The 72089-nt window shown below is 38.4% G+C and overlaps 1 long non-coding RNA gene across 1 annotated transcript; it reads left to right on the top strand.

The window, feature by feature from the left end:
* Window positions 1-27603: 27603 nt before the first annotated feature.
* LOC306802655 lies at window positions 27604-42713 on the top strand. Its single transcript, XR_013774424.1, has 3 exons — window positions 27604-27815; window positions 32235-32313; window positions 42511-42713. It is a non-coding gene; the product is annotated as an uncharacterized lncRNA (long non-coding RNA).
* Window positions 42714-72089: the final 29376 nt, after the last annotated feature.

Here is a 72089-nt window from a genome sequence, read left to right as displayed (position 1 = left end):
TGACATAACTGGATGGCAGCTATGGAGCTGATTCTTTAAGTTCCTCTGCATATGCACACATGGGATTCCTGTGTCTTTTTTTAGCTGAACACTACTTGCATTAAGAGACTTATGAAATCATGTGAATTCCAAAGTACTGCAGTTAATAGGATTAATAAAGACTGCCACGAAATTGACATTTTTTACAGACTCAAAACCAGTTTTATAGATTTCCACTTTATTTTTATGTCTGACACTTTCCACAGCATGATGGATAATGTTACAGTGACAGTAAATAGAGTTGACAGTAGAAAGACTCCTCATGGAAGGCAACATTTTTTTTTAATGGCTCATCTGTTGGATATGTCTGCAGAACTGAGTCCAGGTTGTAACCAAATTCTAACATATAACCAGAGGGTCATGTGGACTGTGATTTTACCTTGCAGGTTTAAGTAACACAAGGCTTGTGCAAAAGTGATTTTTATTGCAGTCCTCTGAAGAATTTTCACTACATTCTGGTCTTGTGAGGCTTTTGACTTCAAATTTGCTTTCAAATAGTTATCCATAATGGTTGCAGGTGTTTCATTTGAGTCAACTGCAAACCGGAGAAAGAAGTCAGTTGCAGAGAATAGAGAGATTCTAATATTGAGCCATAAAAAATAATTTAAAAAACCCAAATCATATGGCAGAGGCTGCCCAACTTAACTGATTTTACAGAAAGACTTTGCAATAACTAGCCACATTATAATGTATTGTCTGTATCCAGGTGTTTGGGCATCAAAGTAATGAGTTCTAGGGAAATACAGACAATTCACATTAATTAGCAGTTCAAATAGATGATTGGAAAAAACTCTCAAGAGCATCTTTTCACTAATCTCATTCCTTATGAGTTGCAGTGGACCAGTGCCTGGACCAGTCTACCTGGGAGATTGTAACTGCCATCACCAGGGACAACTAAAGCTTAAGATTTGCAGAAAGATAAAATAGAATAAATATTAATAGATTAAAATTTGCAGAATGATAGATTGCAGATAAACTTGAAAAAGAGCTAATTTGTTCCTTATAGAATGATGGCTTAGCCAGAAGGTCCTGGGAATAAATGTCTATTGCCTTCTCTTTTTTTACAGCTGATTTTGTCTCAGCAGAAGGTGCCACCTGATGCTATCCCAAGGCTTGTATTAAAACACAGTTGAGGGAAGCTGAGTGTATTCACAAGTAAAAATGATTAGCCAACAGTATGATGAGTCACTGCACTGGATCTGCTGTGTTTTACAAAGTTCAGCTTGTGACCTTTTCAGTGTAAATGTGATGTGATGTAAATGTGCAAGACATCTACATTAAACCTTGCATTCAGTCATTTTACCTTCAGCTGGAGGTTTGATGAATTTTATGAAAATTGCAGTGCTTGAGGAATATGCACATGGATTGCCAGTGCTGCTCTTCATGAATGTAAAGATTGCCAAAGTGTTCCCTTTCCTAAGCTCTGACCACAGCTACTAGGACCTACATCTTGGTTTAAATCCCAAAATTAGCTTGAAATACCACAAAGTGGATTTTCAGAGGTATTTTTTTTGCTTAAATTTATATTTTTCTTTGCCTGGCTACAAAGCACCACATTTAATAGAGTTTATGAAAAACAAGGACCAAAGAGGTATGAACGTAGAAATGCAGGCAGGTAATGAGGTGAATATATGTCTTTTCTCAGGGGGAATTTCTTTGTGTTTTTCTCTAACCTGCAAACCTGCTTAAACAATTAATCTTAAAAGTTTTTCTGGGTTTATTTGTTCTTTTCATTGGAACTTCTCTTTATTGCCAAATAATATTTGGCATTTGAGAAGGATTTCAATTTAATGAAAATTTCTGGGCAAAATTCTAAACTTAAACACACTGCTGCACAGCTGAATTATCTCAATTTATGCTTTGCATATCCTCATATTACATCGATCAAAATGTCATTTATTCTTACTCAACTATGATCTTGACTATTTCATCTGTGTAGATTAATGAAAGTTTTTCCAAAGAGTTCAGGGAGATTTTTTAAGCCCATACAGATATGCATGTATTTAAAAAAACCCAAAAAGCATTTAAAAAGACCTTTTAAGCAGCATTATTCTGATAGTAAAGGTGTTCTTTTCCACAAATCATCACAATTCTTTGCAGTTCCAGCCACAGAAGGTTCAGTATTTGTTATATAACCCCAGCAGATATTTATAACTTGATCCCAACTATGAAGTCATTTTGCATCATTTTCCCCTTGATATTAGTTCTGGTACAGTGTCATTTTCACTGAGACCTCAGGAAGTGCCAGCATATACACACACTCATGAATTTAAGCTGTCCCCACATATTAATTAATTAATTATTAAAATTGTATTTTGTTTTTGTTCCTCTTTATCACTATGTCATTTTTAAAGAAGCAAAACAATGAAATACAAATAGCAGAAGTTCACAGGTCATTGACTCTTGTTAGACTAGCAAAAGTTTTATCTAAATAAAAGGAAGAGGCAATTACTTAATTGTATTTAGAATCAGTGGGACTGAAAGGGAAAGTGATCAAAATTCAATCTAGTGATCAAAAATCACTTGTATCACTATTCATGACAACTCTCCTTACATATTTTTCTGCTGCTAAATCTGTTTTGAAACATGTGAGTTTTCCTTTCCTGCAGCTGATAAATGTATTAGATAAACACTTGTTTTTGGAAATTGCAAGAATGACACAGGAAGCAGAGGCACTCCAAGAGCTGAGAGGAGTTCCCAGCAGCACCATAGCTGGTGGGAGTTTATCTCAGGTGAAATTGCTTATGCAGTGACACTGTAGACTAAAGGTTTTTCATCTGTGAGTGGGACTTACAAGAGTTGGGAAGAGGGTGAGGGGATTTCTTTGGCATGGTGCTTGTCAGCCCTTGGTTGGCCACAGCACATAGCTGCAGCCTATTGAAGTGAGAGTGAAGGCACACTGGGGACTCATTCAGTGCTGGGACTTGCTGAGCAGCATCAAATGAAGAGCTGCGCTGTCATACTGGGAGCAAATAGTCCTGTATCTGAAGGGAAGTTTGCCTGGTTTTTAGGAATGCTTTGTGGTCTCTTGGGGGCTGAAAAGTCAAAATGCTCAGTGTTTGGGGTTTTTCCTAATTTGCACACATTCATTTCTCTTGTGGATAGCATGGAAATCTTTTATTTGTCTGATGAAAATGCTGAGTCTATAAACTTTCACTTGCCTAACTTCTTGTGTCTGCACTTGAGACAAATGGATGACCTAGAGAACAGCAAATAGATCTCCGTGGTCCTGCCCTGCCCATCCACAGTTTCCAGGAGTTATTTCCTTGGAGGCTTTCTGAAGCAGATATGGCTTCTCTGAGGAGAACTTGGCAATTCAGCACCCAGTGAATGAAGATCTACCTCCTTTGTATCAAGTTCAGCTTCTCTTTGCTCCTGAACATTTACATTGGAATAAACAGCCACTTATGACTGCACCCTTTTTTTTTGTTCTACAGGCCAAAGACCCTTAGTCTATTTAAATATTCCTTATACAGAAGTGGTTTTCCATTCCATTCTTCTTGGAATGTTTATTGGGTTGGTTGTTTTTTTTTTCTATTTTTAAGAACTAGGAGCAAGCTTAAAGCATAATACCTGAGATGTGGGTAAACCATGGATTTATTCAGCAATATTGTGTATATACTCTCCTTGTTCTGTACTCCTCTCTTAATGAGTCTGACTATTCAGATGACTTGCTTGATTGTTCTTAATCAGTGAGGTGATAGAGCCATGAAATCACCTATTAAAACCCCATGATCCTATCACTAATTAGAACCAGCCAGAGAGGTGGTGTTTGATGAGATTTCATGTGTTTGGTCAGGATTTTCTCCATGTGCATTAACTTACTTTTTTTTTTTTTTTCACACTGATCTATAAAATGATGAAAGTCAGTCCCATAAAGGAATACAACTCTTCAGAGGTGGGCCTCAGCTCTGTTTTGTGTGAATATTTTAGAAAACTTCTAATCTTTTCAGGTCCCTCCAATATATTTTGTGACCTATGTGAGTAGACAGACAAGCACAGTATAACTGCACTAGTGGCCATCAGAAATAAGAAATCTAATTAAGTCTGTCTTCTAGGTGTGTATTCTGTCTTGGGGAGGTAGATGCCAAGATAAAGAACAGTTAAAGTGAAAGTAACAGTGGCTTTGTCTGGTCCAGCAGCATTCCTGAAACAAACAAAACCCTTTTGTCCTTGTGGCTGCAGATAGCATCTCCAGAAGCTGCTGTGCAGTGCCAGCCTGGCAGCAGGATGGGTCTGGGGTCAGCAGGGAGGGATGCCAGGGGACAGGCTGTGGCAGCCCACCAGCCACAGGAGGGGCAAGCTCTGAACACCCACCACAGCTGTAGGGTTTTTCCAAGAACTGCAGTTCATCTCTGCACTTTGGGGTAAGCTTTTGCCACATTTCTCTAAAGTGTGGGGCCTGGAAAGCTACTGTGCTATTAGTTTCTTCTCTCTTTAGTTGTTTTTTTACACTAAGCATGAGCAAGGACTGGGTATAGGGTGTGACTTCTTGCTGTTCAGTCAGATTCAGAATTGTGGTTATAGGCAGCTCAAATATCAATTTCTTGCACATCATCTCTGGCCAAATAAAAGAGCTATTCAAGAAACTTCTGTTAAAAGATCCTCTGAAATTCTCTTCCACTACTTCAAATGAAATATGATCTATTAAGACTTTTTAAATCAGACTCTATGAAACATAACTTGAAAACATGATAAATGAAATAATTTTCTTCATTTAAAACATTTAAGATAAAATTAAAGTCTTTCACCAAATTTGGAACAATGTTTTGATTTGTTTTTTGTTTTATCTAAAGGGGTCATTTCTGATCAAATTTAATTTGTCTATATATTGAAGATGTTCAGAAACTTGAAAACTAGGATACAGTGTTTGTATTTTGGAAACAAAATACCCTAATCAGACTATCATAATTTTCTGATATATGTATAGTTTTTTAATCAGGAAACGTTGAAATGCTTGTTTCTATTCCAAAGATGGGAAGAAAGAAAATCAAAATGGCAATTGTCTTTGTCTTATGTCATTTCTATATGTGGAAGTTCCTGGCATAGTCCCTTAGCTCCTGCTGAGGCTTTAGTCAGCAACTTGATGTTTACACAGTACAAAAATACTGTCAAGGTTTTAAGGACATTAAATAAAGGAGTTCATCAAATTCCTTTTCCTTACAAATGATTCAGATATTAGACAGTAAAATGCCAGTGTGTTTAAAAAATAATAAAAAAGGCATCATGTAATCTTAATATCATCAAGGGGAAAAAAATCAGTTCTGGAAGACCTCAGTCACCAAAGAGATATCTGATTTAAACTCTGAGATTAGCAGCTGTAGCTGCTCTTTGGCATCTTGTTCTTCCAACTGCTGTGACTGAACTATTCCAAACAATGAAACTGTATCTTTCTGTGGACCTCAATTTAAGAACAACCTTTCTGGACTCAGGAGGCTTGAAACAACTTCAAAATGAAGCTAACAGTGCAACAGCAAAGCTCTGAGCTTTGGGACTGATGAGAAGCATCCAGCAGGCAGAGATGTGTGAGTGGGTGCCAGGTGGATTCAGTAACCTTGGGCTGGATCACTGCTCTTAAGAGCTTTGTGCCTTCACCACTCTCCTGCTGTCATCCCTCTAGTCCAGCATTGCTGGTGATGCTAGACAGACAACTTTTGGTGTGCTCTGCCAATTTCTTGTAATTAAAACCCCCAAAACTTCCACAGAAAGGTGTTTCAGGATGTTGTAATTAATCAGGAAAACTATTTCTGAAGGCTGAAGTGCTGATACACACACAGGAGACAGTACGGACATGGCACAAGAAGGGTTCTTCCATTCTCTGCTGGTGCTAAAAATAAAAAGGAAATTACTACAAAATGGTTCATCCCCAGCAATGTCAGTTAATATGAAAAAAAATTCACTGCTGTGGTTTTTCCCCTTCTGTTAGGATAGTATAATGGTATTGAAACTATATTGGAAGTGCTTCATGAAGAGGCAGGTGAAGAGTCATCAGTTTTAATTTTTGTGAGTCATTCTGTTTAGCTGTAACCTCTATCATACACTCAAGATTTGAAATAATTCAAACTTTGGTCTGAGAGGACTGTTTATCAAAAAAATGTGAATGAAAATTCTGATTAGAAAAAAATTCTGGAACTTGTTAAACCTTTAATGGAGAGTTATATGGTGTAATTGCCTGTAATAGTAAATGGTAGAACCTGATGCCTCAGGCAATTTCTTTAAATGTAGTCAGGTGTCCCATGTCCCTAAATTTATCCTGTACTTGACATTGAATTTGTTTTTTAAGTGATACCTTATGATTTATTTTAAAGGCCTTCTTAAGTCTGTCAAGCACTTTCTTTGTCTGGACATCTGGACAAAGAGTTGTCACCTGCAAATACTGATATGCCTGTTTAGCTTTTTCCAAAACAGGCTTATTAACTGCAGTTTCCAAAACAGCTCAGCATTTTTCACTCTAAGTTTCTAATTTGGGAGTAAGTTACATACTTCTGTCTGCTGCAGTTTTGTCAATCACTTTCTGAACTTACAGCAGAATATTCAGTTTTCTTTCATGACTACTTTGTTTTCCTAATTGGTTCCTGGGGAAATACTTTTCCAATTAAATACATTGTCTTTCAAGTTAACTTATTTATGAAATAGCCATCATCATCCATTGTTTAACACTCTTGATGCATTACAATAGACTAGAGAAGTACAACTCTCCTTAGTCAGCTTGGCCTCATAGCATTCTTATTTTGGTGATTTTCTACTTTTGTCTTAATTTTTGTTCCAAAAACTTTTCTGAGGATTCATAGCCTGTAACTCTGAGAATTCCCTGGTTTCCCTTTCTGGAAGGAAAGAGTAATGTTTGCTACCCTGCCATTCTGTGTTTTTTAATGAGCTATTCTGTATTCTTTGTTAGAAACAGCAGCTATGCTTCTAAGAGATCTCCTGGAGGGTTGCCATCAGTCAGGTGACATGCTGCTCTTTAATTTATCAGTTTAATTTTCCTACTCTTCTTATTTTGACAGATCAGCCTGACATAGTGTGCTCTTTATTTCCTGATAAGCATAGAGCTTGAATAGGTATCTTGGCTGTATTTGCTATGGTGAAGACTGATACTGAATTTTTGGTGAATGCTGTTCCTAGTATCTAAATGCAATTTCTTTCAGCCTGTCTTTCTCTATGTTTTGCAGTCAGGTTCTGTGTTATAATGAAAAATTCTAATTTGGCCATAGGTTTCTGAAAAATCTATTACATCATGACCTTATTACAACATCAGGCAATGCAGTTAAGCAGCTTCTGTTTAAAGCTGTTGTCCTCAGTTTATGGACACGTAAGGGCTTCTTTCCCAATACAGGCTACTGTGCCTGCTCCTATCTAATTCCCTTCCTACACAGTGGCTATAACCTGTCCCTTTCCATTTCACCCCAGCTGCCCTTGCAATTCTGACCTCCCTTGCAGATATTTGCCTGACCAAAGCTCTCCCTGGCTCTTGTCAATGCTTCTTTTGTTCCATATCAAAGTCTGAGAACTTGGAGAGACTGTGCCAGCAATCTGCTTGCACTTTGGTTTAAGGTGGAGACTATTGCTATGCTGAGGTTTTTCTTGTGCACCTTCCCCATGTCACACAGGCTTAAACCCTCCCTGTACACCAGCTGTCCAGATGTTCCCTGATTCCATATAGGATACCTGGTGCAACTTGTCTGTTCCTGCCGTGGGCACATTGGGTCAAAGCATTTTCCCCTGTAGCCTGAATCTAATTTACAAGACCAAATCTCACTTTTCCTGATATATTACATTAATATGATGTAACATATCTGAAACATTTTTTTTAAATGCTTGCTGCCTCTGTTTGAAATATGGTCATATTATTTTAAATAAAACTTTTTAATGAAGAATATGTTAATAAAGAGTGACCTTTCCATTTCCAAAAGTCTAAGTAGAAAACAATTGTACAAAGAACAGCTTTTAACGGGAAGGCCAGTTTTATGCCGATAGCCTATGTGAAAAGATGGCACCATTTCCTGCAAAACCTATTACTGTATAGGGAGATTGTCACTTATCCCAACACAGACTGTGCAAAGATCAATGTTTACCCTTCTCTGAATCACATATAAAACAAATGATGTGAAGAGAAGATTCACCATCTATTTAAAAACACTGGTTTCTATTTTGGACATAACATGTAAAATTTCTGTTTAGCAATTTCAGTTAATTGTTAGATTAACATTTTTGGGAACAGATTGCAAACTTCAAAATGGAAAAGATCATTTTAGGGAGGGAACCAAGGCAGCTGTCAGTGAGTGAGAATTAACATAAATTTGCATAACAGATGTACAGTAAGGTGTCTATGACAGACAATCGCTGAATATTAATGATACAGACCACGACATCATTTGCGTAAATGCTGTCTGCTGGGTATTGAAGCTGCTGCGCTATTTGCAGAAGACAAAGGAGAGCAGAGCTGAACAGATGCACCAAATACATCGATGCATCTTAATTTATGACATCCTCATGAAAGACCTTGTGGTGCGATTTCAGGTTTTATTACAAATAATTCGGAGATAAAGGAACTAAGTAATTATCTTTTCCACTACAGTCAGTTCTTTCAAAGGGGAGGGAAGCTTACTTGTGACAACCATTGTGATGATTTTTTTTTTTTTGTGTGGAAAGCCTCTTTAAAAAAATACCCCCATTACAAAGAGTCAAATATTCATCATCATTAAAAGATTAGTGCATATTAGCATGCTTCATGGGACTTGCCACCTAACGTACCGTCACCACCACAACTGGAGTCCTCCAACAGACAATGCATTTCAGCAAATCTGCAAGGAGAAAGACTGGAGAGAAAGACAGAGATTATGTAGGCTAAAAAAAAAACCAAAAAAAAAAAAAACCAAAAACCCAATGTAATGATGTTTTAGATGACTGTTAAGTAGATTTCACCCTCAATCTCTCCTGCCCTTAGTCCCTGTTAGTAGCTGCAGGTACAACTGGAACCACCCAAGGATTTAGAGGTATCTATAGATACACAGAATATTCTTACTACGTTATTCCTGCAGCTGGAGAAACTAATGGAAATTATTTGCTGATAACAGAAAAAAAATTATTTGGATCTCTGACTGTACAATGCAGTAAAGTTAACGAATGAGGAAAGGATAAATATAAAAAAAAATAACAACACCAAACTAGACTTGTAAGCCATATGTATAGAAAAACAGGCAAAGCACAGGATACTTCTCTTCTGTGCTACTAATTTATTTGGGCCTTAATGGATTTCTCTCCAAGCCCATGTTACCATAAGAAAATGAATTGCTGACATGATGGATCTGTTGGTTGCACATATAGAGTTTTATGTGCATAGTGTTCAATTTCATTCTTGTCAGCTAATCAGCAGCAGCCAGACTTTTTATTTCAAGGGATTTCCTTTTCCCATTTGAACAGAGAATATAGCCCAGTAATCACTTTGCAGAGCCACTCTGTGAGCTGTTATTTCCACCTGCTTTTTTCTCAGAATCTCTATCAAAGCCCTAATCCAGTAACCTGATAAAATCCTTTTTAAGGTCCTGTAGGGTCCATTGTGGAACTGTTCATCTGAAAGGACTGTGAAATAACAGGAAAGTTACCATGTCCCCAAAAGAGCCATATGGTAATTATTTTAATGGAAGCTTACTGTATGGCCAGAAGGCAGTTAACATGCTATTTCACATTTTGTGTGAAAGAATGGAAAAACTGCAGTCTGACACTCTTCTGTCCAATTTTGCTCCCAATGTCTTTTAAAGAAATGCAGCTTTATTCTGTGTCTCAGTACACTAACAGCAGGTGATAGGCTGAAGCCCAGATATGCTAACAAGAGTTAATGGCAAAAATCTCCTTCCTTTTAGACTTTGTCTGCATTCACATTCTAACTCCACTGGGGAAAGAGATGGTGTGTTAACTCGGGAAGGAGCATGCCCAAGGTGTACAAAACAGGGATGAACAATGGAACTGGAAACTTTCTTTGATGTGCTTTATTGTCTCAATAACAGAAAAAATTCTTGCTGACTATGAGTGGCTTAGCATTTAGGTGGTCTGAGGTTTTATACAGCTGTAGGTAAGTAAATTGCTGATATTCCCTTCAGTAACTTCTGAGACTTGTTGACCAACTTCAGTCAAAACTGGCAGAGGAGATGAGCCTTAAAGACACTGAGACTGCACTGAAGAACTCTTTTTCCCTGCTATGAGAACTCTTTGGGACTTTTCCTCCTAGTCTGCCTTGCTGAACCACAATTTTCTCTTGGACAGCAGCAATGGGAGAAGCCTCTGGCAAGTTCTCACAGAAGTCACTCCTGTAGGCTCACCCAGCTACCAAAACCTTTCAGCACAGCTACTGCTCTTTCAGGGAAGCCTCCAGGCAGCTCTGCCAATGTGCTGGCTTCCCACAGTGCCTGGAGGGGCAGCCTGGGCTTTTTGACCCCCAGAGGGAGGTGGTTCTGTAGTGGCAGCTCCCTCATGTGGGGTGGCAACTTGGAGGGAGCTTTCAATATTAAAAGCTGAGATTTTGGAGCCCAGCATTTCAAGTTGCATTTAGAGAACTCAAGGTCATTTTTTGATCGCCCTCTTGATTTGTTAAGAATAAATGAAATTAATTATGATAAATGACTCCATATTCTTTCAGCAAACATAGGTTGTTAATAAATAATGTAAGTAATTTAATGCAAGGTTGAAAGACTGTCACCAAAAGGGGACTATTTGTTCTGCCTGAATAAAGGAACCATGATCCTGAGTACTCTAAAAGTGTGCAAAGTTTGAGCCCAACTTTGAAGGAAGGAGGAAGAGTAGGTGACAGTTGTTTGTAGTATCTGTCTAATGTTCTTCCTTCATATTTGAGTTTTACTGAAAATAAAAAAGAATCCTAACTACCACCTCAAGGAACCATTCAGCATGCACTTTTCCTTACAATTTAGCAAGTATGCATGTGAGGACAACAAATCACTGAGGGGAACTGCTATGCTTCTGGCTAGGAAGTACAGTTCTGGTAGCACTTGCAAATGGCTGCATTGTCGTGGGGTATAATAGGGCTTCTTTGGTGCCTGCCAGAAGGCTCATGAAACCTGTACATCCTGTCACTGTCCAGTTGCCAGCATAACATGAAAACACTTGGCAAATAAAACGTGAAAAGCTTCAGAGCTCGATTTGTTCGCTTTTACGCTATTATAAAACCATTGATTTCATTGGATTTACTCTGAATTTATGCTGATATAACTGAGAGGAAAAAAATGGTTCTGTAGAGGTAATATATATATTATTTTATTTATTCAATTTTTCTCTAAAATAATTTAAAAGCCTTGGCAAAAGAAGCCCTAGGTTGATGCATAATATACCAAACTGAGCAGTAACTAAAATAGATCTTCTTTCCACCGCTGTAATTCTCCCTAGGTCACTTTCTGAAAATTGCTACAACATATTTTAATAAACAAATACTTTTTGTATTCATTTGGATTCAGATTTCACAGTGAGGTCACCTTTGCAGTGGTATCCTGCAGCTCAGGCAGTCTCAGCAAGATACGCCTGAGGAATGGGCTGCAGAATTCCATCGCCTATTTTGGACAAACAAATATCATATTTGTTCTAAATGTCATTTTAAGATCTCCTTCTATGTCTGAACAGATAGAAGATATAGGGTGGTGACATCTTTTCCTTTCTGCTTTTTTAGATGACACAGAAAGTTCCTCTGCTTTCAGGTTACCTTGTAAACAAAAATTTATTGTTAACAATGAATAAGTTATAATTAAGCTACTTTATTACTTTACTACTTTTGTTGTGAGCTCTCAGACTGCTCATTGGCCCGTGTTCCACCCAGGCTGCAAAAATCCTCTGGTCAGAAACTCAGGGATCAGCCTGGCTAAGCATGGGGAGTGTGTACTCTGATTGGGAGCAGTGATCCATTTGTTAGCACGGTCCCCTAGAGGAAGCAAAAGAGAGCAAGATTTTTCATGAGACACAGGAAGGATGCCTTAAAGCTGAGCTGTAGATATTATCAAAAATGCCTTTTCAGTACTTTGGAGCCTATGTCCTGATCATATCTACAAACTCAATAAAACAGTTTTGGGAAAGAAAAGACCAAGATGACGAGTATCGCACTGGAGAGAACAAAGGCAGGCAAGGATCTCGTTGCTGTGGTTACTCAAATTGGTTATGCAAAGGGTAGTTCTGGGCTTTGGAGGAAGTGAGGATGATGTTAGTAGATATCCATCTGGAGGTATTAAGAGGGGAGCATTCTATACAACTTCTACATAAAGGATTTGGAGGGAAAAAAATAAGAAGAAAATATATTGAACAGTACATCAGCATGAGGATGAGCAGAAATGTAGGAAAAATAGAGCCAAGAAAACTCCACAGAGGATCCAGAGATGGTGAGGGATGGGGAATTCATCAGAAACTAGTACAGAGTTCAAACTAGGAAAAGCATTCAGTGAAACAGGAAAGGAAAATGGTGTCAGAGAATTATGTCTGGTGGATGAGTAAAAAGAAAATGGTGAAATAAAGTGAGAGAAGGTGAGTGAAAGGTGAAAATGACTGGAGTATAAGCTCAGAGATCAGAGAACTTAAAATGGGAAGGTGCAAAAGAGAAAAAGCAATGAATTTTAGATAAGCTGTGAAAGGGTAAAGAGGAAGAACTTTTTGGTGTGAAATTGATTAAATACTAAAGGAGATGTTTGGTGTCTCTTTTTCCTTTAAGATTAAACCCTAGAAACATGATAACTTCACAGCCTCAGCAGAAAAAAATTTCAAAACTGGGAAAACTAATTTGAAGTATTGTACCCCAGAGCATAGTAGCCATAGCTTATGGGCAAAGTTTAGAGCAACCCAAAATCTTGATGCATGTAGTGGATAACCAAAAATAAGAATGTGAAATGTCAGTAAAATAGACTAGGCTGCAAAAAAAAGACTTCTGTGAGAATTTTCCTTTAAAAAATAAAATATAATGAGAATAATAAGGAAGTGAAAAAAAAATTCTAAAGGAGAAAGCTTGTATTAGTATATGCATTAGTACGTTTATTAGAATCTTGAACCTTCCATCCAAATCAAAGAACTGATTGTGGCATAGAAGGTTATCCCAGTTCTGAGAAAGTGATAAAATAATAAAATGGAATCTATTCAGTCAGAATAACAGTGGGCAAAAATGCACTAAACACCACCTACCTACCTCAAGCCTGAATTGACCCATGTTACTGCTATTAACTAGTGGAATATTCTTGGGAAGCCCAGCCAGGAATAAGAAATGTAGCCCTGAGACTGGGGCATATGTGTCAGGAAAACAGCTGTGTAAATAGTGAATCTTTTGTTTTGCTGGTATTTCTGAAAGTAAAGAAGAAATAATTTTTAGTTTAGTGTGCAAAGGAAACATTTTTAAGGCAAATTAAATTTCTTTGGCCAGATTGCAAAATGCATTGCTTAAATGTTTGGGTTATTTTTAGTTCAAAAAAAAAAAAAAAGATTTTTTTTTCAAAATTTTCAGAATTATTTTGAAAAAAAAAAGTATAAACACACAATTTTCTTTAAATATCAAACTTATTTTGAAGAGAGGAATAAAGGAGGGCTACTTTAAGCCTCTTTAGGCTCTAACTATTCCATAAATTCAGTGTGACTATTTGTTTTATTTTGCTGTTCATTGAATAATTTCTTCCAGAGATACTTTTGCCAAAAACTTAAAATTTAGTTTAAATTAATCCATAAATCTGTTTTTCACAATAGCAGAAGACATAAATAGATGCAGATAGTGAAACTAAAAAAAAAACAAGAAAAAAACAAGAAAACAAAACAAAACCAGACAAAACAAACAAACAAAAATAGACAAAACAAACAAACAGAAACTCCCAAAAGGTCATTTACAAGTATCCAACAAAAGAAAATTACTGGATGTAGAAAACTGCTGGTGTTTCTTCACTGCCTGGCTTTCAGGGCACATTGATGGTGGTTTTTAGCCCCATTTGAAAGGGGCCAAAATATCAGCTGGGAGCCTTGCCATGAGAGTCTGGAGGGTGGCTGGGTGGGTTCCCCAGGTTCCCCCCAGGAAGGGTGAGAAAGGTCTGTGAATGGGGACACAGACAAGATATTGTCAATTCTGGGATCTTGTGGTGGCAAGGAGAGAAGGAATAGGCTATGGAAGGAAGAATAGGCTATAAAAAGTAAAGTTCATAGCATTTGCCACGGTCAGAAATTTAGAAAAAAGCTCAATGCCTGAAAGCATGAAGATTCAAACAACCCAGTGTAGTTTTCCAGCTAAAAGCAGTAAATCTCTCTCAAATAGCACCTTCTCAATTTCCTTCTCAAAACCTTTTCCCAGAAGAACTGTAGGATGCCCTTTTAAGATAAATAAGGTTTTCTTACCTGACAACTTTCATGTTTTCTCATCCCCTTTCTGAAAAAAATAAAATCCCCTCAGGCCAGATCTTTTTGCCCAAAGCACCCAAACTCCTCAGCTCTGGTGGGAGCCAGTGTGAATACACACAGGTGCTGGAGTGCAGAAAATGTTTGGAAGACCTGGAATCAGCAGTGTCATGGTAGTTTCCATCCTGTGGTGCCACTGCCTTCTCCCTCTGCTGTGGCTGGATGGAGTTTGCACTTCTGATCCAGTGAGTGAACTCCAGGCAAACCACAGCTCTGTGAGTTTAGAAACCAAAGGAAAGAGTTGATAAATGATAAAATGTTCAAAACAATGAAAGTGTTAAACAGAGTTTGAGAATATTTAAACTGTGGTCTTTATTTCTACCAATAAGGAATTTAAGAAATTTGTGAAATCCAGATTTCCAACCAGATTTCAGTCATGCCAGGAATTAAATTGTGCTTCTAACTGAGAGTTTGGTTGTGTTATCTTAATGAGAAATTAAAGACTGTTTTCAGTTTTTGTTTCACAAATGTTTTTCTTGACTGCTTCTACTTTTTTTTTTTTTTTTTTTTTTTTTTTCACAGCTTATTCTGTTAATATTTCAGCGTTTAACCTTGGTTTTTGTTTTCACTCCACAATGCTAGAAGATCTCAAGGTAACAATAATCCTTGAGCTATTCTCTGATATGCAGGTGGTTCATGTTCAAGGTCATGGTCCTTGTTGAAAGGGAGAAGAAAGGTGAAACACAAAAAATTAGCTGAGTAATTTTCTGCTTCTTTTTATTTTATTGAAACTGAAGCGTATATTGAATAAAGACCTTCTGCTTCTTTTCATTGTAATATGAACACAGAGTATTTGTTCTGGTATTACCAGGACTAATTTTCAGTTTTCAAAGTACAGCAAAGAGAAATATGGATGTTGTGAATTACAAAGAAGGTAGTACATGGCTAGTTGATGTCCTCATTGAAATATATGTATGGCAATTTACTGTCTTAATGTGTTTGCAGAACTGAAAATGGGGGGAGGAGGGGCACAGGAGTGAATTAATGAATTAATGAATTAATTAATTAATATTTATACATGTGATGGTTTGGGCTGGGATAGGTTGGATTTTCTTTACTGTATTGGGAATATGTTTTGGAATTGCACAGCAAACAGGGCTGGTAGCTCAGGGATGTTTTAGCTATTGCTGAGCAGCACCTCCACAGAGCCAAGGCTTTTTCTGTCCATCACCCCAGCAGTGAAGATCCTAGGGGTGCACAAGGAGCTGGGAGGGGACACAGCCAGGACAGCTGACCCCAGCTGACCCAGGGATGTTCACGTGGCTTTGCACTGAGCATATAAAGCTGGGGAAGAAGAAAGAAGTGAGACATGTTTGGAGTGATGGTGCTTTTTGTATGTGATGGAGCCCATCCTTCCTGAGAATAGCTGAACACATACCTGCCACTGGCATGAGGTGAATGAGCTCCTCACTTTGTTTTGCATGTGTGTGTGGCTTTTGCTTTACCTGTTAAACTGCCTTTATCTCAAGCCAAGAGTTTTCTCCTTTTCACTTTTGACTCCCTCACCCTAAGTGAGCGGCTGTGTGGGGCTGAGTAGTCAGCTGGAGTTAAACCACAGACATTTCTAAGAAAAAATCATATCTAAATTAGAAAGCAACATATTTGTGTGTGTGTGTGTGTGTGTGTGTGTGTGTGTGTGTTTTAATATAAATATTAAAATTATACTGTGGAAATAAAAAAAAGCAAAATTCCAGAAAAGTAATCTGTTTGTAATATCTGTTAACATTACATTTAGCAATACTTCTTTCATTCTGAGACAGCAATTTTTCGCCAACAAGCAAATTTTGTTGGGAAAAATACATATGCTCAAGCCCAGGTATTTCATTAGTTAAAAATCTGACTGCTGAGTTACTGAATCTGGAACTTCACAAGGAACAACTATAAGAGGATATAAAATATCCAGGACATTCGTGCCATAAATGTGTAAACTACAGAGATGTGTAGAGATTAGACTTCTGTTTGTGTACATTTGTACAGACAAGTATTTTATGTAGCTTTTCCAAGACCAGATTAATCTTGATATCCAAACCCACGAGCTACTCCCTTGTCATGCTTGCAGCACATGTGATGGAGTTTAAGCATAGCCAACAACCACTCCCAGCTCAGGTCTGATCTACTCCTTTGTGTTTCACAGCCCAGTAAAGATGAGCAAGTTTAAACACCTATTTCTTTCTCAGAAATGAGCCTCTGGTTCCAGACAGGTCTTTTGGAAGACCTGTACTTTCAAGGAGCTTAGTGCTGTTCATCAGTAATGCAGTGTCATGTAGATGACCTGAGTCTCAACACTGGAGGTGCACTATTTAATTTTTAATCAGAGTTTTTTTTCTCTGTTTATTTCTTTGTCATCAGAGGAAAGTTTCTTTTGCATTTATATGTTGAAGATCTTGTATTCTAACCTATCTGTTCTCAGGAGATGGTTGGTGCCTTTTTTTTCAGTCACAATGTAAAATTATTTCCTTCAGAACAATTGCCCTGTCAGCATTGTAGTCAGCAATATTACACATACATTTTGTTTTTCCTTCACTCCCAATTTTATACTGCAGTACATTTTTGGAGCAATCTCCTCTATAAATCTGCTCTCTTCAGTTCTAGAAAAGCAATTTGCAATGTTGTGCTTTCTTCCCAAACTTCACCAGGTACTGTTGCTTTCTTGGTGCAAAATAAATAACGGTGTAATAAAGACATCCATTTTGACAGTACTGATTAACCAGCACAGCCATGTCCCTTCCAAAAAGCAGCTCCTTTTGAGTGAGCAATCCATTTCAAATGGTCTTTGGTCTTGTTGCTCTGCTGTGTAATCCGTTTTTTGTCTGTGTGTGCGTGTATGGGCTCTTGAACCATAGCCAGCTCCATTGGTTCCAAGTGATCCTTGGAAGTGTGCCAGTGTAGAAGTAGAGAGAGGACAGGAAAATTAGACATTCTTCTCTGTATTTCCCCAAGAATTTTTTGTAAAAATTAGGACCCTTCTTGGATAGTGCAGGTCCATCACCACAGCCATTAGGTGTTGATTCAAAAGATCCAAAAGCCTGCAACCAGATCCATTCTATGTACATATATTATGTACAAGGACAAGGATTAGTAGTTATCTGTCATTTTAAGGAAAGCCCAATGAAACAATTGTTTCTATCTATGCCAACCTTTTGAGTTCTGTTATCCCATTCCCAGTAACTACCTGAGCTACCTTCTGCCACCATTCTCCTTTGTACTTTGTTGAAAATAGGGCCAAAATTGGTTTACAAATTTCCATCCTATAAAACCAGTAGTGAAGCATTTTCTTCTACAAAGAAGATCTTAGAGTTGTTTAAGTACCTGCAGAAGGATCTACTTGGCCATTGCATGATTTCTGCTGTCTTTTGACCATGAGTACTCCAAGATGTTCAGAGTTGATACCACCACAGCTATTCCAGGCTTCAAATGTGTTTATGAGAGTGTGAGGGGGGCTGATAGCAGGTGTCTGGGCAGAACCAAAATCTCCTGTGTAGAGGACTTGTGATAAAATCAAGGCAGAGTATGTTAGTGTCAAACAGTGGATGAGTTATTCTGGAAGAGAGAGAAATATTTCTTTCACAGGATTTAGGCAGGTAGATTTGCCCTGGCATAAAGCACATCAGGGCACTCAATGTTCTAAACAATGGTAGGACTGTGTGCACTCTGGCATTTACTGCAGGAACAGTCACTTCTTTACTGAGAAGTTTCTCTCTCTCTCCTTTGGGGAATTTTTTCTAATTATTTGCATAAAAGTTCTGGGGAAGCTCCAATGTTCAGGCATGTGACCTCCTGTCATGGATTTACTTGTCATTTTTTCCCTTAGTGTCTGATAATTTTATTCTTTTTCTCTTTCACATCCCAATGTAGCCTATTCTCACTGTCATCTCATTCTGGAGCACATTCTTAATTTATTTTCTATTCTGCAATTGATGTGCTGCATATAAAAATAGTGCTACAAAAGTTCTAATGGGCAAATTCTGCCTCAGCTACTAGTTTTTCTAGGGCTACCTTTATCATAGATTCTTTCAAAATCAGGAGTAGACATGAGAATGAAGATACATGACTGAAGTGATGCTGAAGTCAAATGTTACATTCTTTTCACAGGTGCAGCAACTACTGCTTCCTTGTCCAGATATGGGAACAGCACAACTCCATCATCACTCTTGCAGCCTTGGAAATGGGAGGCTTATGAAACTGGAAGATGCCATGTAGGAACAGGAAAGTCTTCATGACCCATGTAGAATAACCATTTCCCACCCCAGAGTGATTTTTAACAGTCTTGTTACACACTATTTGAATTGATTACTGTGGTCTTGTGTGTCTGTCAGTAGTCTTGAAACCAGCTTTCTGTGAGCACTGTTTCCAGCTGCAGTTCTCTCAAACTGACTTCCAAGTTCACAGCTAGCTATGCTGAGGATGTGCTCAGAAGAGAGCTCTGGTTAGACTTAACTAAGCTCCCTTAACAACCACAAATAATTCCCCCACTGGTTCTCTGTGTTAAAGAAGTAAACTTGGTTTGAAGATTAATTTCAGCTTCTCCTTTTCCCAGGGTGTTAAAGGTCAGTCCCCTGCTGACTCTGATTTGACTGAGCCTTCAGGTCATTCCTGAATAGTCTTAGAACTACAAAGCATAGTTTGAGTCCTTGGGAGCGAAGAAAAGTGCTGCAATGCAGATCAGCAACATAAGAATATCAAGATGAAAAATGACAGCCCCTGAGTAATTTCATTAGTGTTGTTAATACTTGAGAGGGCTGAGGGCAGAATTTGTACCAACCTCATGGATCAGAGTAAGATTAAAACTGAATATCTCAAGCCACATCCTGTGGTGATAGAGAGGAAGGAGCAGTTCTCCATTATATGTGTACTTGGTAGGGAAGCCAAAAGGGTTGTTGCCTCTTGTTAATTCCAATGGGTAATTCTAGCCCCATAGTGGGACAATTATTTCCTCTGACTGAGGAAAATATCCAGCCTGGATCCAGTTATTTTACTGTATTTTCCTGGATCCCAAGAAAGCATTTAGTTTCTGTGACTGTAACCCCTGGTCCTCACATCTGCAAAGAGTTGAGAGAATAACTTTGGATGTACGTTCAATGACTCTGAACTTTTAGCTTAGTTCTTGCCTGTTACCCCTGTGTGCAAAGCAAAGGAGATGAAGGGAGAAAGGAAGCTTAAGAGAGTGAAGGAAAGGTCAGCATAAATGAAAAGTAGTGTAGGACTGCGGGTGGGGCAGCAGATGGAAATGAGTCATTTTGTTTCTCTCAGAGGCTATCCCAGCCCAGCTAGATGACAGCAAGCTGATTGCCTCACCTTTACACTTTACATCTGTTCAGGCTTGGAGTTTCTTGGTCCAGATCTTGGGACAATGAGTTTCCTTCTGCAGGTTCCCACTCTTAGCTGGAATACCTAGATGTCACTGTACTATTAATTAATTAATTAATTAATAATACCAGGACCAACCTAGATGTGTGTGGCCTCTATTCTGAGAAGATGATTTTGCCTATGATGATCCTTTAAACAATACAAATATCCCTTCTCTTTGTTTATTCCAAATTGCTTCCATGAAGTGCAGGCACTTAAACTACCCATGAAGGGCCTAACTGTTTATCATGTAGGTTGTGCCATGGGGAATAAAATTCCTGCATTAGAATACAATGGGGTTAAGCAAAGGAGTCTGCAAAATATAGCAACTACTCTTGGGCTGGAGCTTTTCCAAGCCTCTCAGTTTTCAGAAGCAAATTAAGTTCTCCACTGGGAGCAGGCAGAAAAGCAAGTGTGTCACTGCATCAAGCATGAGCTTCTAAAGAATCTAATAAATTCTAAAATCTAAAAGAATCTGAAATCTAGAATCTAAAAGATTCTAATAGAAGCATTTATGTTGGAAAGGACCTTTACGATTGGGAAATCCAGCTGTCAACCCACCACTTCTATGTCCACCTCTAAACCTTGTCCCTGTGTGCCACATTCTGCATCATTTAAATACCTCCAGCAGTGGTGAATCCACCACTTGCCTGGGCAGCATATTCCAGTGCTTGACCACCCTTTCCATGAAGACATTTTTCCTAACATCCAATTTCTCTGGCACAACCTGAATCCCTTTCCTCTTGTCCTGTATTTCGTTCCTTGAGAGAAGAGACTAACACACCCACCTTCCTACAACCTTCCAGGGATTTGTAGAGTGCATAAAGGTCCCCATGAGTCTCCTTTTATGCAGACTAAACACCCCCAGCTCCCTCAGCTGCTGCTCATAGACCTGTGCTTCAGACCCTTCCCCAGCTCTGTTCCCTTCTCTGGACATGCTCCAGCTCCTCAATGTCTTTCTTACAGTGAGTGGCCCAGAGCTGGACACAGGTGTGGCCTCACCAATGCTGAGCACAGGGTGACAATCATTGCCCTGGTCCTGCTGGCCACACTGCTGCTGACACAGGCCAGGTGCCCTTTGCCTTCTTGGCCACCTGGGCTGGCTCATGTTCAGTCACTGTCACCAGCACCCCCAGATCCTTTTCCACTGGGCAGATTTCCAGCCCCTCTGCCCCCAGGCTGTAGCACTGCTCTGTAGAACCTTCCCACCTTCAGTAGATCAACGCTCCCACCCTACTTGGTGTTATCTGAAAACTTGCTGGGGGTGCAATCCAACCCTTCCTCTGGATATATTCCTTCTTATACCTCACTTCCTTACTAAGCTTCACACACAGAAAGAAAGGCAAAAACTAACAGCACTGCACTTCGGAAGCTTCCTTAGCTTTCCTGAAATTGAAGCAGAGAGGTTCCTATAAAACCCTTTCCCTAAATTCCCAGCTTAACTTGAGTAAATTTAAAGGTTGATCCAAAGTGCAAGGAAGTCAGTGGAAAACTGTCCATTGGCTTAAAAGGGCATTGAATTAGGTGCAGGATGATTAAAGGGCTTTCTACATTGGCTGACACTTTAAGATTAATTCATGAGAGCAAAGTTCAGTCAAAGTTAATGGGTTTTGAAACACTCCCCCCAAAGTTTTCTATTTCAATAAAGCAATAAAATGGTCTCCCCCTACTTCAGAACAGTTGCTCTCTAAAACAAGGCCAAGGCATGTCATTAACTTCGTATCATCATGTTAAAAACTTGTGTGTGAGAGTACATATGCAGTGAGCCTTGTGAAAAAAATTTGTCTCTTTTTTGGGGGGGCAACTTCTGACAATTAGGAAACAATTAGATGTCAAGCTAATTAAAGCAGCTTAGATAGATTGATAGATAGATAGATAGATAGATAGATAGATAGATAGATAGATAGATAGATAGATAGATATAGATTATATAGATACAGATTATATAGATATACATGATATAGATTGATATAGATAAAGATAAAGATATAGATATAGATATAGATATAGATATATAGATATAGAAAAAATCTTAAGTCCTGAAGTGGTTCCAATGTATTCAAAGCACTGAAATTGGGTCTGAGAGAAAGGATTCATATCTGCCTCTCAAGGTCTACTCTCCCTAGAAACTCATAATGAATAACTCAACTGAATAATCATTGTGACCAGCTTATCACTGTCAGATTAGGGGCCCAGTATTACATTTTATTTAAACCTGATCCAGATGGCAGCCCAGAGTTTTTCAGGCCAATGAGCTGTGAGGCAGTCTATCGTCAAGGAACATTTTACTCTTCATGCATGCAAGAGTGTTCTAGGTCTCCAAAGTAACTTACAAAGCTGACAAACTACTTTTTATTTTAGTTTTTTTGCTTTGGCACCTGTGAACTTAACCTTCATCTGCAGTTCATCAATATCATTTATCTGGCACAGGCATATAGTCGATGATCCATCCTTCATCACATATTTAATTTACTTGAATTTTAAAATACTACCAAGTCATACAGTTAACAAGCTAAAGAATAGAAGCAGAAGCCATAAAGTTATGTGTGGCTTTCTAGACATGCAGTGACTTTGCAAAAATTGACATTAAAAATACTTCCTCAGCACACCTGGAAAACCCATCTGTTTTTTTTCTTGTAGTTTTGTTGCTTCCCACTACTCATCTATAATATGTCTGCAGTAAAAGAATTTCCCATCATAAGAATATGGAGAGATTTCCTTGGTAGAGGCTGACACAAAAGTGCATCTCTATTTGCAAGTCTTTGATAATGGACAGAGCTGAATACACAGCAGCCATTCCAACAGAATATCACTATATCCAAATCAGGTCCCCCTTGATTTCTGAATGATAGATTGCATTTAACTTCTTTTTAAATAATGTGTGTGTGAATATATATGATATGTAAATGTGTAAAATAATTTAATGGTTCACTTTCATTTATGCACTATTTTAATTTTAAGTCGTATTTTAATATATATTTATGCCATGTTTTATTATTTCAATTTTAATTCATATCCTCAGTTCCAAGTCTGTCTCAGGAAATGTTTTGGCTGCAAAGAAATATTTGTTCCAGGCTTCTTTTTTTAAACTAAATAATTTCATTTTGGGAAAAAAATCCCTTGAGGAAAAAAAAGAAAAATTTGTTCCCTTATTTTTTTTAAAGTTACATTTATTCATTTTTGTTGCATGTTTAGATTAATTTTTATTTTATTATTTAATATTATTTATTATTTAACATTATTTATTATATTATTTAATTTCACTAGAAGTAGGCGAAAATTTAACAAAGACTTTTCTATCAGTTAGCTAATTAATGCATAAATTTTCCAGAAGAAAACATTTCAGCTCTTACATCTTCTTATCTCGCATCAATAATAGTACTATTTCATTCTGAGATTGCTATACTAAGAAATAATGTCAAAAGAGGCTTCTCTGTTAAAAAAAAAAAAAAACAAAAAAACTACAATGAAACTGTTAATAAGTTATTTTTTTTCCCACAGTTCCTAACATAAGGAATTTTGAAGATACTGATTTAATTTTTCATTTGAGGTAGAATAAGTTTTCCATGAAAGCTTTTGTGCTTGATATTTTACTGTGGTAAAGGCCACCACGAATCCCTTGTGATTTCTGTGACCTTCAGATTTGAAATTATCTTGTACTTAGCGTATTATTTTCTCTCCAAAAATAGGTTGAAATTTTTTAAACTATGAAGGGGACATAGACACATTAACTATAATGGTGACTATGTGTCTCAGTCCCCCAGACAGTTTTGAAAATCTCAGCTGCAGATGTCAGATTTGTTATTTTATGATGAACTGCTATAGCAGCATTGCATTTGTACATATAATGGAGTCATTATCTAATCATCATCGTTCCATGTTTCACACTCTGCTTGAACTCATGTATTAATGATTTTCTGCACTATAAGTGCATTTTTTAGATGTATTTGAGATAGCATGTAAGGTCTGTGGCTCATTCTAATGGCTACAGAAATCCCAGGACAGTGTGATCATAAAATCCTTGGTGGTATCCAGCCTCAAATAATAATTTCAGCTCACGATATCAAAGTATGAGGGACAGTCTGTGGGAGTGGAAGATGGCACTTCCTAGAGTATGAAAAAAAAAAAAGGAAAACAAAATGTAAAGACCTGGAAGAGCAGCACAGCAAATGCTCTGACGCAACAGTCCTACTGCAGTGTTAGGCAATGCTCTGTACCCCTGTTGATTAACTCAGGAAGATCTGAGGGTGATGGAGGGACTACAGAGTTACTACTCTGACCAAACTGTGACGCTTGGCTCATTGTACGGAATCAAAAGCTGACAGGACTGCAATGAGTGTAAGTAGTGGTGTTAGCACGGCTTTAGTTGGCCAAGAGGAGAATGTCAGGAGACTCTGACTTCAAGGAGACATGCCCAGCAACTTCTACAAGTCAAATACTATTTCCAGCCCTTGAAGTGACTCACCTTCCCATGAGAGGTGGCAGACCTTATCCAATTTTCTTACTGTGGTGTAAACTGGACAGCAACTCGCGTTTGTGCCATGTTCAAGCACCAATAAAAGGGGAACCATAGAATTGTCTTTGCAGCCCTGGTCTCATCTCAAACCCAAGATTAAGAGTCACAGTACTGCCTCTAGAATGGAGACTATGCTGCTTTCAAAACCTTACTTACAGTGTGGACTTCTCATTTCTTTGTCACATGCTATGTTATGTTGGGTTTTTTTTTTTTTCCTATTATCAATAAAAGGACAGAATAGATAAGTTACCAAAGAGTATAACATAAATTAAACTAGATTTTCACTTGTATGTGGCTTTCTAAGGATGGTTTCGGCTTGTGTAGCATTGTCCATTATTGATCATTGTCACTTAATATTGTCACTTAGTATTGTCTATTATTGATCTCACTGTGAAATAAATGTCATTCATGGTGTTATTACAAAAAAGTACAGAGTTAAATTGAAGTGAAAGGAAAGCATGGCAATTCTAGAAACATCAATAAAAAAACTCTGCCATGAGTAAATTTAGCCACTCCCCTCCATTCAAACTGCAAATAGTAAAATGATATCTCTTCCTCATCAATTAAATCATAAAATTTCTCTACTGTCACTGCCTTTCATCTAGTTTGGTATTTCTGTCTCTGTATTTGAGATCTGGAATGACTCTGTTCTTGTCTACATTTCCAGCCTGATCTCAGATCATGTGCCCCTCGTGGTCATGTTGTTCCAATAAGAACATCCTAAATGTCTCCTTCTCATCCTTCTGCCTTCTTTTTGATCTGTAAAGAATAATTTTCATTTCTGCTCTTCTGGTTTCAAGTCTTGTCAAACAAGATTTTTTTTTTTTTTTCTGCCAGAATTTGAGTTTAATAAATTAAAAATCATATTTTGCCATCTCAGTGAGTCTAATTGTACCCATATGAGCCCATAGTCTCACTGGGGTAGGTTTCATGGGAGACAAATTTGAGTGCAAACATTTGAGTGTGGGTGCTTGGCAGGCAATTATAAACTATGGTGTTAAATCCATTGTCAGATCGGGTTCTTGATTTCCAAAAGTGGTGAAATACTTGAAAAGTAGGATGTAGCTTCTGACAGCATTGCTCATTTCTTTATATAAGAGATTTAAATGACAATTTCTGCTGGGCTGCACAAGCTTGACATTTCCCTTCATTTGATACAAGGTAGGATGCTCAGTCATTCATTACTGGGGTTATCTATGAAACTTGTTTCTTCTACAAGTCTCTCTGGATATACACTGTGTTAGGAGGGGCACATTTTCTTTGTGCTCTGGGTTGCAAAGAGAGAGCATCAACAATTTCAGAGCTCTGAAGTACTCTTCAGTCAGAAGTATCTGCAACTTTCATGCTTAGCACCTCTCAGGATTTTAAACGTGCTCCTTGAATGTCAGGGAGAAATGCTGTGCTAGCAACACATGCCCCAGCATCAGTATTTGAAGGTGATATTTTTCTTTTCATCACCTCAGCTTTTCATGCCTCTGTTCATAGTCTCATTTATGCAATAGGGAATCCCTGCTAAGCACACTTAGTGAAATCCCAAGCCCTATGTTTTTCCTTGTGATTAGTTTGAATATCTAACAGCTGTCTCAATGACATGTTGATGTTAGCAATATCTGACATTTACACAGCAACCTGCAACCTTAAATATTTTCTTAGAGTTATATAACAGGGAGGAACAGGCTTCTTATGAGCTTAGACAATGAAACAAAACCCTGCTAAACACTAAAACAGACACCCAGCAGAGTGGCACTCACTTTGGCTCCACCCTTTAGTTTGGTACAATTCCTGGTAGTTCATCACCTTTTCTATCAGAAATTTCTATCAGAATCCGTGGCCACTGGTTCTCTCATTCCTCTGCTTAGTGTTCAAAATGGGGAAATCTGAAATGGCTTTTTTGGCAAAATCTACTTTGTTTTCTTATGAATAAAATTTGCTCTGGAAGAAAATGCCCTATGGGATTCCTAAGCATGAACATATTGATACAGCCTCTGACCAAACAAGCCTTTGAATTTCTGGCTGCCAAGTATAAAAACTGTATCCTACTGCTGCATCTTCTTCCTGGGCATCAACTTTTGGCCCCAGCTGAAGGGGAAAACAGGAATAAATATTTTATTTGATGCAGTAGAACAATTCTTTTCTGGAGTTAGCATTGATCCATTTTACCCCATTTAGATGCATCCCCCCCCCCAAAAAAAAATTGCAGATGTCTGTTTATAGTGGAGTTATAAAATCAGAAACAGGCAACAGATTGCTCATCTGACTGTGTGAAAGCTGTTACATCTATCTAACTAGTCTTTTTCTCCTCTGAATTTTCTCAGAAATGTTTGCTTGGCCCAGCCAAAGAGTGGTATGTTATCTATAGAAATTTGAGTGGAATTCAGCTCAACTATCATTAATTATTTAAGGTTAGGCATCAAGTTCTCATTTAGACCCTGTTTGTGGTCAGGAAGGATAGACACTCTCCTCCTCTCTAAGGGACACCATCCATCTTCTCCAATGACTCATTAAGGAATCCAGGTAACTCAGGCTAGGTGACTTATTTCTGATGAGCTAATAATAGGTTACATTAATTTCCTCCACTCTCTTCTGCCTACAGAAACACACTGTTTTCCATGAGAAAGGAGGAAGAGAGGTTATGCTAGCCTGCACCCTCATTTTGCTCATTAGATAGATATCTATCTAATGATATCTATCTATCTATTAGATATCTGTCAAACCTCAGCATTTCACCTTTTCCACCAGTATCATCATCCCAGTCAGGAAATGAGACGGTCACCTGTGGTCTCACCCAGTTCAGTTTGTGCTGCTTCTCAGTGTCCAGCCAGTGATGGCTGTAGTTTCCATCCTGCAGGACAGCCAGGTGTGCAGGTGCTGATTGCCAGACACTGCATTGTTTGGTATGCTGATGCACAGAGAGAAACAGCAGTTCCTCAGGTGCTCAGTCTCTCTCTTTATTTCCAAACATGAGGCAGCCAACAAGGGGTAAAGGACCTGTCAGCTGAAACAGACGAATTAAATTTGTAACAGAAGAATGTCTTCAGGCAGTTGTTTAGACATATCACTGAGAATCCACAGATTCACTTTACCCTCTGCTGCAAACAGCAGAGGAAATTAGGCAGCTGTGTCCTCATTGGTGAGTTTATTACCTAACGCCTGGAAAGTGAATATCAAAGATTCTGGTGTTGCCAAGCAACTGCCTGAGGATGACAGCAGTCAGAGCACACACAAGGACTCTGTTAGGGAGCAAGGTCGCTCCATTCACCATTGTGTGCCACAGAGTGTGATTAACAGGGTGGCTGGTCCTGTCCTGGGATGCACATAGCTCCTTCCTGGTCATGATGTCTCTGACAGCCAGTGAAGGTAAACTGGAGAGAAATGGAATAGCAATCCTCTGACCAGCACAATGAATATAAAAAGGAAATCTTCTTGCAGTCAGACATGATCTGACCTTCAAAATGTCCTAAATGCAGGACTGAGCTCAGAGGTTCTGCAAGTGCTAGTGGAGGTATGAGATTTAGCATGCCTAGGGCAAATTGCTGCCTCTGAACATGGCTGGCAGGAGATGCCATATGTCTGTATCTGTACCTCCCTTTTCCTCTAGAACTGGGTGTCCAGAAGGCAAATGGTTAGCTGGGAATGGCTTCTGGTCTAATGAACCATGGCTGGCCCTGGACACAGCCAGGGCTGTTCAGTTGGTGCACGTGGCTGCTCTCCAGTGCCCAGAAATGCTGCCTGAGACTAATTTTTTAACACAGGAGCAGCCCATGATAATGCTCCCTCTGTATTTCTCATCCAGTTTTTCATCTGAAGAGTGGTGGAGCCCCCAGTCCTCTTGTCTCCTTCTCAGATATTGTTAGCTCCTGTGTTTCCCCTTGGCTGAGCAGTGCCATGATATTTGGGGCCACTTTGCTCAATACCTGTGACACACAGCAAGTGTCCCACCCCAGCAGGGACCCTGCAAGAGTCCTCATGCACCCCTTTGCTAGACACCTCACCAGGCTTTCTGTAGCAATAATTAATCACATGACCTGGGGAAAGTTATTTAATATCCCATCCCAAATGCTTGTCATCAGCATGCATGCAGTATTCATTATTTAACAGATAGTGCTGCTATTTAATCTTTGTATTATAGTAGCATCTGGAGGTCTCAGCTGAGAGGCAGTATACAAATACAATGTGAAAGACAATTTCTTTTCAAAGACTTAACATTGTAAGCAGAAAAGCAGCATTGCAGAGTGATTTGCTCCAGATCCCACAGGGGAGTAATATCAAAGCAGTATCTCCCATCTATTTTTTGTCTGCTAAAATAAGACTGTTGATGGAACCTTTACAAATGTAAATAAAAGAATATACCAAAGAATAGTGTTTACTTTATGAAAGAATATTTATGATAACCCAGAGAAGAAGGCTTAGAGAAAAGTTGTCCAAAGGATATATAGGTAAAAAAAATCACTTAGAGCAGATACACTAATGAGAGTTAATGAATTCCCTCTAAATATGTTCCCCTAAAGATTACTTCATGAAAACCTGTTTTGAGATGAAATAGATGAAGCAGGTTTTTTATTGGTTTTATATACTGTATTTCTGAATTCAGTAAAACTTTTTTCACTGAGAATTAAAGGTACCATGAAGCCAAACAGTTTCATAAATTCACATGTGTTTTGCCAAAAGGCATATGCCAGAAAATGCATTAGAAAATAATCAACATACTTGACCAGGTCAATTTGTAGATTAGGCTTCCCAATTTTCCTTTCAAAACTGTTTTTAAGAATGATTCTATAAACTTAAAATGGTCGCACTTGTTTTTCTTTAAGATAACTGAAATGCAGAGCTAAAAAATTGTCTACTTTTTTCAAATTTTTGTTTTCCTGCAAGTAATTTGCTGCTGACCTTAAGTGTACTGTATTTTGACCTCCTTGTACTTTATAGGATATTATTTGTAGAATTGCTTCTCACATTTTGAAGCAGACTGTCTGTGTCTCACATTCAATGAATATTTATGGTTGTCTGAGTACTTTACTGTCTTGATTCATAAAGATATCTTAGTAAGGAGAGAATATAAGCATGTGTATCAAGTGGGGTGCATATTCTGAAAAGGTTTCCCGAACTGATTTGAGTCCAAGCAACATATTGTCCTTTTGCATTATATTTTGTATCTCTGATTAAATTATAATTCACATAGTCACAGAAAATTGCATTTCTCTTGTTTTCTCTATATTGTGGCTTGTTCCTTGTGCTCACAACTGTGTCATATTCCAAATGAAACCCTGTTTTTTTTATTGAATCTAGAAGAGAATGCTTTGCCCTGAGCCATCTGGGGTCAAAATGGAAACTTTACATAATCAGGGACATTTGGATCCATCTCTGATGCTTGGACAGCACTGAAGGTGCTCTTTGACTGATGAAGCTACTCTGTAAGGTAGCAATGAATCTGTTAATAAAATCACAAAATGTAGCATGAGAGCAAACTCTTTTAGTCCTCTGAATAACAAGCCCTTCTAAGTTTATAACCTGGCAGAAACTCATCTGGCATGTAGCATCTTTGGCAGGAGCCTGGATATGCACATTAGATATAAAGAAACCTCTACCAATGTCACTCTGCTGGCATGGAATGGGGTGATCATAAAAATTTGCAACTTTGTTGAATCTTACACGTGGTTGTCTTTATTGGTTTATTAATTTTCCTTTGTTCAGAATACATCAAAGTCTGCTGACTGCATATAGAAATAAACAGTAATAAATTCATTTCACAATCAGGCGGAAGTCCAAGACCCACACTGCTCCAGCAAACACATGTTTAACTTCAGGTGGTAAAGTTGCCTTTCAGGGAACTACTCAGAGAAAACATTTCTTTGGGAAATGTTTGGAAAAGGAAAAAAGGAATTAATTGCATAAATAGCAATTTAGTCAAAGCTGCAGAGAATGCTACCAGCACAAGCAACAGGCACCAGTTTTGCTGGGCATATCCTGTGAATGTGCTGTCCTCTCATCCAGTTGTCTCCTCTGACTGATGGGTCTGGATACATGACACTGTATATTTAAAAAAAAAAAAAAAAACATGGAGGGAAAGAGAGAAAAGGATTCATTCTTACACATCTTTTACAGAGATCCTCAGCAAGAAAATAACCAGGGACTCTCAGCATGAGATTGTAATTTGATGAAACTGCATCCACCCCATTTAGGGTTGTCTGTCCTTACTGCAGGGCTCAGTCAATGACAAGGAGCACATGGGACCTCTTCTGAAAATTTCCTTGGACTGTGACACAATTTGCTCATTTGGTTGTTAATTTAGATTTGTCAGTCAAGATCCCTGAGTGCACTCACAGCCAGGGATGAGCACCAGACAGAGGGTGAAATGGGGCACAGACACAGTGGTTCTGGCTGTCTAGCACAATCTCCCAGGCTCCTGCCTGGGCTCCCACCAGCAGCAGTTTTTTTACTGAGATTCTCATCTTGCAATGCTGAACGAAGACTCTTCCAACAGTGAATAAAATGGACCCATGTTGAGACCTCTTGGCTTCAAGTGACAGCAAAGCAACAGCAGAGCAGAGCCTTTCCACTTCCACTGCCTGTACTCCTGGATCACCTTTCTTGCCTCCTCCACTTGGTCTATTCAATATAGTCTGGGAAATATTATTTCAGAGAATAGCTGCTCCTTCTTGTTTTATTTCTGTAAAGCTATCCAGTAAGATTGAGCTAAAAAAAAAAAAAGAAAAAAAAAAAGGCTATGAGCCTGTATTATTTAATACTGTAAATTTTTTTCAGATGCAGTTTATATCACTGGCATTAGACATATGAGAAAATTATTTTTAAAAAATCACTCCATTATATCATCATTTAACCTGTGCTAGGACACAGAGTAGGCACTTTAAGAGAGACTAAAAATTAGCCATCAAAACTGCTTTCAGGAAGGTTATTTCCACATTTTTATATATTTATGGAGGAAAGGATTTCAGAAAGTCATAAATCTCCTCTTCTGAATACTTGCACTTCAAACATCATAGAATAAAAAAATTGTTTGCGTTGAAAAGGACCATGAAGATCAACTCATTCCAACCCCTGGACATGGTCTAGAGTTCTTGGGAAATTGTACATATTTCTGCAATTTCATTATCAATAAAAATTCTCTTTTGCAAAGAGCTCCTATGGTGGAACAGTTTTTTGAAAAAGAAATCATGAGGCATCACAGGGGAAGATGGAACTTAGTGACAAAATGAGATATGAAGTCATAAAAATTACTTCACTGAATTATTGTGAAGAAAATGACCTTATGTCATTTCCTTATGCATTTCCTTATGAAGATGTCTGAGTTATTTGAGAATATATTTGGGAGTTTCAGGTAATTTCTGAGAGGGCATGTGAATATTTGCTAATCAAGGCATTTAGTTTTTGAAGTGGAAAAAATAATGAAGGTGGATTCACATAGTTTACTTCTGTATTAAAAGTGGAAAGATGATCAAGTCATCTAGCTCCTGCTGACACAGCTGAACCAATGTTAACACAGCTGGGAATTTTTTCCTGAAATTCCCTCGTGTGAAAAGGCTGCAGACAGGCTAACACTAATATCTCAGAATTTAACACTCTCAGGCTTTTGGGAAACACAATTTAAACGTAAAATTAGATCTGTATGGTGGTTCAAAGCTTAGATATGCATTTTTCAGTCTAAACTAATATCCAATTTAAAACCATTTTCAATCGGGTAAATTTAAATATAATGAGTAAAGCTGCATTGCATTATGGGTAAGTTAACTTTAAAGAACACCCAAATGAAAAATAGGAAACCTGTATCAATAAATTAAATGTTCCCCTAAGCATCTCCCATGTCTACAAATTAACTCAGTAATTCCTATTTGTACTCATTTAAGATTTTTATACTTAATGCTTTCAAGGTTATAACTAGCTTTCTCTGTTAAGTTTTCTTCAGCTATCAGAATCTTGATGTACCGTGCAATCTACTTTGCAGTTACTTCACATGCGGCTTTGCTGGAGTTTGAGCAACACTGGTAAATGCTTCTTTCTTTTAAATAATTTATTTTTCAATGTATCTATCTTCTACCTATTGTAAAATTTCCACTAAGAGTTTCACAAGTATAGTTTTGTAAGTTTTTAGATAGATGCTCTGTAAAAATCGCTCAACATAGAAGAATTTTAGAAGAACAAATGAGAGAATGTTTATTTCTTGCTACAAAAGATACTGTGATGTAAAAAAGAAAAGTGACTTTTCTTAAATTTAAGATTAACTTTATCCCCTTTGCCTGAGCCTTTAATCTGTAGAAAAGCCTGGGGATTTATGAGTGTTAACAGACTTGAATTTTTTATTTCTCCTTTTTCCCTTTTACTTGTTCATTTTCCATCTGTGTGTCCCCTAAGAACCTGAGAGCAATGATTGAAAGGAAAGATAGGTGATTTATTTGATATGTCTCTATTCTGCCTCACAGACAGCAATACAGTTACAAGCAAGGTGATGGCTGATGGTTTAAATAAACATAAAATTTTGAATTTCAGTGGCACTGAGTGTGAAGGAGGTAGCAATACCTAGAAAGGTACAAATTTTTACATGAGCACTATGACTCAATGATCCTTGTGGGTGCCTTCAACTCAGAAGATTATGTGATTCTGTAAATAATATTAATCTTACAGAACTGTGTTAATTATATTCTGAGAGATGAAGCACATCATTTGATGTCCAAAATTCACAAGGAATTTACCTGCTGCCAATAAGGTTGCTCAAGATAATTGCTTTGAATGGGAACATTTTACATTATATGTTAAAATATGTGTTTACAATATCTGTAATATGCTGGATATCCTTTATCAAAAAATGAACTATTCGTCTTTGGTTCACATATTTCTCTGATATGTGAATTTTGATTTTAATTTTCTAGTAGAAAAATGAACTGAACAAGATCTTCCTGAGACTCATACCCTCACTATTACAGAAAGGTCTATTTATGTAAAGAATTCTCCTCTAATACCCACTTTTAAAGACTTTTGAGATAATTTCAAAGTGATTTTTTTGCAAGAGAGGACATAAGGTTCTACATCCTAATTTAATGAGGAGTTTGAGCTTCAAAGAAAAACTAAAATTTCAGCTATTTTTGTGCTTAGGGTTTCCTATTAAAACGGTTTCAATCCAGTAACTTTTTCTCTTTTCAATCACTCTTCTCAAGCAGTGCATTCATCTAGAGTTTATATGCTAAAACATGGATTCCAAACTGAGTGTTTTTCCTAAGATTTATGTTTTGTAATATCTGACCTGTAGCATTCACATTCCTTAAGAAAGCTTGTGCAAAAGAGGCCATGTGGCTTTTTGTTATTGCAATTTCACTGGAGTAAATAAGGAAGTATCTCACTAAGTTCAGTGGAGTTACAGAGGCACAAAAAATATTATTTTTTATAGTGTTGGATTAGGTCTTTCATAGCAAGTGCAATTAGCACCTGATTGATCTGGGAAAAGCAATTTAATGACTAATGAATATTGGAGAGATATGATGTTGGAATGTAGATGAACAAGAAATAGATGCACTTAAAAACAAATGGAAAAGCATAAATTAGGGGAGGAAAAATTAAAAAAATAAATCAATGTGAAGACAGTAATGAAGAAGTGTATTTAAAAGTCAAAAACACTATTTTTTTCCTGAACTGTGTTTTCTGTGGATGTCCAAACAAATCACTTCCTCCTATGTCTTCTACTATTTGCTTATTTGGATCATCCTGGACCATTGTAGGCTTCCTCCACTAAAAGTTCACTTAGAGAAGCAATAGCAAGCTTCAGTTTGAAGCCCAATAGATGTATGGGAAATGAATGTGGGAAATCCCAAACTCAAAAATTGCAGCATTAAGGGGGGTGGGGGGAGGAAGTGTTCTCTTAAATGCTGATTTTCCCATGTTTGATCTCATACCTGTAGAAGAAAGGAAAGTTTGACTATGGCTTTAGATTAAGCAGGTATGAAGAAAACCAAAGGAAACAAATATTTGAAAGATCAAGTACCCTATGTGACATGAACATAAAATGAGGGATTAAGTGTTTTCAATTTGAACACATGAAATATACTCCTATTCTAAAATAAATATTTTTAATCCTCACCACAAAGCTGAAAAGAGTAGGGGAAAAGGAAGAGGAATAAAGGTGGGAAGGAGGAAGAAACAAGGAAAAGGGAGGGCAGAACATCTTTGCCTAGTTAAAGCAAAATAAAAGCTGGAATGATCTTTCTGTTACAGCCTCAGTGATACTACTTCTGCAATTCTGTTTGGAAATGGAAAAGATAATTGCATTTTCAACTTTGAACCCTTGCCATTCATTTCTGTGCTGTGACCTCAATAGTCTGCTTGATTGCCAGCCTGTTGAAATACCAAGAGCAGAACAGTGGGAAATGACACAGCAGAAATCAAATTGCATGAGTCATTTTTTTTAATTTCCTTTATGTTCCTTATATAATTCTGATGGCAGCAAAGCTAAAGTTAATGAACAGTAGTAAAAGCATCTGCTGAAGCTGTGTCAGTAGATTCACCTCTGTGTTCACAACTGCAGCACTGCAAAATTTATCCAAGGTCTCTTTGAAACAAGTTTTTAAATGAGGTGAAAAGTACCAGAATTATACAGCTCATGAAGGAACCATATAGTGTTGTGGTATCATAAATAAATGCTGACATTTCCTCACTAGTAACTACAATAGCAGTGGGTAAAAAAATTTGAAATTCAGGGGGTTAGAATACTATAAAATTTTTACAAGGTTAAGCAAAGTGAGCAACTAGAGCGCTGTGAAATGTCCACTGTGCCTTTTAACCAGATTACTAAGGGCAAATATCATCTTCTTCCCCTCAGGGGTGCCCAGACTTTCAAAAGTAAAAGAGAAAAGCCCCATCAGATTAGTTTCTGGGCTTTTCAGCAGGAGGCATTACTTGTATATAATTGCTCAGTTTCATTATTCATGGGCTAAGAGCAAAGTGCTCAGTCAAACGAAATTGGCAAGGTCTGGGGCACTGCAAGAAAGATATTTAAGATTTCATTCAATAAAATACTTTATAATAACTTATGAAAAATTCATTTCCTGACAGAGGAAATACCAAGCATCTACTTAATTTGTGTGTGTAGGTATTATCATGTGTAATCCATGTAAGGATGACCATGGGGGACCAATTGCTTTCTCATGGGAATCACATGAGAAAGGATGGGGGGGTTGTTTCTGCTTTAATTTCAATGGCTGCTCCTGGAAATTAAGTAGAAAAACTTCTTTAATAGCTCAAATTCCCACAAATGGTTCACTGGATTGATCAACTTTCTCCCTCGTACCAATGTGAGCAGTGACACTGGCAGGACAACAGGATGCTGGGCCAGGCATTGGGAGCTTCTTGATGATTCTGAGATTTGTTCATCAAGTTCCTGAGGCTTAAATCCTTAAATAAAAAAACTTAGATCCAATGATTCTTGCTTGGCTTCAGCTGATTCATGGAGCTGGTAGTCTGAATAGTTTGGCTTGGGAAAGAAGCTTACCCACATGGACTGTTCAGTCTGACAAAGGTAATTAAAAATAAGCAACTAAGTGCAAACTCATTGAAGGCTGGGCTGCATATAATCAGGTGTAGGTCTAACACAAATGTCTGCATTATAGAACTGTGACCTTGAGTCCTCCCTTCAGTTGCTACAAATTCCTGAAGGAGGTTGGAAGTCATGGACACCCCTTCTGCTGGGCATCCATAACTCTCTTGAGCCCATGTCCAGGTGCAACTCAGGTTTGAGACAAAGCATATTATCATATTCAAATTCATCATGGTTCAGAAACCAGATTTATTAATTTCACCACTGAGGCCTGGATATAGGTATTTCAAATTGGATTGCACTGAAAATACACCAAATACTTTGACCAAGTTTTGAATATTTTTCTTCCTGCTTGTGAAAAATTGCAGAGGCATTTCCCTCTTAAGAGAATGTTTTGACCTGATACTTGGGGAGGCAGGGGACATGCAGACAAAATCTAGGCTATGTACCCTCTGCCTGCTCTCAAGAGGTTGAAGAGCTACATTTTGACTAGGACAAGAGTGGCCTCAGGCTCTCCACCCTCCCTTAGGAAACAGCCATCATGCTTCTAGCCAGCTGACCATATTGCAGATTGCTAGCATTAGAAACCTAGAAGGCTGAGCCAGGCCAGCATTACACAGGTTCCCTACTCAGGGGATTAGTTTAGGATGCTAGAGTAACACAGAGGCATATCTGCAGGTGAAAGAGGGATTTGGAATAGTTATGTTCTGTGTTCAAGATGGGAGAAAAGGTCACTCTGTATTATCTTGATATCACTGCCTTACTTGTGCCTTTGGAATTTCCCTTGGAGAAAGTTCAGATTATTTTGAAGACTTCTATGATGTACCTTATTTCTTTTAGAAACTGTGTAAGAAACAAAGGAACCCACCTCAGTGTTCTGAATTTCAGACTCAGGAAGGCCAAAACATCTTTCTCTGCCAAAGCACATGGGTGTCAATGTGGATCCTGTTTCAGATTTCTAGCTGGTTTTGTTTATTTTAAAGATCAAGGTGTCTAGTTAAAAAATATCTAAAAATTAACTGAAAGCTGTGTCCCATATAGATTACAAATTGCATGTACTTTACAGCCTTAAGAGTGATAGCCATGGAAAATAAACAGTTTAATCTTCATCATGGTCATGACTCCTGGGATCTATGGAGTGAATACAACCCTTGCAGGTGCCAAGATATTAGTGTCAATAGTAGGTATACAGAGCAGGTATCTGCTGGAGAGCAGAATGATGGGGTGCTGCTGGGGCTCACACAACCACTCTGGGGGATAAGGATGAGATCACACTGCCTTTTAATTCTCATGGTTGGAAGCTCCTGGGAGTGCAGCTGATCTTGTGCACAGGTCACAGCTGATCAAATGTGCACTTTGGCTTGTGTTTGCTGTAGGTGGAAGGTTGTTATGGAGAGGAGGCAGAGGACAAGCAAGAAGTTATGGCCCTGCTGCTGCAGAGGTCAGGGATCTCCAGCTCTCTGGTCTACATGCTGCTAACCCTTGCAAACAGTCTCCTGCAGTAGCCTGGAAATTATAATGGTGACAACATTTTGTCATCTAACGTTCAATAAGAGATCATTTTGGTTTGTAAAAACTCAGATTCTTACTGTGAAGGAACCAGTGCTTCCTTAGAAAACTGGAACCAACTAGCATTTCTTGAACCATGGCAATTATAAATAAGGAATCATTACTTGCAGTTTTATATCCCATTCATCAATTTTCTGGATGCAGCATAAGCATTCACTAACTCATGGCCTCATGATAACACTGAATTATAGCTGTTTAACAGATCAGTGGATACCAAGAGGTTAAGCAACTGGGTTATTTTCACAGAGGGAATGATTGCATAGCTAGCAATGAAAAGATGCCAGGAATTCTGGAATTATGTACTTCTAAATCACTTTGCATCGTTCAGAAGACACTGATAAATATTTGCCTTTCTGAAGGCCAAGACACACTGCCCTTTCCTTAAAGTAAAGCCGTGTTCTGCACTCAGTAGTTGTACTGTCTCCTGTAATTCTAAGGCCCATGAAAGGATATGACTGTGAAGGACATCAGGAGGACATTTGGTCCATTTCTCCAGATTAGTCATTCCTGAAAGATATCTCTTAGGACAGGCTGTTTTTCAGCAGTATGATGTCTTCAAAGACCTTTAATATTAGAGATTCTCTGGTCTCCACCTGTAAAACCTTTTCAGTGATTTTCTATTCCTAAATTTTTCAGTAGTTTTCATAAAGTCTGACCCACACATTTTTTGTTATTTAAAACTGTTGCTTCTTATTCTATGCTTTGTGTCCATGAGCACCTGATATTCCTCCTCATCCTTACATAACAACCTTTCACACACTTCAAAACTATTATCCTTTTCCTTTGCCTACTCTTCTTTACACCTCTTTGGTCTCAGGGTCACATTTCTTTGACTTCTGATTGTTATTGAGCCTCTGCAATACTTCTCTAGCTGGTCCAACTTTCTGGAAAGTTATTGCCTGAAACCAAACCTGAGGCATGCCTGAGGGAGACCTGATCACCACTGCAGCTCACAATAAAATATCTGTTTGACTGCAGGGCTGCTACCTCGTTAGTTGTTCCTTATCTTTGATTCCTGAGACCAGTAACTGCTATCTGAGAGTCTGCCTGAGAGATCACAAAATCATAGAGTTACAGAATGGTTTGGGTTGGGAGGGATTTAAAAAATCTTCTAGTTCCATCTCCCCACCCTTGGCGGGAGTGTTTTCCCTTAGACCAAGTTGCTCAGGGCCCCATCAAACCTGGCCTTGAACACTTCCAGGCAGGAGCATCCACAGCTTCTCTGGGTAGTTTGTTTCAGTGCTCACCATCTTCTGATAAAGGATCTCTTCCCAACATCTAACCCCAATCTCTTTCAATTTAAAGTTATTCTCCCTTGTGCTCTCACTACGTGACTCCAGAAAGCTCCTCTCTGGTTTTCTTGTAAGCTCTCTTCATGTACTGGAAGGCTGCTGTTAGGCTTCCCCAGGTGCTCCATCCCTCTGATCAGCTCCATGGCCCTCCTCTGGACCATGTCCATGTGCTCTAGTCCATGTCCTTCTTATTCTGGGGTCTCAGAGCTGGATGCAGTGCTCCCGATGGGGTCGTTTGTTGCATTTTTTACACTTGTCTGTATTGAATTTTATCTTGGTTTTTTTCAGCCTATTCTTTCAACCCATCAAGATGATTTTTGAATTTGAATCCTACCCTTCAATTTATTCACAATCCTTCCTAGCTTCGTGTCAGCTGCAAATTTAATAAGTGTATATTCCATTCCATAACCCAGGTCATATTACATACACCTTTATAAGGATTAGGAAGACTGACAGAAGTCAGAAATTTGGCAAAAGACTGTGTTCCTTGTGGACCACTCAAATATAGAATGAGTTTACTTTGTTTATTCTAAATATATCCGAGACTTCCGTGGTTTTGGTGCCTTTTTAAAACTTTCAATATTTTAAACCTTTCTTTATTTTTCTGAATAAATTTTTAAATATTAATATTTTTATTAGTAGTTTTTAAAAGTCTTTTGTGGGGTAGAGATACCACATGTAAAGCACTAACCACTCATACTGTGCTAGCATTTTTTTATGTAGTACTGAACTATGTAAATCACAAATGCAATACAAACGCCACCAATATGACAGAGATTATCCAAAACTGCTGATACCAGCAGTCTCCAGGGGAAAATTTTTAAGTGATCAGTTTTAATCAGGTCTTTCTCTGAAGCTTTTATGTGGGCTTCCATTCATGCAGGTTAGGGCATCTGCCAAAAGAGTATTTTCCTTGCTGTTTATGTAGTTCTGCAAGTGACCATTATAATTCAGGGGAAGGAACGTAAATCCTGATATGTTTGATTTGCTGGGCCATGGTGACACCTTTTCCATCAGAAACAAAGCTGTCTTGTAATTCAGCTTACTCAGCAGGGTTCGTAAAGCTGGATAATCCCATGACTTTCAGCTGCTAAACCTGTTGCAGATATTTAATATAAAATGACATGACCCACTGTTCTTTAAACTATTTCTTTGACACTTAAAAAATTCTTAGACCGCTGACCCACCATGAACCAAAACTTACAACAGTGAGTAACATTATCTTTGTTTGCAGATGATCGTGATTTACATCCACGAGCAAGCTGAAGTTTCCTGGGAAGCAGAGGATTTAAACTGAGATTACATAATAATGTTTGTCTTGTTTCTTGTAAAAGGCACTATGAAAACCATTCAGATCTTTAATGGTTCAAAGATTTTAAATTTCAAATATGGAAATCAACAGATGTCAGGAAAGTATGCTTCTCTTAACTGTAGTAGTCTTTAAGTTTTCCCTTATTAATATTTATCTATATTGGTAATTTTTTTTAAGAGGTACCCAATGTGAAGCCTTGTTTGCATCCTTGGTTACCCAAAAAAAAAGGGAACTTAAGTGGACTTTTGAATTCTGCGTGGGGTCTTGTACAACTTTTGCCTGTACAAGTTATCAGAGTTTTCTGTAATACCCTGCAGCTGCTAGACAGGATGCACCTTCTTTTTCACCCTCTACCTAGGAGTTTTTTGTTAGTAAATTGTGTTTCCAGTTGTGTCTGTGAGAAGATCTAAAGTCCAGGCATTGCCCCTCTGGACTACACTACCCTGAACTCTTAGCAGGCTGCAGGCTGAGATGGTAAATCCTGCTAAATGTTTAACCAAAAGACCCATGCTCCTTTTCTCAAAATAAAAATTGTCACTTCAGATGTTCGCCCTCTTAAACAAGATATATCCCAGAGCATAATCTTTAATTTTCAGCTTTCAACAACATTTCTGGCAATGTCATTTAGTTCTGTGTTAGAGTATTTTCTAACACACTGGAAGATATCTTTAAACTTTGCCTGAAGTAATGCCAACTAAAGTTTCTGGGATAACTTAATCCTAAGGAAACCTGAATATGTTGCCAAGAAGGGGTACTGACACTTACCATTGTGAATTTCTCTTGATGCAGCTTTAAGCAAGATAGCAAAGAGTGCCAGCTGAAAGACCCAGTGCAAGCAAATACAGAATTTGAGAGGACGAAGCCATAAATAACACGTTAAATATGAATGAAAAGGAACTCTGGGCACAAGAAGACTTAATTATTTTTCACTTTTTCCTCTTAGTAGGATTCTCCAGATCATAGTTGGAATTCATGTTCCTTTTGTTTTTCCTCAGGGATACTGTAGCCAGTCTCCTTTTCTGTGATATCTGTTTTCCAAGGTCCATTAAGACTGGATGCTCTGTGTAAATTGAATATTAGGTCCAGAGAGACTGTCCTGGTATTGCAGGTCCTGTTGTAGCCCCTACAGGGAGCACATTGTTAAATATGCTCAGGAGCAAATGGATCCAGAGCTGCTGCTGTGTTGCCAAACCACTTTGTATTCTTGATTCTCCTTCTGTATTCCTCAAGGGCTGGTCAGCAAAACGGTGAGTGTGGGAGAATTGTTTTAGAGATTTGTTGTTGTCAAGAGTGTAAGGAAATTGGCAGCCCAAAGCAAAACTGAAAAATGTATCTTGTATTTCTGCAGACAGGAGTAATTTTGTAAAGAATCAACAAGAGTGAAGTTTGGTCGTGATTCTTAGAATGAAGTACAAAGGTTTTGAAACTGGATAAAGTGAAAATAACATGCTCTCCCAAATATATTCATTGCCTTCTAATTTGTCATGATACGCCAGTTTAGACATATGTTTTTGCCTTTTTGAAAAATAGTCAAACTTAATTTTAGTCACACAGATTTTCAGCTATGAGACATGAACTTTGGTAATTAAAGGAACGACTGTATGATGACAGGATAACAAACCTTCTGGTGGGAAGAAAATTGTTAGATGCCTTATATCTTGACTGCTGCACACCTCTGGACTGTCATGTGCAAGCTTGGGAAACATAGACTAGATATAAAAAATGGTTAGGTGAATGCATTACTCATTTGAGAGGTGTATTAAAGAGTAGGTGTCACTAATTCCTGATCAAATTAGAGGGATGGTTTGAGTGGGTGTTTACAGGAATTATCCTGAATGGTATGCAGTGCTTTTTCAAGACAGGATGGAGAACACATTTATTAAGTTCACAAAGAGCACCAGCTGGGCAATATATGTATGACAAAACAGGATTAGAACTACAACAGTGTTGATAAATTGGACAAATAGTCTGGAAAAATAGAATGTAATTCAATAAGCTAAAAAAATGCAATGCTCTGCCTTTTTGCACAAATAGTAAACTACACTTAAGCTGAAGGGTAATGCAGTAAATCTGCAGAAAGGTTTAGAATGAGTCACCAATAGAAATACCACTGTCTGCAAAAGAGAGACAGATACATGTGTGTTTACTCATTAAGTGTTGCCTGTGCTATAACAGTAAGATTTCTGAGTGAGGTAAAGTCTTCAGTATGTGTTCTGTAGCTAGCTTGGTTGATGGAGAGCAAGAAAGAGGTAGATTAGCTGGAAAGAGACCAAAGGACAGCAGTGAGAATGATGAAGGTTAAGAGGGGATGTTTGGGGAAAAATGAAGATGTTGGATATTTTTGATTCAAACATGGAAGATTAAATAACTGACAGCTTTGATGAGGAAGGGAAAGAACTCTTCCCTTTGTCTGCCTGTTGAACAAGAACAAATTATATTAAATTGTGGCAAGGCAAATACAATTTGAACATAAGGAAAATTTTTCTAGGAAGAATAAAAATGGAATTCTTGATCAGAGAGTCTGGGACAGCACTGGAAATCCCACCTCAGAAATCCCTAAAAGACATTTGGACAAATGTCTATCAGCAATAACATAGGAATAACTTATCCAGTCCCAGAGTGGAGAAATGACTGGATGATTCCTTCAGTTACTTTCTGGTTTTATTTAATATAATTCTAAATTTGTCTTCATTTTTGACAATGCGTGTATTCCTTTGACTTTTAGTTTTTCTGTACTTTAGACACAATGATTGATCACTATTTCTGACAAACTGTCAACCAAAACAAAAGAACTGTCTCACTCAACTTGTGCCTGACTTATCACAGGATCATGTTATCAACTTTTTTTCCTGATAAATTCTAAAGCCATGTGAAAAATTGCATGTACTTTTGATACATTTTCCCTTTTGGCCCCTATTCTCCTATCAGTTTCATGTTCCCCAAGGGACATTTCTCTCATGCCAACAAGTTCAAAGAGTTACCAAAAGGTATCTGCATCTGGCAAAGACCCTACAGAGAAGAGAACTCTCATTATGGGAACATATCCTGTCTCTCTTCTTCTCTCCTGAGGACAACAGGTAGCATCTTGAGTAGAGGGATTCACGATACTCTCATTCCCAATCTGCCATTTTTATCTCTGCTCATGCCAGGGGTCATTCCAGGCTTTCCAAAAGCATGCAGAGAATTCTTTCTAACTGGCTAATGTCCTAAACTATTACATTTGAAAAACATTTCAATAAATTAAGATGAAGACTAAAAATATAGAAATCTAGGCAATCTAAGGAAGAGCTGCTATTGATTTCAGCAGGGTTGAATCAGATCCCTTACAGAAAACATACAGAGGTTAATGCACTGGTTATGAAGTTTTTCTTCCCTTGTAATCAGTTCATTTGGTCTCATATTAACAAAAGCATCTAGGGAAATATAAACAAAGAAACAATGCAAGGCCATTTTAAGAATGCTGTTTATGCCTTCTTTTACTACTCCTTGAAGTACCTGTCATATACCAAGTAATGAATAACTCAGGCAACCCAATTTCCCAGTGATAAAACCTTTGCAGAGACTCCACTATTGCATAGTCTCTTCTTCTCGGTGTAATGTTATTTAATATGAATTTTCTGCTGGGAAAGCACAAGTAGCCTAGATAAAATGAAAGTATTGCAAACTTGCTTGAGAGTCAAACTGAATTTTTGCCTCCTTCTGAATATAATAGTTATATCAGTGATCAGTGACATTTCTGCTTTGCATTTTATACATCACTCGTTTCTGTATTTCCCAAATCAATTTCTGTAGTCTGACATGTCTGTAAAATAAATAAAATACTCTACAGAACACTGCCCAAAGCTACTGTATGCCTACAATTTCTTTCCTGATACTCACACAGAGGCAAAAAATCTTACAATGTCGAAAAAGTATGAATACCTGTGATTCTAATTTAACCATTTAAAAATTCTCTGCTGCCTAATAAAATTATTTCAGTCAGTAGTTTGCATTGCATACTTGCAAAGCAGAGCACTGAAGTGCAAGGTTTGATTTCATCTAGCAAAGATCATTTAATTAGGAGTCAAAAGGAGCCTGCCTGAAGAGATGTCTGTAAGAAATTCACTTTGACAAAACTGGAGTGTGTCTGGGATTTTTCACCTTGTTTGTTTCTGCTCATTGCCTTGCTTCAACTGATTAATGTGTGGTTCCTCAAAGCCTAAAAGATATATGCTGACAGGTAGACTTTTTTTCCTACAGTCTTGAACTTTGTTTGAGCCAAACTATGCTGAACTAAAAAGTTATGCAGGCATTGAATTTCTGCATGCACTATTTTTTTCAGACAGATGAGAGCTATTATATTATTCTAATATTTTTTAGGTGTACCTGAATCACAAACTGGATGTGGGCAACCATGAGTTGCAGAGAAGTGATAAAAAGCTTTTCCTTCAGTGAGGAGTACCATAAAAAAAGTTAGTTTAAAAAACTGCAGAGCAATGGGTGGGTTTAGTTCACATTCAGGCAGAGCAAACAGGCAAAGTTAAATTAAAATCTCACTTTTGCTTCTGACTAAGGGATGCAAAGAGCATGTTACCATAAAAAGCCAAAGCATATAGGTAGTTTGTGAATTAATACACATCTTGCAAATCCAACTCAAGACTTGTGTATTTTATATATTCTGAAGAGGATCCAACTTCAACCAGTACTGGTGGGTGACATATCTGCACCCTTTTGACTAAATTTGCTAAAATTGCTGGGGAAGATGTGCTCAGCCTCCCTTGCTCAGGAAAGCGAGCATTCTGCAGTCTGCCTCTCAGTGCAGAGTAAAACAAAATCCCCCAGAGCAGAGGCTGTCTCACAGACATGCACATTATCATCCCTCCAGGCTGATAACCACAGACAGCAGTGTATGAATGAAGGTGCCATGGATGCAGTGATTATGCAACACGTATCCCCCCGTCCAGCTCGCATTAGCATCACTGCAAGCATCTTATCAGGCTGGGCTGCTTCTCAAATGAATGCTGCCAGGCTGCTGGAATTATCTGCACAGTCAGATACTCATTTTTAGCTTTTTCATCATGGCTGAAGACAGCTCCACTTGATCTCAGCAAAGTTATTTTAAAATCTGAGAGTTTGCCAATGTTTCTTTTTAAAGGATCACATCTAGTGTGACTCATTACTCCTGGATTTCATTTGTCAGAGCAGCCAAGTAGTCTAGCTTTTACATTCCCAATGGCCATTATCTCTGTTTGCTAACAGCTAAATGGCTGATGCATGGATACACATTATTCCTGTGTTTTCTTGCAGAGAGAAATCTCTTGCTGGAAAAAAAACATTAAAATAAGACACTAAAAGAATATGCTAATCCACAGATTTTTGAGGAAAAATGGTTATTGATTGGTAATATGTATATAAGGGATATTTTACTGACTGCTAGCTCCAAGGGAGTTTATTAATTGGATTTCTTTATTTTTAGATTATATAATGGATTTGTTCAAATAGTTTTATGCTACTGACACTATATGTTAAATAATAATTTCTAGCAGCAATCAATATGTTAATTCCGAATACAGCAGCTGGTTCCACAGTGTGATCTTTATTCATCAAAGTATTGCCAAAGCCTGCCTCAAAGTGAGTATGTGAAGAACCTGGATGTGTTCAGCCATCCATTTAAGCCAGTGAAGCTCGTTCCACTAGCCACTGAGTAAAGCTGATTTTAGGCAAATACTTCAGTGATTTAGGGTCTGAATCATTGTAAAATTGAGCTGAAGAAACCATTTGATTAACTAATGTGGAGCCTGAACCACGTAATTATAAGATCACGCACAGCTGGGGTAGAATTCATTAGACAACATTAGAGTTACCTTTTGATAAGCACAAAGAGTAAAATAATTGTTGCTCCATTAAATAAATGTACTGAAGTTTGTGCATTTCATGTCTGCTATACAGTGCTGCAGATGCTTTCTGATTAGCAGGGTAACATGATGATGATGATGGTGATGATGATCTACAGTTGCTCAGAACAATTTCAAGTGATAATTAGCTCAGCAGAGAAAATTCCTACCACTACTTCAAGAGGTCAAAACAAATGTAATTATGTACTCCAAAATCTTTCAAGCCATTGAAATTTTACATTTATAAAAAGATACCCTCTAATCTGTTCCATGATAAGACTAGCATCAACACTAAAAAGGATATAAACATTAAAATTGTTATTGTGACCTTTATACTGTTGGGGGTTTTTTTAATAAGAACTGTACCTTGAGTAACCAATGTAATGTAGTACCTTGTTACTAGTTGTAGATCTATACCTGTGAATGATACTGGGCCAATTTTGAGTTGGTAGATGTAATACAGGCAAGATCTCACTCTAAAAAATAAAAGTCAAAATCTTCTAAGGTATGATAAATCCAGACAGTGCTGAGACAAAGCAATTGCACATGAATGTGTGACTACATCTGCAGCACAGCTGTTGAGTGGGGTTTGCAATGAACCAGGGAAGCAGAAATTCCATTGCAGTATGACAATGAGTTATGGTAGTGCTGTTACCATAAATGTGCATGGCACAGTCACATAAAGACATCATTTAATATTTGAAAACGTTACATTTTAAAATATAATATGAATGTATTACTTGAAAGGAAGGGCAAATAAAAGACCAGCAATATGAAATGGTTGATTAAATAGATAACATCTGCTTGTGATGACAATTAAGTGTTGTCCTCAAAGATTTTTTTGTCATTTGAAAAGATTTCTTGAATTAGACTCATGAAAATCGTATTTAAAAAAGGAAAATAACACTACTATGTGCTCTGTGCAATTAAACTTCTCTGCTGTTGCAAATGAGTGTTTTAAGGTCACTTTAAGAGTATCAACAAAAGATTATTTTTTAATAAAAAAGCAAAAGCACGACAAAGATCATTGGCAAGGTTCACTCTACTACTCACTAGATGGTTAAAGCACACAGAGAAAAAGCCAAGTAATACCTAAAATCAACGTATCTAAAACCAAAATCAACCCAAAAATTACCAAGTAGAGGCTGGATGTGGGGGGAGGGAAAGGGTAAGGATAGGTGAGTGGAGGGAAAAAACGGAATAAGGAAGACCCTCCTGTTGAGTTACAAGGCTAAACTGAGCCCTGGACTTGACCAAACACTTGAACTTAACAGCACTTAATTGATAGCTCAAGTTGAACAATTTAATAAAAGCTTCATGTAGAATTTACTGTAGCACAGCAGTAACTCACTTACAGGCCTAACTTAAAAACCTGAAGTACTTAAGAATCCAGGAGAGCAACATTCCATTTGCCAGGGCATATTCACAGTTGCATGCACACAGACCTAAAGAGTAGGTACCAGGCATACCTGTGAATAATCCACCCTGAATTCAGTGAAGTACTCATTTCAGATGCCTTTGCATCTTCTAAATGGCTGCAGGGTCGAGCCTGGAAGAGCGAGGGACATCAGCCCAGCATCCACCACCCTTGTTTGGCAGGGATTCTGCAAGTACACCAGACCTGAGGCTTCACTCTGAGAGGAGTCCCAGGCACAGGCAGATGGCTGGTCAGCTCCCACTGTGCTCCAGGAAAGCTCAGAGGGTCTCACTTTGCACCACTCTTTGCAGGGTTGCAAGAAGGTTGGATTTGATCATTTTTTATCCTGGCCACAATTCAGGTTGCTAACTTCCTTTGAAAGATCAGTAACAAAAATGTTACTCCACTTGGGTTGTTTTTCAGGCAAGAAATGTAAGTTTCCAAGGCTGTTCATTAAAACCAGGAGCTTGTTAGCACAAGTTTGTGGAAGCAGACAGTGTTTCTGATAAGCTCAAGAGGAGCTTAGCCCAGGTGCTGTTCGTCAAGGCTGAGGCCTAATGAGCATTTCTCAGATCAGGGTGCAGCCCCAGGGAGCAGGGGTGGGGGAAAGCACCAGCACATCTGCTCATTGTATAAACTAACCTGATTAGAATATTACAGCTTGGAAAAATTCAAACAGTTACAGGTCCCTTCCAACTTGAGACATTCTATCATTCTGTAATTCTGTGAACAGTTCTAGGTCAAAAGACTTTCTGTGTGGTTTGGGAGTCAGCAGAATTTACGCATTTCAAATGCCAAAAAAAGGTCATATGTGTATCGACATGCTGGCATATCCATAACACTGAGTGAGCACTTTTTAGAGCATGGCATTTTCTGACCTCTCTTACATTCAAGCACGCTGGTAAATGTCTGGGCTTCAGACATCACCTGTCTGCTTAGGGTGTCTTGCAAACCATTATTTGAACAGACTGTATCTGGCTTTGAGAGGGGCCTGTCTGTGGTCCTGAACACACACATTTGTCTTGATAAGTCTAGCTGTGACTGTGTTACATATCTGGGTACCATTTTACATTGGGTGTTCATAATAAGGAGGAGTAGAGAGCTTAAACCCTCTTTAATCCCCCAGTAAACCCCTGCATTGTGTGCATCTTCCCACCAAGGTCAGTTCTCCCTACTAATGAGTTGACGTGGTATTTCAACATGTAATTTAGAGAGAAAGCAGCTGATAAATTAATTTCTAATACATCACTCTGTGTTGCAGGATAAAGCCCAAGCTGATGGAGGGGCAGTGTGGCTTGTGGGCAGCATGGCACTAGCTTTCAGGGACTGTGGATTCTCTGTCTGGCTACAGTACATTTTTTTTCTGCTGAGTGACCTTGAACACATAATTTGTCCTCTTATAATATGAATAAGATGATTCAGACTTCAATTTAAAACACTTCAAAATCTATGCTTGAAAAGCTCTATATGAGCATTAGCTATTATTGAAAGCAGTGCTAGGATCTGCACAGGTCCCCTCTGTTTCTGCATCTATTGTTCCTTATCTTCATCGCTCCTTTTGTCTTCACTCCTTTGCCTCCCACAAACCCCTTCCCATGATCAACCTTCATAGACTGTACTCAAAATAAACCCCTTCAGCAGCCTGAAATAACTACTTCAGTTTAAGGCAAGTAAAGAGATAGACAGCAAGTCAGTAAACAAGCTGATGATTTTCCCCAGTAATCCAAAGCAATTCTATAAACTTATATATTATCCTTGTGCTCCCATTCCTCCTGGGTCCTTCCTCTTTCCTTCTTTGTTGTTTTGCTATTATTCTTTCTTGACATGCTACACCTGCTTGAGTCCAAATGGCCTGAAAGGCAAGGGATGCATCTTTTTCTCTTTACTGTGCCTTACATACAAATGAAAAAATGAACATTACATTTGAAACATTTTCTGAACACTTTGGTGATTTAGTGTTCTGCATCTTTGTAAACACTTTGTTTTCTCCCCTGCAGCAAATTGACTGCCTCTTTTGGATCTTTTGTCACTGATTCTTCCTGTGTGTTGCAGTTTTCTCTGCTGCAGAGCTGATATGGGTTCTTTCGAAAGCATTTGCTTCACACTCATTTATTTCTTGCAGAGTCATATCACCCCAGGGCTTGATTCTCACTGCCTTTTGCACACAGTTGCTCCCACTACTTGGGGCTATTGATGATCTACTTCCTTCTCTCTCTCTCTCTGTCTCCCTCGGGGGAGTGTGGGTTATCCCTTGAGAACTGTACCTGATTTGTGAAGAAACTAAAGGTTTTTACTGTGACTGCATAAGAAGGAGCAAGGGGCTGTGCTGCACCGTGCCAGTCTCTGACAGGCACTGCCAAACCCCTAAGGAAGATGACCACAGGGTGGCACTTCCCTGGGACACCTCTGCAAATCAGGACTTTCTGACTAGGATTTTTCGTAGTGGTATAATGATGCTTCCTCTTCCTCCTCTACTCCAGGACTCACTAATATACTATCAATATATATGGTATTTTTAACTTAAAAAGATGGGAATGGGAAAGTAAGGCTGCCTGTCATTAACCTCAGAATAAGAATTTTCAAGTAAGTATCCAGAAACACTCCTGCAGTCCAAGAGGTGATCATTATTGAATAGCACAGTTTGCATGTAATCCTTTTCTTTGAATCACAGAATGTTTTTGGTTGGAGGGGACCTTAAAGATCATTTAGTTCCAAACCCCCTGCCATGGGCAGGGATGCTTTCACTAGACCAGCTTTTTCAAAGTCCCATTCAGCCTGTCCCTGAATGTTTCCAGGAATGGAGCATCCACAGCTTCTCTGGGCACCCTGTGCTAGTATCTCACCACTCCCAAAGAATTTATTCCTAATATCTAATCTAAATCTACTGTCCTTCATTTTTAAACCATTACCTCTCATCCTATCACTGTGTTTCCTGAGAGAATGTCACCCTACCTTTTTTGGAGGTTCCCTTTATATACTGAAAGGCTCTAATAAATTTTTCCTCTTCATGGACATCTTAAGTAAAAGGCAAAAAAATTTATAGAACCTGAAGAGAAACCAGAGTTCACTTATCACTTCTAGATTGCTCTTGGTGACACTGTGGCTGATTTGAGTCCTTTAGACTGAATTGTTAAATACACAGATTCTGGTATAAACAGTAATAGAAAAGACCATGTAAATCTTTTTTGTATTATATTTATATGAAGATAATGAAGAGTAGAAACTCTGCTATATCATCTAGCCAGAATGCACTTGGTAATAGAGCTACACAATTCATTTATTTCAGGCCCTCATTTAATCCACATAAGGTGCTCCTTTTCATTTTCCTTCCTTTCTCAGTGTTTCTAAGTCCTAGTTTCCAATGCAAACAAAAGTTCAAAGTTAAATTCCAAATGTCCGAAATATCAGGCCTACTTCAGGTGCTGAACCTCTCTGGGGAGACTCAGCTGGTTCTTCTGGCTCATCTGTGAGTCTTCAGGAGCTCTGCCATGGGATATTTGTCTGCAGAAAAGGACAGAAAGAGGAGAGGGGACATTGGAAGTATGTCTATATAGAGATTTAAACAGAAAAAGGCATTAAGTGTGTCCTTCGCTTGAGCCTGTATGGCCATTAACTGTGTTAAAAAGTAGATTAGACATTAGGAAAAGATCTAGTTATAAGTGCAAGAAAAACTAGAATTAACTACCTAGAAGGCTGATAAAATCTTTTATTGGCAAATTTCTATGAAAATATCTGTCAGAGGTGATTCAGTTACCTTTACCTTGCTGCAAAGCAATAAATCGGGCACTAGAAGGTCTCCCTCTGCTCTTCCATGCCTTCAAATACAAATTGGCTCTGAAGACACTTCATCACCAGGCCTTAGCTCCCAACAGCATTGCATGTGGCTGTAATTGGTTTAACTATTCCAGAAAAACACTCCTGCCCATATTTTTAAAGAGGCAGGCTTCAGAAATCTGTCAGTGAAATAAAGCCTGAAAGAGAGCATTCCATCTGGGGTAACCCTTTTTTGCCGTATGCCAGTCCCTGTGAAATGTTTTATGTATGTATTCTTTGGAAATCATCTAGCAGAAACAGCTGTGTGTGCTGCCCACCTGCTCAAGCCTACAATCTAGTGTTATTTCAATTAGATTTGATTGCAGGAAAAGTTTATGAAACAGCTATCAATGATTTCATGCCATCTGGCTTCCGCTTCTCTTCTGTTTAGAGAGACCCTGTGTTTACATTGATTGGCCTTCTATATATACAAGCATGATTGAGTTTTATTATTCTTTTTATTTGTCTGATAGCAATGTGCTTGGTGCCTTGCAGTGTGCTGTACAAACTTACAACGGAAGAGAAGCTGTAAAGATTTCATGTCATGAAGTTTGGATCAGACACACAAGGTTTCAGTTGAGAGCACGCCAGAAAAGAAATTGTATTTTAAAAATCCTAGCTTATTAATTAGGACTCTTTGTTGGTTTTTTTGTTTGTTTTTTTTTTTTTTTTTTTTAGAGAGGGTGAAAGGACTTGGGTTTAGCCATGTAAAAGCTAAGTTCTCAAACAAGACAGTAATTTGGTTCTCTTCCAGAGTCAACAGAAGGGGATATAAACTTTAACAGGAGGAGCCATGTCTCAGGTGAAGTGGATTGCCTCTTGAGACACTTCTTTCCTCTGATTTCCTAATGATTTCCTCCATTATCACAGGAGCTTGGACACCCGGCCTAAGATGGGCTCACCTTCTCACCTGCAAAATGCAGAGATGAGTTATCTCTTGACTGCTGAAGTCCTTGCCTACTTTTAAACTCCTCAAATTGCAGAAATATTCTCTTGAGTTATTAAATGTTTTCCAATTAGCTATTATTTATTATTTTTTTTATATGATTTGGAAGTTTACTCTACTCCCAGGTGCAATTCGAACACAAGTCTTTCAAAATGTTGACATTATTTTTCTTTGTCCCCCCAAATTCAAATTTCTGTTGTCTGTGAGGATTTGGTATGTAAAAGTCAATCTGGAAGTTGGTATTTCATTGACAGAACAAATTTATCTTCTAGCTTTGACCTGATTTCAGTTATGTCAGGCTTTAACCCTGGTGTAGTTGTTATTGACATTTCAAACAACAGCTGAAAAGTTCATCCCTGTTTGGACAAATCAGCTCTAGGAAATGACAGTTCAAACTCACACTACCATCTTGTGTGTTTGTGCCTCCCGAGAGCAACCAAATTTAGGTGCATGCATTGACTTTGGAATTAACACCATCTGCTCACACTGTGCCTGCTTAAGATTTTCTTGTGCCATTTGCCTCTTTCTTCCCAGAAGGACAGCACTCTGTGTGGGGCTTGCAGGTGGTCTGGGCATGTGCTAGGCTAACAAACTTGGCGGTCTGGAGGCATCCCTACTCTTTGGAAATACTATAACCTTTTGAAACTCTATAGAAAGGGCTGTGATACTATTAGAGGGTCCAAACCTCTTCTATATAGTCATTGCAGTGTTCATTCCATGGCTGTGTGCCTGCCTGGGATGTTTAGTACTGAGAGAAATTAAGCTAAAAGAAGTAAGATAAAACTGCAAATGTTCTGGTGAACAGTGTCTCTATTTTCTATAGTGCTCACTACAGTGGGGATTTGCTTCTTTCATCACTTTGTGTGAGTGCAGCACAGATGTCACTATGCTGTTTGTATTTAAACCAGAGTGCAGGCACCTTCAGAGCAATTAGCTTCAGTGGAAATTAGCTGTTTTAACACCTTGCACTCTGGTACAAGCTGGGATCCATGCTATCTCATGTGCCTTGCTGTCTTTTGAAAACAGATTAAGAACCTTAGAATTCTATATGCCTTCCTTGCTTTCACCCTGGCACCAAATCTCAGAATTTTACTGGGAAAAGAAAAAAATGCACAGGCCATCTGGAGTGGAAAACAATGTACTGTTACCACATTTTTAAACCAAATATTTGAATAAAGTGAACAATTCTCTTCAAGCCCAATGAAAATGGAGGAAGTGGCAAACATATTTGCTTTTGCAGATTTCCTTATGAATTATTTACTACTTTACTAAAACAACTTATGCTAATAATATTCTAATAAGCAGTGCAGGTTTGACTCATGTTTGGCTGAAGAAATATGTGAGGAGAACGCAGGAAACTTTGCTATAGACTCCCATAATTTTCTGGAATACAAATGGTATAATTACCCCAATACTGCTGAATATATATGAATGTAGGCAGCTGTAGAGCATAGTTTCCACATACTTACAAGAATATGTTTAAAGAGTAGCTAAATACTGATTTTACCATTATTCTTCTATATTTTTATTATTGAATTTGCATGACCACAACACATATTGGCCAGACTAAACTGCAATCAGTGCCAACAGTAAAAAGACCATGTCTGCAAGAACCTTTACAGGTAAAACCAGTGAGCCCTGTTCTGGGAAACATGAGATTCTGAGGCATGGCTAGAACATGGCACTAGAACACCTTGGGTAGATGTTGCAAGTTCATTGTCTACAGGAGTAGCACCCTGCTGCATTGCAATCAGCTGCAAGATTTTTGTCTGTATATGTGCAAGAACATTGAGGAACCTAAATGTGAGACATTTCAAACCTGGGAATTAGGGAGATTGAAAACTTTGAATCTATCTCAAATACAAATTATTCAAACCTATTTCATGAGGCTGGGAAGAAGGCAGGTCTTGACTCAGACTTTCTAAGTCCCTGCTCAGAACTTTGCCCCAGGATGAATCCTTTTGTAATCAGTAATGCACATTGAAACTAACTGCTTAGAGTCTAATTTTCACCAGATCAATTCCTGTAGGTTCAGAAATATTTAAAAAAAAATGTTATTTGGGTTCTGAAAGTGCTAAGATATACAGATGTGCTTAATGCTAATCCTCTGAGCTCAGTGGGACAGATCATATGTTTAAAGTAAGGAACATGGCTAAGGGGGAATTTTCGCAAAAAGTGGGACTTAATGGTAAAAACTTAATATTTTATGATAATTGATTGCTCTCCATTTTGATGAATGCAGCTACCTGGAAAAATGGAAGTCACCCCATCACCAACACAGAAAATAACAACCCTGACAACAAGCTAATACAAAGAGTCTGAAAGGAATGTGTTATTGTCATGAAGAGAAAATCAGCAATACAACTGGCAATTTCAAGAACAGAGACATCTTTAAATAAATACATGTGCAAAGCAGAGGCTAGTAGTACTGTCAAAACTAGACCTGCAGATTATGGAAGTGATTGAGCTATTTTATTAGAAAACTTTATTTATTTGATCTTAAATGTGCAGTAGAAATAAACAGAATTTGTCATATATATGTATATTTATGAGATTATATCTTGGACAGCATGCTGAATAAACTCAAAATCGAGGGAAGTTGGTAAGAATCAGTAAAATTAACCTTAGTCCATTATCTGTAAAAAAAAAAAAAAAAACAAGGCAAAACTTCTGTTATAAACCTCAAGCCACTATGGTTTTTTTAGCAATTTAAAAAATCATCTCAGATTTGTCAAGATATGAAAAATGGTTCATGAAATATCTTGAGTAACTGAAGGTTTATTTATAAATCTCCACTGAACCTAGGCAGATCTTTATTTTTCTACATGATTTCAGAGCAATATGAAATAACAGTTTGTGGCTTGACACTTTGAGCTGTGTTTCACCATAGAAGGTTTTTGTAACTCTGGATAGGTCTTCAGCTGGTGTAAATTTTATTCCAGCTGAGCATCTGGTCCCTATTTGCACTGGTTTTATACTAGCCAAATTAACAACAAAACTGTGAAGAAATATATTCATAAAATAAACATAGTATTCAAAATATATTGCTGAAGAAGAATTGTTTCAAAACAGATGCTGGATTGTCCTGTTGAATCTTTATCTTGTTACATTAGGCATATGAAAATTAAAGAGAATGGGGACAAATAGAAGAACTTGAGGAGTATACAACATCTGGAAGGCAACTGAGAACTAAATTTACATGCATCACAACATCTCTAACTTACAGAATAACACTTGTTTCTTCAAAAATGTATTATGTACCTCAGAAACTCTTAACTAATACAGCACTTTCCATTGCACCCAAAATAAAATAGAAAATTACAATTGGGAGGTACCTACAATGGACATCTTGTCCAACTGCCTGACCACTTCAGGGCTGAGCAAAAGTTAAATGATGTTTATTAAGGACATTGTCCAAATGCCTCTTTGACACATTTGTGTCTTCAACCACTTCTCTGGAAATCTGTTCCAGAGTTTGACCAACCCTCAGTAAATAAATGTTTCTAAAAGTCCCGCCTAAACCTCTCCTGATTAATTTTGAACCATTCCCATGTGTCCTGTCACTGGGTGCAAGGGAGAGGACATCAGCACCTCCCTCTCCACTTCCACTCCTCAGGAAACAGTGAGGTCACCATTCAGCTTCCTTTTCTCCAAACCAGTCTATTCCAAACTCCTCAATGCTCATCACAGGACATTCCTTCCACACATTTCAACAGCTTTGTTTCCCTCCTGAGCACTCTTCTTGAACTGTGGGGTCCAGCACAGCTCACAGCACTCCAGGTGAGGCACCCCAGTGCTGAGCACAGCAGGACAGTCACCTCTTCTGCCTGGCTGCTTGGGCTGTGCTGGATGTGCCCCAGGACAGGGTTTGCCCTTGGGGCTGCCATGGCCACTACTGGTTCACACTGAGATGCTGTTTTCCTTGAAACCTGAAAAAAACACTAACTTGAAAAACAAATTATAAAGGGGCAGCAAATCCTTTGGCTAAAAAGATAACTTCACTGTATAATGTTCCTTGGCATGGGAGGAGGACATTTGACATGCAGAACCAAAGTGGAGGTGAACATACCTGTCTTTCTAAGCAGTAGTGCTTTTCTGACATGGCAGTGCCACAGCACAGCTCCCTCTGGGAGCATAAACCAGGGTGTGTGTTCACCCAGGCTCTCTGCATGTACACACAGATACACACACCACATCACCAGAGCCACAGCCTCACACAGTGTTAGGGTGAAACATGCAATGAGTTTACACTGAAAATACTGAGATGAAATGCAGGCATCATGAAACCCAAATTTCTAGGAGCAAGAATCAACCAAGGACTCAGGCACCTCAGAGCAACAGACCTGTTACATGCCTTGCTTCCCAGGTACAACCCAGCATGAGGAGAGATGCATGCAAGAGGCAGTGTCATGAGTCCCATCCAAACCCTCTCTAGCAGCCTAGAGGAGATTCAGAGGCTTCTGGAATCTCACCTGTATCTACCTGCAGTCTCTGGCACCTGTACTTGCCTCTCTTAAGACAGGAGATTCTCAGTATGTCAGAGGGGCAGTGGGAGCTGAGAATGCCTGAGATAAACCTTCAAAAATTTGATAGGCTTTTAAGGAGCATTTCTAGAATTCCTGAAGGAGTTTATTAAACATTAATTTCTATCTGAGTCCCTGAGTCCCCCACATACTATTCAGGTTTGATGCCAAGTGCTACCAGCTGCATCTAGATGAAGTCAGTCTGCTACATTTGACTTTCTGCTCCCCATGTTCTGAACATACCCAGCTTTGTCCTTGTCACTCACCATCTGCCTGGGGTCCAGTTCTTCCAATGGACAAAATCGTGTGTGGGCCAAAACATGTTCCAGGAGCATCTTGATGGCAGGTGGGACACCTTCCTTCCAGTAGATGTGTAAATGTGTCTGGGACTTCAGCATGTGCTGGGGAAAATCCTCACCCTGAATGCATTGGTGTCAGAGAGAGCTGGATGGTAAGGTTTGCTAGAGTGGGCCAAGAAAGTGTTTAAATCCAGTAGTTAGCATAGTCATTGATTATTTCATTTGACTTTGCAGAATTCTGCCAAAACATGTAGCTCTCAAATTTCTCTGGAAATAATAGACACTCCTAGGCAAGTTTCACACAGGCATTTTCAGAGTGCACAGGCAAACTCGGGATAAACATGTGGAGTGGCCTCAGTTCCCAGGTAATCAGTGGTTTAGAACTTTAAAAATATTTTTCCTTTCTCTTTAGGTAATCCCTTTTTCTGTTATAGAAACTATAGTGCTGACATTTTGTCATTAGCTCATGCCAATGATATAATCACATTGTGATGAACACCAAAAACTCATCAAACTCTTTGGTATCAATAGCATTATTATACATATATGCATGTATTTATAGTTTTCTCTCCACCATGTGATGTATGAAATGTATATTCATCTTCTACCACCTTTTAGATGCAATTTCCACCATCTTTTAGGTATGTGGAGGTACACTGACTTGTAACTGTCCCTTGGTATATTTTTAAACACAGCATGAAAAAAACTTGCCACATGGACAATTGGGTGGGAGGTTTTTTGTTTATGTTATAGCCATATGTAAAAATCTTTTACTTGCATTGAATCTGACTGACAGATTCAAGTCCTGGCTGTCCTTAAGAAATGACCCCAAGCTTTAGACTATAGGAGTAGTATGACAAGTCATGCCACTTAGAAGTAGTAAGTAATAAGTGGAAATCCTAGGCAAGAAGAGCCCTATTCTGATGATGAGCAAATTTAGGATGCTTAAAAATGCACAGTGAGCTTCATAATGTGCTTGTGCAGACAGCTAGTGCTTACAAGGAGATTGAGGTAAATTTTTGTTCAGGTGAGAAAAGATGAGATTTCTTGGTTTCCTATATGCATCCCAAATTATCTTAGAAACAGTCTGGGTTACAGTGCAGTGAGAGGATAAACTGAAGGTATCTCTACCAGAAAAGGCTTCCCATCTTCAGGTATTGGCCTTCTTCAAAAGTTTGTTTAGTGGGATGTGAGAAACAAGGGCTGAGAAGACATTACAGTCTCTCCCTTAACTGGGCTAGCATCTAAACTTTCAGGTCATACACAGGGTAAATTCTCTGGAGCTTTTCTCCTCTTTGAACATTTTTTTTCTCGTGTTTTTAATGAAAGAGAGTTCCCAAATGTTTTTTACAGAACAGAAAATTCTTACATGGGATGGGAGATGTTTAAATACCTGGAGAAAACATGTTGCTCATTGCTTCTCATCTAGACCTTTTCCAGAAATGACTGAAGGAATCAAATCCCTAAACAAATCCAGACCAGGGAATTTCAGATTGTTTCTCTTCACCACGACAAGCAAAACTCCTTACTCTTTATACTTCTGCCATATTTCTTTTTAAAAGATGCCTCTTAGTAAGAAGGAACCAAAGAACTTTGCAGGTCACTTTTCCTAATATTTAAAGCATTTCATCTGTTAAAAGTAAGTAAGGCTGTCCTTTGATGAAAATGCTGAGTGGCATGTCACTCTGCCTTAAATCTGAGCTGAAAAAATTCAATTAGCAATGAGGAAGGATAACGCTAAAATATATACTGCAGGAAGAGGACCAGCAGAGAGAGGGCAATTTAGAATGATAGCTACATCAAGCACAGCAGACTTGATTAAAAATTTAGCAGTTCTGTTGATGAATGTCCTAGTTCAGATTTTGAAAACATCTATGAACTTAATTTTCCACTGATTAAATAATCATTTTATAAACCGTGTATAATTCATGGAATGTTAACTCAACAATCTTGTGAAATATGACTGCAGCTAAACAGTTAACTCCTGCCCAGTGGAACAGGACCTGCAACAGACCATTAGCATGAATGGGTAAAAGCCCTGATCTTGGTGCCCAGTGCCTTCACATCTGTCACTGTCACTGAACACAGAAGCATATGCACCATCTGAGGAGCTCCTTCCAGCCTAAATCCCCATTTCAACTGTTTCCAAATAAGGGTCCTTAGCAGTGGGAGCCTGAATCCAAGGTTCAGCACCTTTATACAAAACATGCACTTGAGAGATGCTAAACAGCAATTGATTTCAGATAAATCCATAAAAACTAAGGCATAATCACCATTGATTTCAAAGAAAATTAGTGCCCTCTAAGGTGTAAAACTGCGATAACCCAGGTTATTCTTCACTGACTTCAACCCAGATGATTGTGGTAGTGAATTGTAGGACACCCTGGAAAACAGCTCAGTTTTGCTGCAAAAATTGCCACTGAAGTAGAGCATAGAATGCTCCACACTTCTTAGAGAGGTAAGGGTTTTGCCTTATTAAAATGCACAGCAGAAAAATTATGTACCAAGAAATTTATAGAGATAGCCAGGCAAGACAGATTATGAATTGTAGAGGTAGAGCAGGTTTGGATTTCTATCTGCCTTGATGAGAAAACTCAGTGGGACTTACCAGAAAAGTGTGAATATAAAAATGGTGGAAACTATGAGACAATTGTTAATTATTGGAAAAAAATTGGATTCTGGAAAGGTCTTTGAATCACTGTAGTAGAGTCTAAAATAAATCTCAGTATATTAACAAAATAGGTGATATGGTGTAGAAGGACATGGTGGGGTGCTGGGCTCAGAAATCTCAGAGACTGGTTTTCACCCAGTATGAGAAGAAAATATACAGATAAATTTAGTTGAGTTTAAATCAACAGGGGAAGAGCAATGGGAAAGCTGAAGAGATTGTTCTCCACGCATCACAATAGCAAGGATTTTGAAAGGAGAGAATAAACATATTTTATTTTCATATATTGAGCAGAAATAAAGAAAAGCAAATCTAGAAACACAGAGTATCAGCACAAGAAGGAATGCTTTAAAATTGTATGTAATTTCAAGGGTTCCTAAATGTGATTTTTAGTGTTCTTCTTAACTGAAATATGTTCTACAATTGATGTGGAGAGATATATAACCTCTTTGGAAGGAAATGGGAGAAATTAGTATCCCACATAACTTTTCTAAGTGTTCTTGGTGTAAACCCAAATAAAATCCAACAAAGATGGACTGGCTCACAGCTTTAAAATGTGCTTGAAATTTGCTGTAAATATTGAAATTACATTTGCCTTGCAGTTCTGCCCGGGTGTCATTATGAGGTGTTAGTTTCACTGATGCCGCAAGGACTGTGAACTCAGATTAAAATTAGTGAGAACTTTGACATGTACATTTACAAAAAATCCTCAGTGCATTGTAATGCACTTTTGGCTCTGCCTTGCACCTCTGAGGACTCTCATGTATTCCAGAATTTGGAGGCAGTAAAGAAGCCAAAAACTCACTTGAGAAAAAAAGGCAAATGTATGTGCATTACACTTCTCCAGAGAATGCTGCAATTGCTCGTATGCGGGACTTCTAATGGCCAAGATTTCCAGCAGCCCCTTTCCTGTTTTCTTCACCTTCAATCGATGCCAAAATATCTTATTTTTCTCATGCTGTAGCAGATTTCATGGGTAATTTCTGTACTTGTCTTGCTCTGGAGGCTATTAAAAGCTTGGAGGAAAAGTATATTGACTGGGAGGCTTTTCTTGGCTGAGGCCCATAATAGTGAAGCAGTGCGCCCACGTAATCAGGATCCACCCTCACAAGTTTAAAGCTCAGTCTAAAATCCGCCAGGCACTCAGAGGAAATACACATAATTTAATACATGTCAGAATTTCATGCAAATGGCTAAATCTAGTGAAATATTATCAATGTGTGCAACGTGTTGAGTGAGCCATGCTCATGGAGCCCAAGCTGAGTCCCTGAGCAGCTGAGTGCTGTCAGTGCTGAGGACCAGCCAGTCTGCAGAGCCAGGCTCCCAGAGCCCCTACTCACTTGCCTTTAGGACACACACTGACTGATAAAAGTTTATCCCCCATTCACTCCCCTCCTTGATAATGCAAGTTATCAAGTCTCCTGACTGTGATTTATACCCTGCCCCTTGTTCAGAGACAAGACATGAAAGTGGTTTCTCTCCCTGAAGATGAGTGGAAATGTTTAGATTGCAGATGTTCCTTTGCTCAGATGGGTCCCTGCTTTCAAAATCACCTTTTTGCTCACAGAGGAAGCAACACAGTCTCAGCTAAATGCTACAAGGCTTGTTCTGTCACCAAGTGACATCATGTTACCATGGCAATGCTTGGCAGCATTTCATAGAGGATTTCTGCATTTCAGATAATGGAATTTAAAAGTGCTTTGGTCTGAACTTTTCAGGGTCATTTCAAAACAGAAGATCCTGTTTTATCTGTTATAAGGAAAGGTGGTGGGGCAGGGGGAGGTGGAATACAAATCTCAAGCTGGGCCATAGCAAGCAAGCAAGCAAGAATAGCTCACATAAAACTGAGAGGAACTGACCTTCAAGGTGCACTGGGTATCCCCTCCACCCAGTTATTTCTTTATTTAAGCTTCATCCATGGTGGTGCTGGACTTTTCACTTATAGGCATATGCCCTACAGCACACACATCTATTCACAAATTAATAGCTATCATCTGTCATGTAAAATGGTGTTTCAAATTTGCATCACTGACTTTTACCAGGAGGTTTCCTCATCACTAGCTGTCATTCTCAGGAGGATCAGGAAGTACTCTGAAAAATCAATGGCTTCTTCTGAATAATGGGAATATCTGCTTTTGAAAATTATGTCATTTCATCAGATCAACGTTTTTGATACATGCTGTTTTGTACTCTGTTAGATGGCTAAAAATTGATTTAAAGAGCAGTGATGGCATCTGAAACTCATAAAATAAAATAATTACCTGAAAAGTCAAGTTGAAGTTTATGAATTTCAGCACAAAAACTTGGTACCATGGGAAATTTGATTACTTTTACTGGGCAGTAGAAAAATTTGTGTTTTCAATATTCAGGCACTTGCTACATTATTGATCACATGTGTACATTCTGGTTTTGAGAACAAAAGAAAAATTATTCAATGTACATTTAAGGCAGCCAGAAAATCATAGTTTCTTACAAAATTATTAGGAATTCCTAAATTCTTATGGTTTTCTTTCAAAAGAGCCTTCAAGCAGAAAGTGTGCAGGAAAATTATGGATCTATAGATCAGGGTAGCATGCAAATAAAAATGCATAACAAGCAATAATAAAGTTAATCACCAGAGTTCTTGCCTTTGGGTAACTGCAGTTTAGCTGTTTCTCATTTTTGCTAATGCTTAAAAAAAAAAGGGAGACTTCAACAATATTCTCCTTTCAAAGTTTGTTCTGGTGTGGGAAAGTGTTTCCAATTTGCATGAAATGGCACTAAATATCTTTTATCTCTCGCAAATAAGTAACAAGTAATCATTTTAATGAATGGGCACACCCAATGATACACAGACATTAATGTCAATTCCTCTATATTTATTAAATAACTATACATTTCCTCATACATTATTGCACTAAAGTGTGTGATTCTTCCCAGACTCAGAGCACGTCTTGAACATTATTGAAAAATTGTGAGTAAACATGGGAAAACTGCAAGGCATTTGCACATTAAGTTATAGTAGTTATAGTTTAAATAACCCCATTAATGTGTGATATTATGAAGTTTATTACTTAGAGCCATGATGAGCATAACGAGTGAGCAAATGGGAGTACTGCAGAATAAATAACACTTCTTTGCTTACAAACATCCCCATAAGTTACAATAATAAAGTGTATGAAGTGACAACCCAGGAAGAAGCATCATTCAGTTGGCTACACTAAACTTTTCTTCCCAGGCAATAAAAGAAGGTACAATAAATTTTTTATGTATAAAGTTAATTTTTCATTATACCGACTAACACAAACAAAATCAAAATGTCAGCAAAGGTTTTGGTTTGATTTAATCCATTACTTTAAAAGATGTTACTCATATCAAAGATGGTTTTTGGCACTCTTAATGTGTTTTTGAAACGAGTTTTATGGTCTACAACTAAAGCATCCTGAAAGTTTTCACCTTTGTAAATCAAGAGGGAAGTAGAGGGGGTAAGTGGAGTTTTATAGGTTTGTTTTGCCATACACAAACATAGAGTCAAATGTCATTGAAACCTACTTTGATTGCACTCAAAAGTGCAGCTTTTAGAAGTGAGAAGGGCAACAGTTTGCTCTTGGGCCAGTGCTGTCTTTCTCCAGTGTTTTTCCCCGGTGACAAATCCCATTGAAGACAGCAGATTTCACCACAGGATTGAGTGAACAGGATTTGTCCAATAGCAAAAGTAAGATTACACGTTACATTTTAATTTTAGGATAAACTTTGCTGCCCACATTCCATGTAGTATGTGCAGACAGTGAGCAGAAAACCCAACCAGAGCTCAGCCTCCCACAGCCATTTCTCAGAAACTGGGCTGTGAGATTCCCTCCTTGCACAGAGCTGCAGAACTCGAGTCTACATAGGTCTACATATTAATAAAATGGTGAAAAGTTAATAATGAGCAATTAGTGTTTCCATCCTGCAACAGAAATATCAGGATCTGGGCTGCTTGAGGTTACAAATTTTACTTCTCTAAACAAACAAACAAACAAACAAAAAAACCAACACTTGTATTTTAATAAGTAATTATTTATTCCAAAGTGAAATTCAAAGTTAAATTCTCATTTTTCTGATTAATATTTTATATGAAAAAATACCCCGAATTTGCAAGTATCAAAATAACCTAATAGTTTGAGGTTTTTTCCAATGTAGTCAAAATTCTTTATGTGAGTAAGGTTTCTGCTTTGGCTCAGTTACAGAAGGAGCAGGGGTCTGCCACAGCCACGGTATCAGTGTAGCTGAATTGTGGTGCCTGTAGCACACCAGCTGCTGTGAGGACAAAGAAGTTGAGTACGATCTATTGGAGATACAACATTCTGGATTTTAAGCCATGTTCATTACTTGCCTTGTTTGCAGAAAGAAAGCTTTCCTTTATTGACTTGTTGAGCACAATTAAAGAGTAAATTGGGGGGGAAAAACACAACCTGGATAAATAACCAAGATATGATGATCCATTTTTTCCAAAATTTCATATTGATATGATATTAGCCACTATCAGAGATTGAAACATGGAATTGCAAAACTGCTCATTTGCTCTAATACTGGCACTCTTGACTTCATAAGTTAGGAACCTAGGAGTCCCAAGATAGAATTAGAAAGGGATTCATCTCACCTGATTTCAGCTATCTGAATGTTAGGAATTAATTTAAGTGGTTTTTAGATTAAAGTCTGATGAACTGAATTCCACACTCAGTCACTTTAGAAAACCAGCTAGTTTGGGAGTCCTGGGCTTCTGGAGCTTCTTCCATCTCCTTGATGTACCAGATATTGAGAATGGATAAAAATATATTATCCTATCCCTACCTTTTACAAATTGGATTGAAAATAATGCTGTCCTGCATGAGTGTAGCATGCTCTCATCATGATGCATAGGGAATTTGTGGCAACAGCACATAACTCAGTGAGTGCTTTGAGAATGCTCTCTGCAAAGTTCAAGACCTGTAATATCTCTGCTGGTACATGGTGCCTGGTGAGTAACAGCCATTCAGCTGGAATAGTCTTTCTTCAGTTTAGCAAAAGGTGAGGTTTGATTGATAATAGATGGGGTGCTCAATTCCCTTTGAAACTGTTATAAATCAATCAGATAGTTACAAACTGAGAAAATAAGTGAGGATTAGTGAAGGATTTTTCAAAGACTTTTGCAGACTGTAGGTACTGCTTTGCTGAAAGTCAGAAGAAGAACTGAGAACTAAATTGGGTTTTTTCCATCCTCCAAGAAAAAAAACTATTAATCTCAGGTCTGTAAGGAGAAAATACTTGGGTACTTTGAAAATATGTCCCAAACTTTCTGCACCATTTAGGTCCTGGTGCAGTGCTTCAGGATGATTCACCTCAGGATCTTAGCAGGAGAAGAAAATCTTGGGAATTTCAACTTTATGATTACAAGGATGGAGCCTGCCTATGTCTCTCCACTGCAGAGCATGACTCTGCAAGTCAAGGAAGGAAATTATTCCCTCTAAAGAAGTATTTCAGCATAACCATATCAATCTAACTGATCCAAGAAAATCACCAAGGATTATGAAGAATTGCTCATTTTAAATTAAGCATGGGAATGACCACAAATAAAGTATTGCCAGTGAGCAACTAGGAAAGAGCTGGTAGCAATGTCTATTATTAATGTTATCTAGCCATTGCCCTGAAGAGATCCCACTTTCTGTTGTCTACTCTCTGCCAAGCTTCAACTGCTCAAGCTGAAATTTGACTTGGCAGGCAGCACCCAGAGGGGGTCACAAAGCTCATCTAGGGCAGAACAGAGACATGCTCTTGCATCTGTAATAGCAGCTTGCTCTTGTGTAACCCTACTGGAGACAGAACTTATGTCTTACCACTTATAATCACTCTGGTCAGAGCATATACTCATATTTCTCCTGCAAAGGGTCTCCAACTTCAGAAGCAGGACTGGTCCAGTAACCAGAACACTAAACAATTTACTTGAATTTTTTCAATTTCTTAGATGTGGAAGATCTTCTATTTTACAAAAGGAGTTATTTAATATGTTTTTTAAAGAAAAATGTACTTCTCAGTCTAACTTTGGGTTCAGGACAATATGTAGGATGATAATGAGTCACTGGAAATCCTCACAAGGAAACCACTGCATGCTAGCGGGCATCACTATCTCTCATGTGTAGTAAGAGCTGAACAAGTGACCAGGACAGTCAGCAGGCTCAAAGAGAGGGTTTCATCTCATTTAAATGCACCTACAATGCAGATTCCAGAAGCTAGGCAGGACTTAACGTATATTCTCTGGTCAGAAATAAGCACTTTTAAGTAGTGATTCATGTGACCTATTTTACCTGTCTAAGAGAAATTGTACTGTGATGGAAGAGGTCCTGTTTCTTTCCAATAATACAACCTTAAATGGACTAACTGTGACATAGAGTAGCTCTCTACACACCAGACATCTGCATTAGTTGGGTGAAACTCATGGTCTGTTTTTGTGCTGTACACAGACCTTTTTGGAAAGAGAGTGAATGCCAAGGAGAATACAGCAGAAAGAGAGCTTGCACTCCAGAATACACTAGATTGCAAAAACCTGGTGCTGTAAAAAGAAATTCACCCCTACCAAGTGTAGGATGAATACAATGTTGAGCCAGAGTAACTTAAGCAGAGATGTGAGATAGAGACTGTGAGATGGATAGCTGTACAAGGGTTAGTGAAATAAAACTAGATTAGTATTTGGATTTGGAAAGTGGGAAGTAGGCTCTTTCCCAGCAAGGAAAATTTTTCAAAACTATTTCCCAACTTTGAAAAAAAAACTGGAAGATCTTTTATATTTTGTCGTATTAACAGCACAGAATTGCATTATTTCTGTGGGGATGTATTGTCTGTAGGACACTTAAGAAGATTTATCACTAAGAAGCTGCAAATACATTATGCAGGAGCATAACTTCCCCACTGTGTTCAAGTACTAATCCACAGTAATACCAAATGCAGAGGTAAATACAAGACATCTCCTGAAGATGCTGCCCCTGAATTCAACAATTAGGTCAACATTAAGAGAATCAAGACCCAGATGACACAGTTGAGAGATCCCAGAAGGCACTCCTCATTGCATGACTGAACCTCTTTGCAAAGAACCCTGCTTTTAAGCAGGGGCTGTATCTTCACATGCCTTACACACTCTGCACCTTTAAAGGCATAGTCAGCTGCTGGTCCTAGGAAGTCTAGAGACCACAGAGGTAACCAGATTCTCTATTGCCACTGGCCTAACCACAGAAAGCAGGAAAAAGACAACTATGGAGGATGTAGAGGAACATAGAATTGTGGAATCATGTAGGTTGGAAAAGACCTGGGACCATTGAGTCCAGCCATTGAGCACAGCCAAGTCCAACACTAAACCATGGCGCAACTAAATGGAAGGCCCAGAAAGCAGAGGAGGTAAATTTGACAGCTGCAGAAGAGCAGCAGCCAGATGCCAATATCATGAAGAGGTAATGATGTGACTTCTGATCTCATCATTCATCTGGCCCGAGATGGGAGTAAAAACTTATACAGAAAATAACCCCCATAAATTAACAGTGCAGAGAACCAACAGGACTCCTTGTCCTGACACAAAGTCAGCAGCAAGGAGGAACCAATGGGAAAAAAACAGACAGGACCAAAAGACTGGATTAGATATTCTGAAGGTGTGAAAGGCCTCCTAGCTGTAGAGATGTTATGGTACAGATTTATTCCAACATGGATATTTTCAGGAAATAGCTTCAAGAATAGAGTTTGAGATAACAGAATAAATGGTAGGAGAATAAAACAGGTGAATGCATCCAGAAATCCATTTACTTGCTAGTGTCAAGAACCCTCGTTGCATTCCTTCATGAAGAAATTAGCAGATGAGATGATTTAACTTTATAAACTTTACATTTAATGTTGTTGCTTAGCAAGTGGTACAGAAAACATAGTTCAATGAACTAGGATTTTTTAAGAAGTGGTAATCAAGTAGTTTAAAACACCCATTCTGGAAGGTGTGAGTAGTCCCCACTGGTTCCAAAATCTGCATTAATACTAGACTTTACTACCTCTGCAGTGCTTGCTTTACAGAAGAAAGCAGTCTTTTGATAAAATTTGAGATATTAACAACAGGTATTAATACATTGGTTGTCATCTTGATTAACCCACCAGAGATTAAATCCAGAATCTTCTGGAATGAAAGCTTGAGCTGGTACAGGCTGAGTCAGCAATAAGAAATCATCCAGGAAATAAATTTGCATTCTCAGAGATCAGAAAAGAGGGTTTAGAATGCTATTACCATTTTGGTGGGTTTAGCAATATCAAAGAATAGAAAAAGATATGGCCTCTTTAGATCTTTATTTGATGCTGCCCCAACAGGAGTTTAAAATAGAGGAAATTATTGTGGAGTCAATTATTTTCCTCCTGGGTTGTACAAAACACGAAGTATCTCACATGTGTGCCTCTGACACTGTTGAAATATTGCACTTCACTTTTTTGGTAGATAATATTATCAAATAATATCAACAGCAAACATTAGGATCTGGAAAAATAAAAACTACATTGAAAAAATTGTACATTTGAAGAGTTGTAAACATATACAAAATTAAACCCTGTATGTTAAGCAAAAAATTGGAAGAGTTCCCAAAAACTAATAACTGTTGTCACCAGAAGAGTCAGGTATGCCCTGCAGTCATATAATATGTGATGTAATAAAACTTTTCTGATACAGATTTCAGTGAACTGTAACATTATCTTTATTAAGATGGCAGTTAAAAATTTTCCTATAATTTTCTATCTGAGTCTTTATTAACTTTATCTTGAAGGTCATTCTTTTATTCTCCCTACACACATAGCATTATATTTTATAATCAAGCTGTTAGAAAATTGAATCCAGTATCAGTTCAAGAGAATGAAATTTAGATTGCTTGGTTTTGAATGGCTAAAATATTGAATACTGAGAAAATTTTTAGAAATTCTCGACACTGATGATCAGTAACTTAAGGACAACTTTGTAGTTAAGGTGCAGAACTAGACATCATGAGATTTGGATTCACTGTGCTGCTTCAGGACTTTTTTTGTAAACTGATACAAATATCCATGTTCCCCATCTGTATAATGGGAACATTATTATTCCTCTGTCTGCATTGCCTAGGAGTCCTGCAAGCTGCTTTTCAGACTTGTAATATTCCCTCATCTGTGAATGCTCTGCAAGAGGAGTCTTTGAATGCATTCTTATACAGGGAAGGAATGATCTTATTATGCTTTTGAACAACACTGTGCAGCACTGGGATCTGAATCTGCTTGTAGCTCCTTCTGCTGCAGAAATACAAGTGTTAATAATAATTAACAATATTAGCACCTTTTAATTGTGCTGCACTTGTAAGATACTTCTTACCTTTTGCTCTGGGTTAGGGAACTCCCTATTGTCTGCTTTAGCTATGGTAAATACCAGTGTTGCTCAATATTATTATAGTTGCAGTTGTTAGCAATTTATTCAAAGAACATCGTAGGATTGCAAATAAAACAAGCAGGTGTCTGCACTGAGGAGTTTATAAACTACATTAGAGAGCACAGCAAGACATGAACAGAGAGAAAGCATTAGAATTCAGTGCCTTTCACAGAGGTACAAAGCAGTAGACTTTTCCCTCTTCTTTTCTCCTCATTTACTTTCTTCTTGTTTTCTTGTAGTCCTGATGTGTGGGCAACTTTTGCATTCTCCAAACACTGAGCAAAACATGCTGCTAAGTTTAGGCCACAATACATAGGAAGTCTTGAGGGAGATGGATGATTGAAGAAATGCTGTTGCCCTTGCACATCTCTGAATAAATGCCACCTCTTGAAAACAAATCAAACCTGCAACTGCTCACCTCCTTCCTTGTGGTCAGCTGCACAAAGAACAGGAATGACCCCTTGGCTTCCAGCAATTGTCCCAATTACTTGTCTTCTTGTCCCAAGGCAGAATTGGCACCTTATGATATTGAAATAATTGCTCAACAAAAACAAGGAATAAATGTAGGTAATAGTATAAAGACTGTTAGCATTTCAAGTTAAATTCCTATTAGGCATTTGATCAGGTCTTTGTCTTAGCCTATGTAACCTGAAAATAACATTTTCTCTTTTTCCTTCTGTAGTTTGTTATCATCTCCTGTTGGAATTCGTCCTAGGTGGGACTCTGGTTCCCACATAGGATTGACAGGAAGAAATAGAAGCATGTTAAGGGGCCTCTATCCCCCCTGTGCCAAGAGCAGCTGGTGCAACATGTCGTGCTGCATCACAAAATGCAGCTGCTGCTGTTTTGAGAGGCATGTCTGTCAGAGCAGACACTATCTGCTGGGGCAGGGGGGTTCATTCCTAACTGAGGCTTTGAAGTGCTCCTGTCAACCAACCCACACACACCAAGTAAAACAAAGGGTTGACATTGGAATACAACAAAAGAATACAAAAGGCTGTGGGGTAGAGTCCAGGTGTGCAGAACTTCATGGAGTAGTTATGGAGCCTCCACAAGAGTCAGAGGCAAAAGGAAGAAGTTGCTGTAAGGTACTTTCATTATGAGATTTTACACTGGAAATGAAAATGCCATCCCAGAGCAAAATGCTAACTTAGTTACCCTACAGACAACTCCAATTGTAAAAGAATTACAGGTTAAAAAGGAAAGGGAAGAACCTGTCAGCAGGGCTAATAGCAGCTAGCGTGTCTTCAAGAGTGGAAAATGTTAAAGGCTGAACTGCTGCCAAAACCCATGATGAAGCCAAATCCAGCAGGGAGATTCTGTGTTTCGTCAACAAGCTCTGGAACAGGCCCTTCATTTCCCCTTTTCTCACTGCAATGAGCAAGAAGTTGTGGAAAGAAAAGTGACTCACTCTTGTAGGAGGCTGCTTGGCCCCTTTGCCAGGCAGCTGGCTGACAGCATATTGCTCTGTAGGGCAGGTTATATCTCTGCACTTTCCTTATCAAAATGTCAATACCTTCTCGTTGCCTTTGAGTGTTCCTAGGAAAGTACATCCAGGCTGAAGGAAATGAAAGTCATGAGATCCAAAAGGCTGAGATAGGTGTTCCTAGGAAAAGGCCCAAGCTAGAAGCAGGAACCTAAGAAGAAGGGTAAATAAGAGTTATTTACTTATTTTTGTATGGCTGCAATTGCAGTTTTGAAAGGCAGGAACAGAAGTTTGAGGCCTGGCCTGCCCCTGAATAATTGAGTGCTATAAAATTTTTGAAGTCAGGAAAAGTAACTAAGGCATCCCACTGTCAACTCTGAAGAATGCAGCACATATTCCCTTTCACCAGCCTTTATTTTGGCTTCTCAGCTCCTATCTGGATTTGTTCAATAGCAGTGCTTTAGCCTAGGGAAAGAGACACATCTGCAACAAAATGATGTTTGCTCTCAGTCCATGAAAACTTGGCCACTATTTCAGTGGGTCTGGGTTTCACTCCTGCGCTCCTACTCTAACTTGTCTTTGTTCCCATTTTGTATGTGGAATTGGACATTTTGAACTTTTAACATCAAAACAGCAGAAGGAAGCACTAAAAGTTATCGTTTGGGTTTCTTTATCCAACCTTGTTCTCTCATCTGTACCAAAGACATTGGTCTCTGGTCCCTACAGCCCTACCACTGTAGCAGGTACAAAACAGAGCTGACAGCACAGTGCTGTGCTCCCCACTCTGACCCTTCCTTTTGCATACTGCAAAAAAAATGTTAATAATAAAAAATAATTTATCCAATGATAGATTTATTGTAAAATATCATTATTTGTTTAATATTACAGAATTTAAAAGCAGAAATTTTCTGTTTGGTAGCAAGATTGTGCCCCAGTGCTGGGTTTGAAGAGCCCATCTCCCCCCAGTGTGCCATCCTGTGCAGATCCCATGAGGTCCCACTTATAGGATTGTCACAGCTTGGGCTATGTAGAAAAGAAAACAAAATCTTGGACCCTGTCACCTTCTCCAAGCAAGCACTATGAACTGATTTTTCATGTAAGCAGTGGAAACCCCAAAGAAATAAACCCTCTGAAAATGCAGCCTGGATTTGAGGCAAAAATGCCACACAAATTGATTGTTTACATAAAATGAGGGTTTTTTAAGTAACAGAAAAAAGAAATAAGGTGTGAAACAGCAACAGAGAATACTAACAGCAATAAGATGATAGTTACTAACAGGCTAGGATTTTGGTTTCAAGGTAAATTTGCATTCACACAGATGTACCACCAGGTTAAATTTTATACTAAAAAGTCAGTGAAAAGAAAAATTCAAATGGATCACAGACTCTAATTCATTATTCTGCCATATATGAATTTTATGTGCATGTTTGGTGGCTGATTACTTGGATAGAGACAAATTTGTTTTATTTCTCTCCCTGCAGCTTGTTCATTAAAATTCTGTTTTACTCCAGCAGCCAGCATTGTGCTGCATCCTGACAACTGCACAGAGGAAAAGTGCCACAGCAGACACACTCCAGCTGTCCCTTCCAATCCAGCAAACTACTGCTTCCCCACCTGGAAATATGGTATTTACCCTTTTCCTGGGGAAACAACATCTTCTTCAGCAGGACAATGGAAGGGCAGCTTGTTCATGCACAGT

This window comes from Erithacus rubecula (genome assembly GCF_903797595.1).
Source record: "Erithacus rubecula genome assembly, chromosome: 5".
Classification (NCBI taxonomy): Eukaryota; Metazoa; Chordata; class Aves; order Passeriformes; family Muscicapidae; genus Erithacus; species Erithacus rubecula.
Note: the sequence above shows the minus strand (reverse complement) of the source record. Positions and strands in the feature narration are given on the sequence as shown.